The sequence below is a fragment of the Onychomys torridus genome, chromosome 20 (genome assembly GCF_903995425.1).
Source record: "Onychomys torridus chromosome 20, mOncTor1.1, whole genome shotgun sequence".
NCBI classification, from domain to species: domain Eukaryota; kingdom Metazoa; phylum Chordata; class Mammalia; order Rodentia; family Cricetidae; genus Onychomys; species Onychomys torridus.
This window is the reverse complement of record NC_050462.1, coordinates 31361662-31433750: the sequence shown is the minus strand read 5'-3', so window position 1 is coordinate 31433750 and position 72089 is coordinate 31361662. Positions and strand designations below refer to the sequence as shown.

General features: G+C 38.7%; 3 protein-coding genes and 1 long non-coding RNA gene across 4 annotated transcripts in view; 2 read left to right on the top strand and 2 right to left on the bottom strand.

Moving 5' to 3' along the window:
- Caps2 (calcyphosine 2) overlaps positions 1-33396 on the bottom strand; it is a 38683-nt gene extending 5287 nt beyond the window's left edge. The window contains 15 exon segments of the mRNA XM_036169952.1: positions 1463-1588; positions 5739-5893; positions 8383-8459; positions 10216-10325; positions 13783-13876; positions 13963-14058; positions 14754-14828; positions 17972-18091; positions 20168-20235; positions 25160-25282; positions 26610-26783; positions 28767-28892; positions 28981-29026; positions 31445-31494; positions 33298-33396. Coding sequence (XP_036025845.1) covers positions 1463-1588; positions 5739-5893; positions 8383-8459; positions 10216-10325; positions 13783-13876; positions 13963-14058; positions 14754-14828; positions 17972-18091; positions 20168-20235; positions 25160-25282; positions 26610-26783; positions 28767-28892; positions 28981-29026; positions 31445-31494; positions 33298-33396 — 1539 coding nt within the window.
- A 6010-nt stretch (positions 33397-39406) lies between these two features.
- Positions 39407-44814, top strand: LOC118570794 (GLIPR1-like protein 1). Its single transcript, XM_036169408.1, has 5 exons — positions 39407-39592; positions 40502-40744; positions 42514-42611; positions 44601-44686; positions 44786-44814. The coding sequence occupies exons 1-5, from the start codon at positions 39407-39409 to the stop codon at positions 44812-44814; spliced, it is 642 nt and encodes a 213-aa protein (XP_036025301.1).
- A 969-nt stretch (positions 44815-45783) lies between these two features.
- Positions 45784-50240, bottom strand: LOC118570888. The gene is made up of 3 exons (XR_004943265.1): positions 50187-50240; positions 49734-49859; positions 45784-45825 (listed from the first exon to the last, which is right to left on the bottom strand). It is a non-coding gene; the product is annotated as an uncharacterized LOC118570888 (long non-coding RNA).
- Positions 50241-53626: 3386 nt separating this feature from the next.
- LOC118570793 (GLIPR1-like protein 1) lies at positions 53627-70870 on the top strand. The gene is made up of 5 exons (XM_036169407.1): positions 53627-53821; positions 55234-55476; positions 67838-67938; positions 69601-69686; positions 70638-70870. The coding sequence occupies exons 1-5, from the start codon at positions 53627-53629 to the stop codon at positions 70868-70870; spliced, it is 858 nt and encodes a 285-aa protein (XP_036025300.1).
- The last annotated feature ends 1219 nt before the right edge of the window (positions 70871-72089 follow it).

Below are 72089 nucleotides of genomic sequence, written 5' to 3'. Positions count from 1 at the left end.
TAGTTAATTCACAGCAGCCTTGTACCAGCTCTAGATTCAACTGTGCCCCCAATTCCTTTCCTGAATCTTAATACTCAGGTGCCCCAGAATAGGACTGTGTGCAGAGAAAGGGTCCTTAAGGAAGTAATTAAGATGAAATGGAACCACTGGCGTAGGCCCCAGTCCGGGATGACTGGTATTCCTTTAACAAAGGACAACACAATGCACGGGGACAGCCACGGGACGGCAGTGAAACAGCGACCTGCAGACCACAGAGAGGCCTCAGAGGAAGCCAAGCATGCCCGCCCCGCTTGGATTTCTATTCTACACGCTATGAGAAAATAATTTGATAGGCCAGTCTGGTACTCCAACTTATTATCATGGTATGCAAAGAACAATTAAGTACAAAGTTCTGGATGGGTAATAATCTTGCATTACTTAATGTTTTTATCACATCTCTTGGTCAGTTTTTCCACTTCAGACTGATTCATGCTATAATTACTTATCCTACCCTACATATAATAGCTTTTTATAAATATAATATATATATACATATTGCATTGAATACATACACAAAAGAAAAACAATACAACTCAAAATTATACTCTAAACATGTCTACTACAACTGAGTTAATCTATATTTTTATTTTAAAAAATTAGGGATCTATGTGTATGTGATATGCAATGTGTGTGCACATATGTGTGTGAGCAATACAAACTTGCAGGGTGTCAGTTCTTACATCACACATTGTTGAGACAGGGTCTCTTTGTTGTTAGCTAATGCATATCAATGCTAGTCAACTATGAGCTCATGGAGTTTCCCACCTGTGCCTCTCATCCTGCTGTAAGAGCACTGGGATTTCAGACATGTGTTACTATGTCTAGATTTACACAAGACCTGAGAATTTGAACTTGGGTCCTTACACTTGCACTAGAAACACTTTACCCAATGGTCTATGTCTCCAGCTCCAAGACTCTAAGTCCAACTTAATATGACCTTTGTTATTTTCATTTTAACACTTAGCATACATATCATAAAAACCACAGAAACACTTTTAGTAATCACCTTGAAATAATGCATGTTGAGTACTGATACTAGAACAGTTGTAATTTCTATGAATGGAACCATTACTTTCAATCTTTCCACTAGCTCCCCGTGGGAGGAGAGCAAGTGAGGCTTAGGATTTTACACAGAAATGTAGCTGGATAACTAGTAATTTACAGATACCAATAATTATGAAAGGAATTCAACCTGAGATTTTATTTTTCTTTCATCAACTTTTTTCCAAGACATATATATATATATATGATTTTGTTTTATTCTGGATACTTGTACAAACATATATAAGCTTACTTACTTTAAGTCTTACTAAATCCAGTGTACATGACAGCTAAAATGATATAACATGTTTTAATTGATGATGCTAACCAATGGATCTAACAATCCAGTAAAAGTAATAGTTTGAGATAAGTTAACAGTTACCTTGCGAACAAATGATTTCCTATATTCATTCATTTCACCAAAAATGGCACGTTTGAATTCTCCATAATCAACCTTGTTCTTGCCAGGGCCATTGCCTTGCAGAATTAGCCAGGAAGACTCAAAGTCCTAAAAATTCCCGCAAAAATCACCATTATATCTTTCAATTATGTAAGTCGCAACAAAATCAGAGTCATATTTTGTTATATCATCTCTGGCCCTAGACAAGGTGACCTAGTCATTAAAAAAACTTCAGGAAGTTACAGATAAACCTAGTAAAACAATTATGAAAGGAATTCCGGGGTGAACACTTAAGGTTCAAGGCCTGTTCTGAATGAGCGACAACTCGCAATCTATCCTTTTTAAAAATATGTGGTTTGAGGGCAAGGAATTGCTGAAGGTTGAACCTAGGACCTCTTGCATACCATCAATCACTGACCTATGTCCTAAGGGTCTTATCATGATCTTTTTTGCTGATAAATAATAGTATACGTTGGAAGCATAACATGATATCTCAATGTACATACATGGTACAGAAAGAACAAGCCAGACTGTATGCCATCTCTGGCATTTCAAATATTTAACGTTTTTGTAGTAAGAATATTTAAGATCCGTTTTGACTATTTTTAAACACACAGTACATTATTCTTGACACTATTCACCCAGCTGTTCAATAGATAAAACTCCTCCTCTTATGCAAACTTCCATCATTTGGACAAGCTCTTCCTTTCTCTCAGTACTTTACACTACCCACCATTTACCTTTCAGTGTCTTTATATATAAAGTGTAGTGGTCATGGTGCACTCGGTCTTGGATGTATTTTATTCTCCGTTTTTACATTATATCTGTGACAATTTGAAAGCCTGTTCAGATTCTCAAATACTATTTAGACTCTGAGACTATTAATGGAGTTTCTTCTGGTCTTGGGAGCAGAGAAAGTTTGAATGACTTCCAAACTATTCTCGGATTTACACTAAACAGTATAATTCTAACTAAACCCCTTATGTTTGTTTGCTCACTGCCATTCCTGTGTGCTTCTTGGGGACAGGTGCTATTTAATACAGTGTTCTACTCAGTGAATCTTGATAACAAAGGAAATCATAGCATTCCTTGATTGAAGCTCAGATAGATATAGTTTCAATGCTTCTATCAAGTTGTTAGCTTTAAAGAAAATGTAAATAACACACCCACTTTGGCAAATAAGTACTCAAAAAGTATTCTCATCCACTTCCCAGCATTTCCAAATAAAACTGTAGTTAGAAAACTAAGATTCAAATGACTCTGCCTCCCCTCAGCAGCCAATGATCTATACAGTTTTTGTATTTCAAAATGCTTCATACATTACAAAGAAAGTATGTATATACGCAGTTGAGTTAAAACTGAGTTGAAATTTAACATTTATAAATCATGAGTAAAATTGGCACAAGACCAATGTGTTTACTTAAGTCGAAGAATACCAGACTTAAAAGGACTTCTGAAGGCTCTGAAGAAATGTTTTCAAGAATTAAGCAGTGCAACATAAGTGGAAAAAATGCATATGACTATGTCTACATATGATTCAGAATGGAAACTAATTCAGATGGAATTTCAACTTCATTGATAGTAGTTCCATATATAAACTTGGTTCTTTGAAGAGCATATCATTTTTTCATTTAAAATCAGAGATAATGACTATGTCTTTTCATAAATAGGTTCTACTTCTACAGTGAGACCAGGCTGATGATTCTTATATCTGATTCTCCCATCCCCCTGCATGCACTTATGATTGCATGAGCATATATATTGCATGGGTGATACAACAAGAAGCAAAACAGGAATATTAGTTAAAATACGTGAGATGGATGGACATGTAGATCAATGGTAGCAAACTTACTTCGCATGTATGAGACCCTGAGAAAATTTCAAACACCAGAAAAAAAATAATTAATAGTTTTAGTTTATAATAAAACAAAACATATGAAAAAGGATGAGACACATTCTTATGTTATCTTGCTTAGTAACTGTGGTGGTCTGAATGAGAATGGCCCCCGCAGACTCATATGCTTGAATGCTTGATTCCCAGTTTGTGGAACTATTTGGGAAGGACTAGGAGGTGTGGCTTGTTGGAGGAGGTGTGTCACTGGTGGTGGGCTTTGAGGTTTCAAAAAAACCATGCCATTCCCAGTTAGCTCGCTTGCTCTGCCTTGTGGTTATTGTGTTAACATGAAGGGTCTCTACTGTTCCAGTGACATGCCTGCCTGCCTGCCTGCTGCCATGCTCCATACTGTAAGGACCGTGGACTCTAACATTCTGAGGAACTAAGAGCCTTCAATTGAGATGCTTTCTTTCATAAATTTCCTTGATCATGGAGCTTTGTCACAGCACTAGATAAGAAGCTAAGACAGAAGTCTTAGGCAACTGTACTATTATTCACCAGTTATAAACATTTCATAAACAGATACAGAAGCATCGAGGTAATTTAGTACTTTCCAATATACACAGGGCCCGATTATCTGGACACCAGTGCTCTATCAATTATATGCTACTTGTTTGTTTAGCAAAAACATACCACAGATTTCTAATTTTCTATTATTGTTTTATTTTTTCACCTATGAAAGAAAGATGTGAAGGTGGCTGGCCCCTGGGTTATTATCACTAGACAGGCAACAAGATTAAATGTCATCATCACAACCAACCAAAAGACAATTATGTCACAACAGTGATATGCAATGTCACGCTGATGCAGAATTTTATACTTGATAAAGCAAATTCCCATGTAATTGTTTTATTTGAACTCCCATGCCTCCCTAAAAATAACAATTGTCTCAGAATTGCACAGGCAGAGCCTATCAACGAAAGTCAAAACACTTGAGTAAGATTACACTGAGAAGTAACTCTCTTTTCTGGAGAGTTACATAGGGCGAATATGGAAGACTATTTTTTTTTTGGAATTTAATTTTTGTGCTTTATATTAACAAAGACACATTATAGTTACCTCTGTTTCTCATAATTAATAAATACTGTATGTGTTGGAGCCTTGGCTTGGTTGGCAGAGTGCTTGGTAATTACAGAAACATACATCATGTGACAAGACAATTTTTTCAGCAAAAGAGAAAAATGCCAAAGACTCTTGTATATGAAATACTTGATCTGAATCACTTATGTACTTTTAACATACAAGCAAAATTTCTCAGTACAGAACACAAGGCTTCCACATACCAGGTTTAATCTCTCCCACTCTTCTATCTACTTGCTCAGGCTAGGAACTATTAATTCCATGTTTCCTACACCAGATTCAGTTCAAGGTGCTAAAGAAAGAGCGGGAGCCAGAGTCACCCTGGTCCCCATCCAGATGGGACATGCCATTTTATTTACAGGTGGACACAAAGCGCCATGAAGAAAATTAAATGGAAGCTGATATAGAATGGATTGGAGATCAAATGGCAGTGAGCTCCTCTGTAAAGAAAGCTGTGGCCTAAATGATGAGGGAAAAAACCTAGTACACACAGATGTGGCGCAAGATCGTTCACATCAGAGTGAAGAGTGTGGAGGAAATGAGCCCCTGAAGCTTGGGCTTGAGCTACAATTCATGCCTGGAACATGCTTCTCCTTTCCACGAAATGATCGATGTCTGAGCCATGCTCCCCTCTTCATGGAAGATCCACTGTCCACTACTGTTCTTCCCTATGCTCGTCTAGTTCATTCTTCCTCATTATCCAAAGCCCAACTGGTAAGCATCCACTTCCAGGAAAAATGTCATGGTCTTCCCTCTTCTTCCTGCCGACTTGGCTTGGAACTGAGGACCACCACACATGTTCCCAAAGCATCCTCTATTTGAAGAAGGTATGAAGTTAAGCATTTTCTTCATTTAAAGATTATAAGAGCCGGGCGGTAGTGGCACACGCCTTTAATCCCAGCACTCGGGAGGCAGAGGCAGGTGGATCTCTGTGAGTTCGAGGCCAGCCTGGGCTACAGAGTGAGTTCCAGCTACACAGAGAAACCCTGTCTCGCAAAACCAAAAAAAAAAAAAAAAAAAAAAAAAGAAGAAAGAAAGATTACGAGAACGGAGAGTATGTCATCTCAGAGGCTAGCACATGCCTGGCTACTAAACACTTCACAATTAAATGATGAAGGAATCAATGTCAAAATTCTAAACATCAATGGGACTTGCTGCCTGGTGGCTTAACACTGCCAGGAAGGCATTAAAAAGGAAACAAATGAGCTATTACAATCTCACTAGAAAAGTGAGCAAGGCCACGCAACTGCACACCCACGGCAGAAAATGGTGTGTGGTACATACCTGTTCAGACACTTCTAAGTGAAAGACTTTCAGAGCTCGCTGAAAATCTGCCTTTTCTAAGAGCCCACTTCCTTCCTTGTCCACGTGTTGAAAGTATTTTCCCAGTCCAGTCAAAATACGAGCACCTCTCTTGTGTAGCTGTTCTTTTAGTTTATCTGTTTAATAACAAGAGACACGGAAACTAATGGTTTCGTGCACGAAGCTATCAAAATGCAGTTGTTTCTCTTTTGAGAAAATGACTTGGCATGTGAATATTCACGGAAAACGTGCATTGGGCTGACACAGACTTTGGAAAGTGGGACGTTTTTAGTAACGACAGCAGCAATGTCAGACACGGCTGCATGTTCACAATATGCCGGAACTACAGCGCCACTGTGTGGTCAAGGTGTTACATTTTACGTACAGGAAAATAAGGTTTCTCTTTACTCAGAACAAAGGAAAGGTTACAAAGAAAATCTTAGTTTCTCTTGTTTAGACCCCTTTATCTATCTAACTGCCCTATATCTTCACTGCCTTTCTTATCTCTTTATTTACATGAACTGAATTACGAAATTGATGCCAGGCAAATCTCTCTCAATCTCTCTCTCTCTCTCTCTCTCTCTCTCTCTCTCTCTCTCTCTCCGCCCCTCTCTCTCTCTCACACACACACACAAATCAGTTCAGAAATTTTTTAAGTACTCTAAAAGTTTCAAACTGGATCATAATGTGCCAAATGGCACCTACGCTTTGGCGTACTAGCCAATACGTACATATTCACAGTAACCATTCTTATCCTGAAATTCCTAGAGGATATAAACTCTGGCTCCTAAATTCTCCGTGTGGCACGGCTATTCCATTTGATGCCATCTGCATCGTATTACAATGAATACATTAGAAAAAAGAAGACAAATGTCACTAGCCTGAGTAGTGACAAAAAACTGTATTGGCCATGACAGAGCAGGGGGAAAAAGAAATCTGCTAACAAAGGTATTGAGGATCTTCTAATACCAGTCTCAAGCCAGTCTGTCTGTCTGTCTGTCTGTCTGTCTCTCTCTCTCTCTCTCTCTCTCTCTCTCTCTCTCTCTCCTTTTGGCTTTTGTTTGTTTGTTTGTTTGTTTGTTTGAGACAGGGTTTCTTTGTGTAGCTTTGGCCATCGTGGAACTGCTACTCTCTTTCTTAATGTGGACGCCTTATCTTGAATAAAATCTCAGGACTCACAAAATTCTACAAGTATATATTGATTTCTGTGGTGAATTGTTTTATACCTTTCTCCCTTCTCAACTATGAAATCCAACAGAGGAACTGTTTATTACAGCTAGTATACTGCACTAGTTATAAGACAAGACCTCAGAAGTTTATAAAAATGTTTTAGAGCCCCACGCCTACCCACATCTTGTTCGTTCCCTATGGCTCCCGGGAGACGTTAAGGAGACATCACACTCACTGAGAAGTGCAGAAAGAGTTGCCAAGGAGTGACACGAAGGTTGCATGTCTACTCAACAGCAGGTTCTCTTCACAGACATCAGAACACATTCAATAGAACATGAGACATACAGTCAAACACTAAACCAGGAGACCTGTCAGGACATCATCTGAGGCATAAAACAAGTATATGATGGGTCATGCCTGTAATCCAAGAACTCTGGAGTGAGTGAAGGTAAAGGATTTACACGAGTTCCAGGCCAGCGTCGTCTGTAAAGTGAGCATCAACCCACCCACCTGAGCTAAGTGTGAGGAGCCTTTGTGTGTGTGTGTGTGTGTGTGTGTGTGTGTGTGTGTGTGTATTTGTGTGTATGTATGTATATATGTGTGTATGTATGTATATATGTGTATATATGTATATGTATATGTATAAGCATGGCTCAGGGACATGTGTCAGTGGATAAAGGTACCCGCCACCAATCTTAATGACCTGAGTTTGAGTTGCAGGAAAGAACTGACTCCCGCAAGTTGTCATCTTTCCCACTCATGTGCTCTACCACACATGTCCACACACACAAACACACACAGATACAAATAAATAAATATATAGAAAACTGCTTAAAATTCATTTTTACACTTTATTTAGCTTATAATCAAAACCTACCGTATCCAATATTTCTAAAATTATTGTTATAATTCACATGCTTTTACTTAGTCCCATTAATACAGAAAAATCATGATATTTTAATAATTATTTTATTAATTAGTTATGTATATATTTGTGTGTGTCAAGATATATTTTATTAACTATTTATGTATATATAATTTTTGTCTGTGTGTGGGTAGAGGCACACATGCTTATGGGTGATCACAGAGGCTAAAAGAAGGCATGAGATTCCCCAGAGGTGGAATTACAGAGGGTCGTGAACTACTCCATGTGGGTGCTGTGAGCCAAACTCAGGTCCTCTGCAGTAGCAGCAAGCTCTTCTACATGGTTAGTCATCTGTCCAGCCCCATAAAAGATATTATATATATTATATATATACATATATATAATATATTACATATAATAAAAGTATATGCTCTTTTTAGAAAAATATATGTGTACTTCCTAAAAAAATAAGAATTATAAATCAAAGTCCATAAAATATGGAAGTATCAAGAATACTGTTTTAACTGATAACAAGGAAACCAGTTGAAAACTGTAAATAGTACTTGAGAGTAGAGACAAACTACAGCATACCCTGAATGGCCCTCAGCACCAGCCGATCCTGAGCCTCCTGACTGACGGTGTCCTGCCCATCTTCCTCAGAGGCAGCTCTGTAAGTGAGAAGAGGCAATCTAAGCTGCGCTTCCCCACTCCAGACCCAAAGACGCTCTCAACAGACACAGAGGCATACCCCTAGAGCAATCCCAACCTCTGCCCACTGCCTTTGATTTTATGGAGAATTAAGTCCAGAGCTATAAAAAGATCACAATCTTTGAAGATATTAACTTTTATAACTGCTTTAATGTTTTCAAATATTTAAATGAAACAATTCATCTTATAAGCAGTAGTAGCTTGTAAAGTATGAATTGTATACATGCTTTTAAAGCCCCAAAAGTACACTAATAAATAACAAATATTGTTACAGCTAGATTGTAGATTGTATTCCCTCATATACACATCAATTTGTAACAGGAATCTTAAAAGTACTTATTAATAAAATCAAACCTGAGGCCAGTTATTGGGGTGAATGCTGGAAGATCAGAGAAGCAGAACCAGCCACAGTTTCCTCACCTCGCCAGTTCCTCAGCTGATCTTGTTTCCTCAGACTGCAAGCTTCTGAATCCTTATCCAAACCGATCTCAGCTGAACTGTGCTGCTCCAAAGCCTAAAAGCTTAACCAGCCAAATGCTTCTAGTTTCTGACCTTCACACCTTGAATACCTTTCTACTTTCTGCTGTCACTCCCTGGGATTAAAGGCGTGTGTCACCACGCTTGGTGGTATCCAATGTGGCCTTGAACTCAGAGATCCAGAGGTATTTCTGCCTCTGGGACTGCTAGGATTAAAGGCGTGTGCTACCACTGCCTATCCTCATGTTTAATATTGTGGCCGTCCTGTTCTCTGAACCCAGATAAGTTTATTAGCCTGCACAATTTTTCGGGGAACACAATACCACATCAATTGTTAGCATTTTAATCATATTTAGGGTCAAAAACATTCAATGAAAAGAGTGTGTATTTCTATTATTTAAAACAACCCTTGATGTAATTATTTATTCAGAGCATTTTTCACTGTGTAGCCAGTCAATGAATAGTGCCACACCATAGGGACCATGGCTTTTCATGTGATAAAAAGCATCACACCAGCAATGTAGGAAACAGTTATAAAGATGGACTGATGCTGTGGGATGTTCTGCATGCCAAATGTGTTGTTCTGATTGGTTAAAATAAATAAAGTGCTAATTGGCCAGTAGCCAGGCAGGAAGGATAGGTAGGCGGGACAAGGAGGAGGAGAATGCTGGGAGGTGGAAGGCTGGAGGGACAGATACGGCCAGCCACTGCCATGACAAGATGTAAGGTACTGGTAAGCCACAAGCCATGTGGCAAAGCATAGATTTATAGAAATGGGTTAATTTAAGGTAGAAGAAGTAGATAACAAGAAGCCTGCCACGGCCATACAGTTTGTAAACAATATAAGTCTCTATGAGCTTTCTTGGTTGGTTCTGAGAGACTGTGGGACTGGCAGGTAAGAGAGATTTGTCCTGACTGTGGGCCAGGCAGGAAAACTTTAACAACACCCTGTCTTTTAAAGCACCACTTTGATGGCATTTAGTAAAATAGCAAAGACAAATGAATAAATTATTTTATTATAAAACAAAACAATTTCAAACTTTTAATTGTCATAACTGTTCCCAAACATGGAGTTTGATTATAATACAGGATATAAAGTAGATATGCGTAGCTATTATTTGTAAATACAAACCTTAACTTTAGCATGAGTAATTTGCATGAAACTCCTTTTAAGATACAAACTATAGCGATTTCACTCATTTTCAAAACGACAAATGTATTTGACTTACTTCAGAGAACTCAAAGCTATTTTGATCAATATTTGTAATTCGAAGTCTAAATAATGTATTTTCCTTTATGCTCTTTGGAAGGCTAGGGTGATCACAGCTCAAAAATGTCAAAGTTGCACCCTGAGGAAAGGAACAGACAGATTTTTTAAAGCTAGAAGGTATCCAGAGTTAAAATACAACTCATTCTGATTGAAGAGATTTAATTTTTATTATAGTTGCCAGGATATTCTAATAGTGATCAAAATAAAGTAGATTTAATGAATACTTAGGGACTACATGGATTCAGCTAATACTATAGAAAAATGAACTAATTTCAACAACAATAAAAAAAAACCTAACATAGTACACTTCTATACAATAATCCATGTGACTAAAGGAGAAGACATCTATGAAATAAGAGCCACAGGAAATATGACATGAGTTCCACTGAATGTGTGGCAGTCCCTGTGGTGGTTACTTTTGTCAACATGACATAAAGCAGAATCACCTGGAAAGGGAGTCTCAATTCAGGACTGTCTGTTTTATATTTATCAGTGAGCATGGGGTTGTGGGGCGGGGGGGGGGGGGGACTAGCTTTATAACATTGAGTTGGGAAGACCCATCTACTGTGGGAGGCATCATTCTCTGGATCCCAGGGGATCCTGGAATATCTAGGACTGGAGATAGCAACTTGAGCACGTATGCATTAGTTTTTTGCTCGATGCTCTTGGCTATGGATGTGACCTGACAGACTGTTTCAATTTTTCCGCCACCTCTGACTTTCCTATGATGGTGATTGTAACCTGAAATTGTGAGCTAAATAAACCTTTTCTCCCTTCTGTTGCTTTCGTCATGATATTTTATCACAGTAACAGAGAGGGGAAAAAGACTAATATAAACCCTAACTTCAGAACTAGAGCTCTTGGTTCACAGAAAGATGCTGTGTGGAATGGGGAACTCTGGTAGATTGATCACACTCTTGCACCTGCTCTTTGGATGATACACACCACAAAACTACAAGACCAAATTTTAACCTGATTAGAGCATCAGTTTCAATGACAAAATTCCTACTAAAAATTCTCGACCCAAATTACAGAATTACTATTCTAATCTCAGAGTCGTCTCACACACATGTGACCAATGTGGGGACAAATGCAAACTCAATAAAAGAGTCTTCATTCTTCCCATAAGGAAAAAGAAGGGGCCAGACCAGTGTGGCACACACCTTTAATCCCAGCACTCGGGAGGCAGAGCCAGGCGGATCTCTGTGAGTTCATGGCCAGCCTGGTCTACAGAGTGAGTTCCAAGAAAGGCTCCAAAGCTACACAAAAGAAACCCTGTCTCAAAAAAATAAATAAATGAGGGAATAAGAATAAGGGAAGTGTTTCCCCTTCCTCCTTCTTGGATAGTTACTTTAAAAAACTTAATAACTGTGATGTAGGCACTTTCTTCTCCCTTTAGGGCACATATAACTTCTTTTGAAAATTAGATACCTATTGTTAGCTTTATGACCAAGGAAAGTCTTTCCTCAGGACCATAAACCATCCCAGGAAAGCGAAATGTCAAGAGAAAGACAACACTCCAAAACTGCTGTTGTATATAAAGCTGCTGAGATAACCTTTCAAAATGTGTCCTATAAACACAAAGTTCACACCTGGGGATGATGCCTCCTCCCTCCCTCCCTTCCTTCTTGCCTCTGTTTACCCTGCTTTCTCCAGTCATGACGCCTTGCCTTTCTACTTTCATAGGATAAAGAAGGAACTGAGTTCCCACATGTGGTGCATGTGAAGGGAGAGGGTAAGCTCAGATCAGCAGCTACACTGAATTGCAACAGCAGCAGCTCAGAAGGGGTAGTCACTGTCCCCTTCAGTAGACAGTAAGCACGCTATCTTCGGAACACACAGAAGGGGTGAGAGCCGCCTTTCCCTAGACATCAAGAGACAAGTATGCCATGGGCCTGGTGTATTTAACCCAAGATTAAAACGTCTAGCATTTCCTCCTCCTCCTCTCCTTCCCAACTTGGTCATCACATCTTAGTGGCTGTAGCCCTCAGGATGTGTTTTCAAACTACCTCAGTAGCCACTTCTCCTGCTTATCAAGCAATGTAGTAATATTTGGTTAGAATATAGCCATAGAGTGGGGGTGAATGAAAGTAGACTTGGGCTGGGGAGATAGTCCAGCTGGCACAGCATTTAATCTTGCAAGCAGGAGGGAAAGGGTGGAATTCCAGAACCCATGTGAAAAATTCAGGACTTGGTAGCACGGCACACACACACACACACACACACACACACACACACACATACACACACACACACCATGAGTTCTCTCCTAGCTTAATATCCATCCAACCCATGCCTGCCTCATGTGCCTGGTCTTCAAACCATCCCACACACTGAAATCAGAGACATTTCTAAATTACAAATCTGATCATGTAGCCTCTCCATTCTACCCACATCCTCTCTTCAATGACTCCCTGATATATTACATATTGCTCTTTAATATCAAGCTACTTTTTTATTTAGTTGGGGGGGGTGGAGTACAGGTACTTGTATGTGGAAGTCAGAGGACATGCTTAGATAGCATACCATATGTACTATCCACCTTTTTAAAATAAGATCGCCCTGTCTCTGTCACCCCGGCACTGAGATTACATGGGTGGGCTATCAAGCCCTGAATTTTTAACATGGGTTCTAGAATTTGATCCCAGATGCTCCTGTTTGCAGGTCTGAACACTCTGCCAACTGAGCTATCTCCCAGCACAAGTCTACTTTCTGCCATCCATACTCTACGCCTGGATCCAACCAGACTGACCTACTTTCTCCTCTCCAGATAAGCCACGTACTTTCTTGCTTTTGTTCTTTGCATATTCCTCTCCACCTTGAAGCCTTTTCTGTACCCTCACCTAATCCTTAATTCAGCCAGGGTGGCACTTTCTCTAGGGACTCTTACAGATTATACAGTCAGGGCCACTGTTTCTCCTCTCTGGCTCCTCTCTAACTGGTTCCCATTATACTCCAAGTGCCACAAAGCAAAACATGGCTCTAACTTACCCAATATTTTATCTCCAATGTTCAGAATGTAAACATATATAAGTGTTATAGGAATGAATGGTACAGAGAATGTTTCATTGTAATCGTATGTGAATTTAATGATCTAACAGTTCAGCACACTGGGGAATATGGGAGAGCCATAAAAGTAGAGGCTATCATAGTCACAGCTCCAGAGGACCATGCCATTTGACAGAGAAAATCAAGTCCCTCCCGAGGTGGAATATTGTTCCCCGTGCTCCTGAGGCACTTACCTAGAACAGGCCCTCTACAGAGAGCTTCAAGAATACCCAGAGACAAGCTCTCTTGGCAACAGTCTCCATTAAGAAACAATGTGAGGATGTTTATGGAAAATAAATACTATGCTTAAGATTATGACTGGGATCAATCTGGGAGGCAGAATCTTCGTGGGAAGCATCAACCATTCACCATTTATACAAATGTCTCTGCTCAGGGAAAATAAACTGGACCAGCACCCTCGCTCCACACCAGAGAGACGCACATAGTACAACACAAGGCGCTAAGTGCCAGCACACACACGAACTTACAGTGTAGAAGTCACCAAGCCGATATTGTTTTCCCTGTCTTCGTCCACACTGATGACTATAAATGCCTTTTTTAACAAAAGGAAGCACATTTGTTCTAGAAGTTAAGCAACAACAAAATGAAGTCATCCGATTCCTCTGGGGAGCAATTCTCTAGCACTCCTACAAGGGTTCAGAGCATACCTGTTTTTCCCGAACTTTCGATACTCATACACGGTTAGGGACTGGTCATGGATAAAGAAAAACCCAATCAGTTCTCTGCAGGCATCGCGTCCATTCCTAGAAAAAAACAATGTCAATGATTTTAAAATATGGTGATTTTTAAATTAGATAATAAACTAATATCATACATCACAAGTGGCAATAATGTAAGTCCCTTGAATGTGTGGCAGTGAGTAAGGGTCACACAGGTTTATGGGAAATATCCTACAGCTTGCAGAAAGCCCCATTTGAGTTAGATTTGGATAAAGAAAAAGACATAAGCTTAACAGTGGTGAGTGTCCAGCTCTGTCCCAATGCAGGATGCTAATGGCAGACACTTAAGATAAGGCAGAAGGCTTTAAGAATGCTGAGTTTGCAAAATTTGCAAGATTGAAGTAAAAAAATTAAAAGCCATCTTCCCCGTCATTGGCCCTATCAGTAATCTGCTAACTCAAACTATTAAAACTAAATTAACCATTCGATATAAAAATGAACTTCAAAATGGTTTAGAAATGTCTATTAGTAATACACTTGTTTACCCAATCTTTTCAAAAAAACTTAAGATCAATTTTTAAATACTCTTATTTAAAATACTTACCATATAGTGTCTTATTATATATAGCAATAATAGGTAGTGCTTAAAATTATATAACCAAAAAATTCACATTTTTTTCAATATTAGTATAAATTTATCTAACCTTGACATTTCTATGAAAGAAGAGAATATATTACTATAATCACAGAAGTAAAAATATTAATAAAGTGGCAGTTACCTTGATAAGACCCTTCCATCAAATTCTACTTTCTGAGAAAGGTCACTCTCTGTTAACGTGGAGGTGGTTCTTACCCTGTCAAGACACATTTTGTAAGTCATTGTTTTAGAGCAATTGCAATTGATACAAATGACAAGGGTACCAAAGGGCTATGGCAATATTTTGAAATGGCACAGATTAAAAATGAAAATTCAAAAATGTGATTCTCTAAAGACACAAAAGACATAGTGCCCCAAGCCACTGTCGTTCCCTTCTATCCCCTTTCTCTTCCTTTGCTGTTACACCCTTACTAGACAGTCTATGCTGGCTTGGCATGTGCTGTAGCTGCAGACCAAGCCTACACACCAGCTCGAGCCGTTTCTAACCCTGTTCTAGTGTCTTCCTCCCAGCATAGAGCTTGGTTTCTTATGGCCTGCAATTATGACCGACTAAAGCGGTTTTGCCAATAAACTCACAGGAAAGCTTCTTGTCCTTAGGAGATGGGAGGATGGGCAGAGGTTCCTGCAAATGAACACTAAGGGGAGTGAGTTCATGTATGTCATGTATGATGACAGAGGCCGCTACAGCCCAGAGCTGCAGCACCACTGAGACCATAAGACCAAAAACAACATGTGCCTCCTTCCAAGCAGCTCAGTGACTACACAGGGAGACAAATCCTGACACACTGAGCCCTTTCCATCAGATTTTCGGTAACAGGCAGAAACAATGGAGGGAAAGAGTACTGGATGAATGAACCATGTCAGGATCTGGATATATCAACTATATGTCATCATACTCTATACAGAGCATTGCTGACCTTCTAAAGGCTCCTAGCCCTAAAAGTCTTTAAAGTAGGAAGAGAAACTCAAATGTGCACCCTTTCATACCCTATACTTAATGGTGTCCTTTATCTTAAGAGATGAGAGTCAATGATGTGCCCTAATTTTCTGAAATTCTAATCTAATTTTCTGAAATTCACTGCAGGAATAGCGAAATAGCAATGTATGATAGTAGGAATATGGGCAGCAGTCATTGGAAACAGGCAAAGCTTTGCCTCTGTGGTGTCTAGGTCCCACAGAATGGAAGCTGGAGATAGGAACCAACAGCCTGCTAACCCAGCGAGAGTTTGGGAAGACAGGGAGGAGCCCTGCAGGCTGCATTATTATCTTAATGCAGTGTAAGCCATTGGAACTAATGAAGTCATCCATCGTTCACTATGTTCCTTGAACGACTTTAAATGCTGGGAAAACAGCCGCAGCAATACCGGCTACCATTTATTGAGGCCTTTGTAGACACTAGCCACTAGTGAGTCACTTTAATATGCAGCGGTTTATTTAATGCCTGCAATAAAATTTAAGAGTAAAATACTGAGGTAAGCACTACTATCCCTGTTTAATAAATGTGTTTATCATGGAAGACAGGCTAAGTAGTTGCTTACAGCCGTGGGAGCCTGTGACAGATCTGGAAAACAAATTACTTCCTAGCAGTGAGCAAAGGTGAGGTCATCGCATCAAGGAGCCTGGAGCCATCACAAAAGAACACAAGCAAATACATATTTATACTATGAAATGCAGAGTGCCACAGGAGGTCCCAGGTGCCCAGGAAGTGGCACAAATGCTTCTCTAGGTAAGTTCTGAATCAGTTCAAAAGGAAGACTTAAGCACACTGAATACGACCTGAAGATGGCTGTTGTCACTGACAAAGTTGGTGGAAAGCACGGCCGAGGCATGCAGTGACAACAGGCTAAGTGTGCGGCACTAGGATGACACAGACTAACAGCTCCTCTTTACTGATGAAAAGCCTGTGAAACCTGATACAAGGATGAAATGGATGCATCTGCAGGAAGCTGACTCCAGAGAAAAGAGAAGACAGGGCTTGCTATACATGCGAATCCTACTGCCTCCTCCTCCTACTGCCTCCTCCTCCTCTTCCTCCTCTTCCTTCTCCTCCTCCTCTTCCTCCTCCTCCTCTTCCTCCTCTTCCTCTTCCTTCTCTTCCTCTTCCTTCTCTTCCTCTTCCTCCTCCTCCTCCTCCTCCTCCTCCTCCTCCTCCTCCTCCTCCTCCTCCTCCTTTCTCCTTATCCTTCTTCTTCTCCCCCTCCAGGGAAAACAAAAGAGTGGGAAGCCATGGATCTGAAAATCCTAATGGATAAGCACCATGGGATTTTCTGAACTGGATTGACTTTAAACAAGCTGTATGTATTTGTTATGAAGCAATACTTAGACAGGTGCAAAAAAACAGATGAGACCTGAAAAACAGGCTACAAACCATCTGTGCACTTATGACAATTTGACACACAATATAGTAAAATTAAGACTCAGGGTGGTGTTTACTCTCAAGTAGGTTCAGATTTCTTAAGAGAAGGGGCAAAGGATACTGATGATCTCAGAACAGATTGGACAATTTGTCAAACTCCACATGAGGATATCTGGATGAACAATGCGCACGTGAAAATTAATCAGCATCATTAGTCTCCAGTGAAATGCAAAATAAAAGCACCAGTACACATGCAGTAGGAGAAAGACAATGAAAAAGACAGGTAACACCAGGTGCTGGCAAAGATGTACAGCAATTACAATCAGACCACGCATCCTGCCTCCGAGATTACTACTTGACAGTATCTTGTAGAGCTGAACATGAGCATGCTAAATAGTCCAGAAAGGCTAAGTATTCCCTCAGCATAAGGGAGTATGTGTGTTTACCAGGAGGTATACACAAGCAAGTTCACAGCACTATGATTCATAAGTCACCAAGCGTGTTAAGCATCTGGGAATGGTAAGCTGTGGTTTATTCATATGATGGGATGATGGGCAGCAATGATAAAATTAAAAAAAAAAAAAAAACAACTACAAAGGACAACATCCTAAAGATGATGTTGAGGAAAAGGCATCAGGCAAACTTCACTGAGAGTCTTTATAAAACATCACATTAGATTGATAACAATGATTATGAGGAAGAAGAGGAAAGTCAGATAAACAGATAGATAGTATTGGAGGAAAAACAGCTAGACACAGGGCTAGAGAGGTCAATCAGCTGTTAAGGGCATGTGACTTCCCTTCTAAATTATAAATGTAAAAACTTGGAATGCAAGGAAGGTAGAATAAAAAATTTAAGGAGACAGCACTGAGGTCTGAAATTCCAAAACTTTTATGTCTCTTCGTATGGTTTTAAAAGCATGCAAATGCATTCAGTAAAGCACAGAAATACATTCTAACAATGCATCATGAAGCTTTTCTTACTTCGTTTCATGGAGAGTTCGTCTCCTAACTCGAAGTGGCACCCTCTCTGAGTCTGGAGGGACATGAGAACTCTCTTGTTCCTCAGTGTTTAAACCTTGTTCTGGATCACTGATGACAGCCCTGAGTAGGAAGACACAAAACCTGGAGTCTGGCATGACAAAATGTGTGCTCACTTATTTCCAAGCAGTTGGAAAATGTCAGACAGACACCAGATGGCAGTTTGTCCCGTTATCACAATAAATATTTGTCATATATGAGTATACTTGGTTATTAAAACACTGTCCATGAAAGGTGAATACAGTTATTTGCATTTTCATCCAAAAAGAAAGTAAGAACACCTAGAAACTCTGAAGGGAAACAAGAGCTTCAAGACAAGAGTCTTTCTCTTAGTACTCTTTAGACAGACACTTTGCTGTTTCTGCTAACACTGGGAAGAATATTGGTAAAGAAGATTTGCTCTAGTTTTCTTCCCTGTTTCTGTAAAAGCGCTGATCAAAGGCAACTTGAGGAGGAAAAGGTTAATTTCGTCTTGCACTTTACAGTTCATGACTAAGGGGAGCCAAAGCAGGAGCTTGAAGCAGAATCCAAGAGGAAGGATGCTTACTAGTCTTCTCCCTGGCCCTGGTTGTCTACTTGACATATCTAGGAAGTAGGAACCTCCAATGAAGAATTGTTTCTATCAGACTGGCCTGTGGGCATGTCTATGAGGGTGTTTTCTTGATGGTTAATTGACGCAAGAGGACCCTAGCTCTCTGTGATTGGTGCCATCCTTAGGCGGGTGTCATGGGCTATGACTGAATCTAGGAGATGCAGAATTCGTGATGAACAAGGGCTGAGAATAATGGTTCCAAAGAGAACAGCCAAGTGCAGTGAGCAGAACGCCAAGCGGACCGGAGAACATGGCTTCAGAAGGATGCAAGGTCTCAGTGGAGACAGACACTGCTGATGGGCCAAGATGAGAACCACTTTTCTTATGAAAAGAAAGAGACATCTTACAGACAGTGACCTCACAGAACTTGCTGGCACTTAGGCAGTATATGGAAGGCCTTAAGTTCAATCTCCTGCACCAAATGCAAAAAAGGAAAAAAAAAAAAAAGAATATGCTAATCAGATGTGGATAGCCACCAAACTAAACATTTTTTTGTCACGCTATAATGTATCACTTTATGTACATTTCATACAGTTTTCTGAGGGATTTAAAAAATATTGACAACTACTTTCACAGTTCCCAACTCTACACAATTCACCCTGTTTACCACAGTGACTCTGTGGGATTTTCATTTCTAATGGAAAGATAAGATGCTCATCACCATTTGGAAACCGTAGCAACTGGCTCAGAGGTAAGTCCTGGTTTCAACAAGATATCTTACAAGTCTCCTTAAATGATAGCACATCTTTGAAAAGTAATTTTCTACAGGTGCTATGACAAAAAGCCAATATCATGTGAAAATCAATATAGGTCAGAAGGTAACTCTAAATAATTCTATGGTGCCCCAAAGCATACATCCCATTAGAAAGTAATTCTACAAATCTAATGATTAAATAAAAAATGTTGTCTTCTAATTCATATGCAATTCAAAAGTCCATTAAGTTGCCAGGAAGTAATTAAGTAGTTTAAATAAAAATATTTAATAAAGACAATAAGAATGTGTGTGTGTGTGTGTGTGTGTGTGTGTGTGTGTGTGTGTGTGTGTATGCACATGCATGCATCTGGGCCTGCATGCCTGGGAATACATGATCATGTGGATGCATATGTGGGCCCATGTGACTGGACTCCAGCGGTCAAACTCCGGTGTTACTCCTCAGGAGCCACCCTTCCTGTGTTTTGAGACAGGGTCTCACACCAGCCTGGAGCTCACCAAGTAAGCCAGGCTGGCTGACAAGCAAGGGCCAAGGACCCACCTGTCTCCTCCCCTGCATGGAAATTACAGACACTTGCTACCACGCCTGTCTTTTTCACATTGGTCCTGAGGATTTAAAGCAGGTCCTCCTGCTTCCATGGCAACTATTTCATAGACTGAACTATCTCCCCAGCATTTCTACTCATCTATTTTTTTTTTTAAAGTCACTAAAATGAAAAGAGTGTAGTGAACACTTTTTTACGAACCGGTTGACAAGCATATGGGCGCCTTGCAAGAAAAAGACATTTAGTGGTCAGTTTCAGAAGAGAGGACACTTATGAGCGACGAGCCTCACCTGGATAAGTGGTCTATCATCATTTGCTCAGCAACAGATTGCTTCTTCTTCTCTACAGCCACAGTTTCCTGAGAAGAGAAAACAAAAACAACTTTATTGTCTGCAAAGCAGAACTGTTAACACACATTATGAAATATGAATGTTTTTTTCTGATTGTTCCCATAAGTATAGGTTACTATTGTTAATGTTAAATTCTGATTAGTCAATCTTTTTCTTTTAATTTGGTTTTTCAAGAGAGGTTTTCTCTATGTAACAGACCTGGCTGTCCAACAACTTCACTTTGTAGACCAGGGTGGCCTCTAACTGATAGAGATCTGCCATCCTCTGTCTCCCAAGTGCTAGGAATAAAGGCATGTACCACTGCCCAGCTTTATTTTTTTTAAGACTTATTTATTTATGTACTTTATGTATGTGAATGCTCTATCTGTATGTACACTTGCATGCCAGAAGGCGGCACTAGATTCCATTACAGATGGTTATAAGGAATTGAACTCAGGAACCCTGGAGGGGCAGCCAGTGCTCTTAACCTCTGAGTCATCTCTCCAGCCCCATTAAATCTTAAATTACCACTCACTAAAAAAGAATGCACTAAAATTTCAGCAGACATCCTGCTCCATTTCCAACAAATTGCCTTGCATTTCACGGTCAGAACAAAGAAGGAGAACGTGGTGGCCCTTTTTCTCTATGAGCCCCCTGGTGAGACATCTTGCAAAACCCATCTCAACTTGCTGTAGGGAGATCCTCAACATGAACACACACACACACACACACACACACACACACACACACACACACACACACACACAGAGGGGCACTTTTGTCTAAACAAGTCACAGTAGAGAAGACAAACAGAACTGAAGTCATTCAGTTTTCATCACAAACCTGAATAAAGCTGCTGAGATGGTTCAGCGGGCAAAGGCACCTGCTGTCAAGCCTGATGATCTGAGTTCAATCCCTGGGACCCCCATGATCAAAGGCGGAGCTGACTCCTGTAAGTTGTCCCTGACGATCAAGGGCTCGCTGTGGCATAGGCATGCCCACATTCATACATGCTCAAATATATTAATCAATTAACATTAAAAACTCACATCTTAGAAAGAACAATCTCTGCCTTGCACATAATGAATTAATAATAATAATAATTTGTCTTGATTACTGATTGTGTTAAACTGTCTTCATAAATGCTTCCTTCTGGATACAGCATGACTGCTGTACTCATAGACCCAGGGCAGCAAGAGATACTTGCACAAGACAAGATAACCAAAATTCTGGCCCAGGTGAGGGAAGTGCTCCCCAGCCCCACTGCTTTCTGGGAAGCTACTGGTAACTGATAGCAGCTAAAAGAAGAAGAGTCATCCCTCTTTGAAGGTGTGGTCATTAGCAGGCTTATCCTGCTCCCGCTGACTGTCCCACACCCATACATATACAACACTAATCAGACTTAGTGTGTGCTCCCCCCTCTCTCTCTTCCCTCTCTCTCCCCTCTCTCTCTTCTCCCTCCTTTCTCCTCTCTCTCTCTCTCTCTCTCTCTCTCTCTCTCTCTCTCTCTCTCTCTCTCTCCCCTGTTTCCCCCCTGTCTCCCCCCTGTCTCCCCCTTTCTCCTCTCTCCTCTCTCCTCTCTCCTCTCTCCTCTCTCCTCTCTCCTCTCTCCTCTCTCTCTCTCTCTCTCTCTCTCTCTCTCTCTCTCTCTCTCTCTCACTCACACACACACACACACAAGACATTAAGTTGAGAGGTGGATATGTTGTGGGAGATAAGGGAAGAAGTTGGGAGGAACAAATAGGGGCAAATATGGTCATATTTTGTTTATGTGTATATGGAATTCTCAATGAAAAATATTAAGAATTATAAAAACTGTCTTCACATTATTTTTTTTTTACTTTCCAGCTCACCTGGAAGTATGTTTTGCTACTTATTGAGGCATGTTCTGGTGTCAGCATGTAATTCCTGTCATCTCTACTCATCACACCAATAAATAAAAATAAGTATGTTGGTTTTGTTTTAAAGAGAGGCTTTGCAACCATAGTTTTGTTTGAAGCAGACATAAAATAGTAAATAACAATATCAAAATCATAGCAGCAAAATAAAAAGTAAAGAGTCCTTAGAAACCTAAGACATGGACACAGTCACCTGCATGGCCTAAAGTTAAATTTCGCTTTTATTTGGCAGAAATTTAGGATGTAACATTCATACATCCAAATCAGCCCCAAATAGAGTTTATATCACTTCATAGCCACATTCTGTTCTGTTTTCTAAAATCACATTACAATTTTCATCTAATAATAAATTTAGAGTGGCAATTAAATAGAAATTAAATAAAGCAATGTACACTTTATGATATTGAAGGGTGGTACAAGGAGTAGACAATAACTAAAACATACTTAACGTATATACAGAAAAAAAATCCACGTTGGCCAAAACGTAGTTGTAAAACCCAAGAACAAGCAGAAGAGGGTGATTGGTAGCTATCATGGAAAGTCTGGATTGAGCGCTAAGGTTCATGGTGGCTTAGACTTCCTGTCAAATATTGGACCCTCAACAACACTAATTTAGAGGTCTGCATGCATGACGCAGCTTAATAGCACAGGTGACCTGTCCACGCTGCAAAAAGTCTCAGAGGGGCTTGAGAAGAGGGTCATCAAAAATCACAGCTCTGTTCTCTGTATAAGTCGCCAAAAACTAGATCAAGGCACTTCCCCGGGCTTTTTTGCAATCAACAGGTATTGGTTGCAGATGCCTTGAAAGTTCACTCAGACAAATATGTCCATGGGAGGGGGTGGGCACAAAACAGATACACGGGAGTATATCATTTCTTTACAATGGCATCATCAAGTGCGCCTCGGGCTTGCGTGATGATGCCATTGTAAAGAAATGAAATCTCCTCATAGCCAGATGGTTCAGGGTTATGCCAAGTACAATATCTGTGGGACTTAGGTACTGGCAACACCCACTTCAAACACAACTTTGGGGGATAACAGTCAGCCTTATCTGGGACAGAATTTTGCCTTGTGAGTAGCTTTTGTTGTTTTTATATGATAACCTTGGTAATGCTCTTTATCCCTCTAAACATAAATACCTGAACAATAAAAGGCACAGAAAACTGCTTGTGTGGCTCATCTAAAAAAAAAAAAATCAGTCTCCCCATCCTTCTATGAAATCCACTGTGGACTGATTCTGGATGACAGCAACCAAATGTCTATATCTTGATTGTTTTTTCCCCTTAAACCACAGGTTCTCAACCTGTGGGTCATGACCACAATAGGAAGGGGGTCACACATCAGATATCCTGAATATCAGATATTTACATTACAATTCATTACAATGGGAAAATTACCATTATGAAGTAGCAACGAAAATAATTTTATGGTTGGGGTCACTACAACATGGGGAGCCGTATTAAAGGGTCGCAGCATTAGGCAGGTTGAGAACCAGTGGCTTACATCCTAACACTTACATAGCTGGGAAAGCATATTGCTTTGTTATTATTTAGGCCATCCAAACCTTTCCAAGCTTTCCAAGTTTGTGAGTTATCTTGTTGGTGTTTTATCAACCTTTGAGGAAGTCTAAGGGGTTAATCTCTTGGCAGTTAGGGAGGATCAGAGGACTTCACCTTTGAGCAACCTTCCCGCCCCCCCACACACACTTACTACAGGACACCAGAGAAGTGTGATAATTATCTATGCATTACAGGCCTGGCCTAAGTAATAGTCATCAGCTTGACTGATTTTGAAAAAAAAAAAAAGACACATAAATTTAATATTAAAAGTGTGTGTGTGTGTGTGTGTGTGTGTGTGTGTGTGTGTCCATATAAACCATCTCTGTGCAGGTCAGATGACAAACTGGGGTATTAGTCTCCAGAGTCCATCTACCTTTTTATGTTTTTTTTTTTTTTTTTTGACAGAGTCTCTCATTGGCCTGGAGCTCACCAATCAGGCTAGACCAGTGGTTTTCAACCTTCCTAATGCTGAGATCTTTAATGCAGCCCCTCATGTTGTCATGACTCCCCCCACACTCTAAAATTATTTTCATTGCTACTTCATAACTGTAATTTTGCTACTGTTATGATTCATAATGCAAATTTTGAAGATCAAGGTCTGCCAAGGGGGTCATGAGCACAGGTTGAGAAGCGCTGGGCTAGACAGCTGGGCCACTGTGCCCCAGGATCAGCATAGCTCTACTCCTAACATTAGGACTTCAAGTGCGTACACTCAGCTTTGGTCATGTGGGTTCTAAGCATCAAACTCAAGGCCTTGTGATCTCAAGGCAAATACTTCCTAACTGAACCATCCCTCTGGCCCAAAAGTCTACAGTCTTCATTTTTCTTTTTCTTTTTTTTTTTTTTTTTTTTTGAAACAGGGTTTCTCTGTGTAGCTTTGGAGCCTGTCTGGGGACTGGCTCTGTAGAGCAGGCTGGCCTCAAACTCACAGAGATCCACCTGTCTCTGCCTCCCAAGTGCTGGGATTAAAGGCGTGCGCCACCACCCAGCTACAGTCTTCATTTTATCTAAAGAAAACTTACTTGACTCCTGGATTATTCCATAACTGGCCTAAATGTCTATAATATTTATAGCTCATGAGTTGTATACATGTGTGCATAAATATATACATATACATGGGTTTTGAGGGAGAAAAGTAAAAGGAGAAATGTTGTAATTAAAACATAATCTTAAAAATAAACCAAAATATTAGGCTTATTTTTGTGACAAGAAACTGGTATCAAATTCAAAGCATACTAACATAATGGCCAATAAATATTTTGAGCAGAGTAAACTAAATTTTCACAAACTCAATCATTCAAAACAAATTTTGCTCAGAAAATATACCTAACACAAGTAAGTTGTTTATAAAAAGCAAGGACTCAATTTACATATCAATGAGTAGTTAACCTAGTCCAAATTCACTGTTATAATTCTTTACTCAATTATAACTGTAAAATCTTGGAGTGTAAGTACCTTAATGACTTATCAAATAAACAAAACTGCTGATGGCTTACCGCATCGGATTTCCTTGCACTGTTCCTTATACGGTAAGGGCTATCTGCAAAACCTTGCTGTAGGAGGGCTTTCCTATCCAAAGTCATAAGGTCGTCCACACTGGCTTCTTCAGCCTGATCACACTACACAATGAAAGCCATAAACAAACCATCAGGCACATATTCACAACACCTGCTTTTAACAAAACCAGAGAAGAGATAACCAGGAACTAGACCAAAGGCTGTGTGAGAATTAAGAGTACAAGCCTGTCTTGGGATGCAGTTCAGCTAGATGACCTTTCTGAGACTCATTTTAGTCATAATTGGGAATAACTGTGGATATTATATCAAAAATGGTATGTGAGATGATAAATGCTTCATGCTTACAAAGTACCTGATATACAGTAAACATTAAGGAAAAGACAGAAATGGCCATAATTACCATTGTACACATTGAGTCCTTAACATTTTCATAAGCCTGTGGCAAAAAGAGGAAGTCCTGTGTGGTATGAAGTCCTGAGGGGATGTGTGTTGTTGACATGGGCACAGTCATGTTAAGGACCAATGCCTCAGCCCCGTGGGAGGTCTCAAAGCCTTCCCCAGGCTAGGCTCAGGGAAATGGCAACGCCTTCCCTCCTGGTCCAAGTGCCAATATCCATTAGGTGATCAGAAAATGTCCATCATAGCTTTCCCCTTCCAGACATTTTCAGCCTGAGGACTGTCCCCTGCAGAGATGGCTCTGATGGTTAGCCAAACCTGCCTCCTCATTCAGCAGCTTAGGATAACCCTAGCTCCTTGTTTATCGGGATGAATAACTCCACCTCCCTGTTCAACTCTACATGATAAACAGGCTGAGCTTCTGGGGTGATGTGGGTTTTCCACTGAGAGCCCAGTCTACCCAATCCCAGTTTTTCTGTGTCCATGAGATTTTCCTTCCTTCATTCCCTCACTGCCAAAGTCAGGTCAATCCTTGGAGCCACAAGGAGCAAGGCTATTCTCCATAAAGGTATATTCAAAAGTACTAAGGTAGTCTTTGGGATTTCAAAAAGATAAACACCAAAACTTTCTAAAAATGGGAGATATGTAACTGCATATATATATATATATATATATATATATATATATATATATATATATATATATATATATATATATGCAACTAGTCAAGAACCTGATGGACTTCAGGACTCTCTCCTCCAAGATTTCTCTTCACTATCCATCTTCCTTGGAAGGTCACACATATAAGAGTATAAGAATGAAGTTTTCTGTGTGAAAGATACTAACAATAGAGCTTTGGGTTTGTTGTGAAGATTAGCCTAGTTGATATATGTAAATTACTTCAAATACCCCTGGCTTATGGAAATAAAGGTTCAATATTAAGCTTTCTAAATTAACAGCAGAAATGGCATTTCTAAGACACAGGCATTGTTCACTTTAAATTTCATTCATACTTTACAAAGGCTCATGTTACCTTTTCATTCACCTTGAGTCTTGATGTGTCTGGTATGCGAGTGGTTTTTGACTTTTCTGCAGTCCTCTGAAGGTACTGTTTATAACCTTCTTTCATGTCAGTTGCATATTGCTGATATTTTAGCTTGTACTTGCCTGTTGGTGCTGGCAAATCCTCAGGTATTGTGTCCTGTTCCTAGAGGCAAAACAAAGTCTGCTGTCCATGAGAAAAGTATTCTGTTCCTAATATTTTTATTGATTATTGGGGAATTTCACTTCATAAACAAACCTGGAACACACTCACTTCCCAGTCCTCCCAGGCCCTCCCCACAACCCTTGTGACACACATCCCCCAAGGGGAGAATAATAATAATAAGCCCAATTTGTGTTGCTCATATATTCACTGGTACAGGGTCAAACTCCCAGTGAACAGCCTCTTAAAGAAAACTGAGTACCTCCCCATCTGCACCCCTACCAGAAGTTATTAATTATGGAGAGCTACATTTCAGCATCCTTACCACAGTTTTTCAGAGTTCTCTTTGATGGCCAGAAAAGGGCTTTTGTTTTTTTTTTAACTTTTTGGTTTTTGGGGGGTTGTTTGTTTGTATGGTTGGTTGGTTGGTTTTTTTTGTTGTTGTTTTTCCCCAGACAGGGTTTCTCTGTATAGACCTGGCTGTTCTGGAATTCAAGCTGTAGACCAGGCTGGCCTTGAATTCACAAAGATCTGTCTGCTTCTTCCTCCCAAGGGCTGAGATTAAAGGCATGAGCCAGTATCACCCAGGCAGAAAAGTGTGGTGGGTATTGTGTTCCCTGAAATACTGTGTGTTCCCTGAAATAAACATATCTGGGGTCAGAGAACAGACAGCCACTAGAACAAAGCCAAAAATGGTGGCTAGAAAATGGGAAGAGTAAGCCATAACAGAAGTTGGGCAGTGGTGGTACACGCCTTTAATCCCAGCACTTGGAAGGCAGAGCTAGCTGGATCTCTGAGTTCAAGGCCACTTTAGAAACATCTAAGCATGGTGGTCCATGCCTTTAATCCTAGAAACCCAACCTTTAATCCCAGGGAGTGGGGGCAGAAAGAGAAAGGTATATAAGGCGTGAGGACCAGGAACTAGTAAAGTAAAGCATGTAGTTAGTTAAGCATTTGGCTGGTTAAGCGTTCAGGCTTTGGAGCAACACAGTTCAGCTGAGATTCATGTGGAGGAGGACTCAGAAGCTTCCAGCCTGAGGAAAAAGGATCACCTGAGGAACTGGCAAGGTGAGGTAGCTGTGGCTTGTTCTGTGTCTCTGATCTTCCAGCATTCACCCCAATAACTGGCCTCAGGTTTGATTTTATTAATAAGAACTTTTAAGTTTCCTACTACAGAAACTTTTCTTATTATTTTTTAATAGTAATTTTCTTGTTGACATTGCCAGGCTCACCATTTACTTAAGTTTTTTCTTAGGTATTTTATGTAGGTTTTTTTAAATTTTCTGATCAAAGCTGTCCTAGGAATTAGAAACTAACAACACTAAGAAGCACTGGTCGCCATTTCTAGAGTAGTACCATATTTTACCCCCCTAGTATTTTGTGGTTGGTTGCTTGTCAAATTTCCATTGTAACAAGAGATAATAGATAGAGTCAGTGAACATTCACTCAGTCTTAGACAAGCGCAGGTACTGATATATATATATATATATATATCTCAACCCAACTCTTACAGAGTTTTGAGGAGGTCAAAGTATAACAAAAAAAAAAAAAAAAAAAGACTGAGGTCACATTTAGAGTAACAGCCATTGAAACATACAGACTAAGGTGGTATTATTTATTACTATTATTATTGATGAAGTAAAATTATTTTCCAACTCCATCATATTCTAGGAGCTTAAAATCTGAACTAATTTCTAAGAAATCAATGTTCTGTCATTCAAATAATAAGATATGATCTCATTTCTTACATTTTTTTAATTCCTGTCACCCATATTTAGATACACCTGCAATTTCCCAACTTTACAGTAACTACTTAAGATGTCATTCCCATATTTAAAAACTATCAGTATTAAAAACTATAAGTAACATTCTTGGAAATTTTTATATGCAAACTATGTAAACCAAGCAGAGCATAGACCAACGGGCAAAGAGTTTAAGCCGAGGACAGCCCTAGTAATGGGTAGGAACAGTGAAACACATACTGACCACTTCGTTTAGATGATGTTGAGTATATGGTCTTTGACATGGCATAACCCAACCCAGAGCAGAAGGTAACTGTGGCGGCTTGAGATGAACATGCACTGTACTACATGGTGCTTGTGAAAAATTATCCTGAAACAATAAAATGGCATGATAGTGCACCCTCATGGGTGCTACTGTGGTCAAATGTTTATTACAGTAAACAGAAAGTTAGACTTACCTCCTCATCAGAGTCAACAAGGCTTCCCAAATCAAGTGGCGGGACCCTAAAAGAAATAATCTATACAGCTCATAAAATTTAAAGTGAGTCTGTAATAACAGAAAACGCATTATCAAATACATTGTCTACACAGAGTCACAATTAAGCTAGTGGTGAGTTGGCAACTACGGCATGGCAGGAAGTGTTGTCGTTTTTTGGATAAATGTTTATTCAGTACCTTTTCAAACTGATGATTAAATACAATCATTACTAATAAAATATAATAATAAAATGTACAAATTTATAACTAAATAAATTATATTCAGAACAAGGGTGGGGATAAGGAGGTGCCTCAATGACCAAAGCATTTTCCAGGCAGAACAGTAGTTCAGATCCCCTGAACCCACATGAAAGCTAGGCAGGTGTGGCAGCTGCTTGTCAGCAGCCCTCAGGAGAATGAGAAGGGTTCCCCAAAGCACAGATGCACAACACACACATCTACAGACACACGGGAAAAGAATGAAGGCAGTAAGTGCTCCAAATCCACTGTTCTAATGGTTTTCCTGCTCTACTGTACATGCCCAAGGGTAACTTGTGTTCTGCTGAGGTGAGGATATAACAGGTTAATAAGATCTGTATCTGTGTCATAATATAACTGCACATGTCCCATCCCAATTCTGTTCCCCTGAAGCCAGCATTGGATTGTTTCCAAGGAAATCAGCACATACAATGAATCAAGAATTGATTTACTATTTTGTTGACTTCTGAGACTTAAAAAGTGGAGGGAGAAATATTCATAATGCAAATCAAATGAAATACACCGTATATGTAGCTGTCAAGTAGTGGAGAGCTGTCTTAGTTAGGGTTCCTATTGCTGCAGTGAAACACCAGGACCAAAGAGCAAGTTGGGGAGGAAAAAGTTTATTTGGCTTACACTTCAGCATCGCTGTTCATCACTGAAGGAAGTCAGGACAGGAACTCAAACAGGGCAGGATCCTGGAGGCAGGAGCTGATGCAGGGGGTGTTGCTTACTGGCTTGTTTCCTATGGTTTTCTCAGGCCACCTTCTTATAGAATCCAGGACCAGCAGCCCAGGGATGGCTCCACCCACCATGGGCTTGGCCCTTCCCCATTGATTAATAATAATAATAATAATAATAATAATAATAATAATAATAATGCCTTACAGCTGGATCTCATGAAGGCATTTCCTCAACTGAGGCTCCTTCCTCTGATGAGTCTAGCTTGTGTCAAGTTGACACACAAAACCAGCCAGGGCAGTGGCACAAAAGAATATTCAGTAATATCATTTTAAGCATTCAAAATTGGTTTCACCAAGAAACCACTCATAATATTTTGTAGCAAATAGAAATATCAACCAACATTCAGCTTGCAACTGGTTCATCACTATAGCTATAGGCTGATTACAGCTATTCAGGGAAAAGCAAGGCATTCTATGGGTACAAATTGGCTAAAGGGACTTTATAATAGTTTGACTATTTTATTAGCTGTATAAATTTATTGCTATATATAATTCACTTAACAAAAGCTTTGATTAACTTAACATATGCTTACTTTTTATAATGAGCAAATAAAAATGTATAGTAAATACTTAATAAATTTTCACAACTGTAAAACATATATTAGCACACAACTGGAACACCATTTGCTACACTCTCTTTGACACACCCCCTGCTATATTATCTATATTGTGTGTTCAGTGTGTAAGCATAACTTTTTACTTAAACATAACTTAAATTTCACATTTAGCTTAAGATAAAGATATCTATCATGTAGAAACAGATGAAATGATTGACTTTGCTTATTTTTAGTCTATAAAAAGTATTAATGTGGTGTGAGTCGACCTAACAAATTACATATCTTGTAATCTAAACTATATGAAAAGTACACTTCAACATATTTAATACTTTACAAATAATGTATGACATTCTAAATAAAAAAATAAAGCTTTAATAATATCAGTAACATTCTCATATGCTTCAGCATAACAGTTTTAAACACAGGTAAAGTTACTATTCTATGACATTTAACTATGTCAATCACAAAATGAAGAATGTCATAAATATGCATTTAATATGTGCATTTAGAGTAGGTATACTTACTCTGATTTTATACATGTATCAAAATACCCTACAGAATTCCTAAACTCATACAGTTTTGTGATGTTATGTATCATTTTAAATTAAACTTGAATTTTAAAAGGACAAAATGAATTTTCTAAGAAAGAATTTATTTTTTCAGGAAATGTGAGAACAGTATTAAATAAGAAAAACAGAATATTATCCATATCCCTATTATCCTATTAAAAGAAGTTTTTCAATTCTGGAATGATAATATTCAGGCTTTCTCTATGTAGGTGTTTCTGCAGTTCACAATAAAATTTATACGTATATAGTTTTTAACTACTCAAACTATCATAAACATGTGCCAGTTCAGCAATAAAAATGTGAAGAAATGTAGCTCACACAGGTAGGCATGGATGCTGGATTGCCCATGATCTGGAAGTCCATCCTTGCTTTAATTGAGAGAGAGAGAAAGAGAGAGAGAGAGAGAGAGAGAGAGGAATCAGTGTGCATTATACATTAAAAGTATACATGCATTAAGTCATGACTGGATGCGATTCAAGACAATTTTTTTTTTTAAAAACACCATAGAAAATGTGCCTCCCAAGACTCTCCTCATTGTATTTAAGATACGGAGAAAATGATAACGCAGATAATGGCCACCTTCCCAAGACTATGTCAGCTCTGAAAGATATGCCCTCAAGCAAGACTAGAGCAGGCAGGAAGACTGTAACAGCCAGAGGACTGGGATGTTCCCTGTTAGGTATATACATGACAGGAAAGTTGTACCCATGGACCCTCAATGGCATGGTTGTTTAACCAAGACCTGAAAAATAAAAACACCAGTTGACATGCCATTGTGGATGGAGGAAATCTTTCAAGGCCCCACTCCTACACAAAGAGCTACAGGCAATAAATAGCTGCTGAGACAGAGAGAGAGAGATCCCTCTTCTCCAGGGAAAAGCCTTGATGAGTTAACTGATCCCAAGTAGTTAGCCCTAAATACGTATACATATGAACACCACTAAAGGGACTCAGCAGGTTCTATTTATAAATTATATATATATATATATATATGTATTATAATAAAGAGTAAGCGGCCATGTAGAAAGGAGTTTGGGGAGCGTGAAAGAAGGAAGGAAGTGAGGGAGTAGAAAATCATAAATCATATAAATATAGTACTAATATATGAAATTATCAATAAACAAATCAAATCACTACTAAATATGAAAGAGAGAAAGAGAGAGAAATTGCATTTAGTTGCTCCATGAAGAGAGTTGAGAAGAAGTTTCCTCACAATACAAATCCAGATGCTCTTCCTACACTAATGTAAAAGCATAAGGTGTGCTGTGCAAACATTTTAATTTGGGTTTAAATACAAAAATAGCAAGGGAGCGACTGCTATATGACCCATAGCTCTGTGGCTTGACGCTGTAGCCATGACTAGTGCCATTAACTTCTTCACCATTTTGCCTTTCAGAATTCTGAACACTCAGAGTGAGTGAAGGTGTCATTCTCAATGAATCGTTTTGTGGCAGCCTACACCTTCCTGCTTTAAATGTCTACGGCTTTCCTTTAAATATTTTTCTTAGTTGAATTTAATACTGTGAGAATATGACTCTCTTCTGTAAGACTAGAGGAGCTAATTCTTCATTTCATTTATGGTTGGGTCTTTAGTACCTAACATTATGCTAAGCAAGTTATGAGCACAAAATAAATAAAATTCAAGCGATTCAAGTCACTGAAATTCCATTTAAAATAAACAGTATACAATTTAGAAAAAGTTCAGTTTATGAGCTCTTAAATCTTCTTTTGTACATAAGTTACACTATATCTTATATGAACACTAATACTTTCAGAGTATTTAATATATAAAATGGTTATAAGATGTGTGATTAAATATGCAGTTTAAAATGATGTACCATCCACTAGCATGTAATGGGGCAACATTGTAAAGAAAATAGTTATTTTCTTCTTTCTTTATATTTTCTTCTTTCTCTTATATTTTCTGTAAACACATGGGGATTTTGAAATAACAATGATAAAGCAATAATCTTAAAAATTTTGAAACTAAATCAATCAATGGCAAATTTTAAAATAATGATTATCTTCAATTTTGATAGCCCCAGACTTTCAAATCTAGGAAATGCTGATCCTAAATATTTGTGGGTGTGAACAATCATAACAAGAGGAAAGTTCAGTGGAAGCAACTGAAAGAATCGTGCTATAAGAGGAAAATTCCAGTGCTCACATACTTGTAGTGAATTCTTTCGTCGAGAAAACAGGCGAGGCTGGCTCCTAGATGCGGCCACTCCTTTAACCTCTAAATCCATTCAAATGTATGTATTTCTCATGCAATATGCTATACTTTAAAAAAAAATAAAATAAATGCAAAATGGTCATTTTTATTCTAATTTTAAATGACCCATACACAGTCTTTTTCCATAGAAAGAAATTGTGTTGAAAGGTTATGGCTAATAATAAATCTTTAATAATTTTATAAACTGAAATCAAGTTTGGGTGATGCAAATACATCACGCTTCATGAAAGTCTGCAGGATGGATGCCCAAGGAGGTCCATACCTTAATCTCTACACTCTGTGAACATGTCTCTTTCACCACAAAAGAGATACTTCAGGTGGAGTTAAACTTAAATTTTGATATGGGGAAATTGACTCTCTTGGGTTCACTGGCTCCACACGGGTTTTTAGAAGAGAAGATGCAGGAGGAACTGGGTGAGACAGAGAAGGTCGGAAGATGGAATCACAAGTCCGAGAGGAATACAGATGCTATGCATCTGCCACCAAAGATGGAGACGATGCTGAATGCCTTCTAGAATGGACAAGAGACAAGGAATGACTCCTCTCCAGGGACCTCCAAAAGGAACCAGTCCTGCTGGTAGCTTGTTTTTAGCAGTTCCAGAAAAAAAAAAAAAAAATGTGCACTGACCTCTAAGATTATAATACAATACATTTGTATTATTTACAGCCACCCCAGTCTATTCTAAGATTTTTAGAGCAAAACTGGGAAACTAATAATCTGCCTATCTTTCCTACCACATGATCTCATTCTTCTTTATACTCATTTCTCAAGCCATTATGGATTTTGATATTGTCAGAGTGGACTAACGAAAATATTTCTTCCAAAATGGTTCATAATGTATGAGATAAGCTGAACATTAGCGCCTTTCTCATCCTGATGGAATGATGTAGCATTTAGTAGATGGCAACAATATCTATTATTTCATGCCCAGTATACTCTAGCCCCAATTCTTTTGTACCTTATCTTTTATGTCCTCCCCATCCCACCCCAGATCGTTCTCCTCTAAAAAAAATCACTCACCTTAGGCCAGGAATCCTATGCTAATAGTAAATTCAAGATTATTTTGCAACCTAGAGAAAACATATTCTAAAAACGGGACAAATCATCAGATTTGAAAATAATCCTAACCATGCTTCAAGTGTCTTTTCAGTGACCTTTCAAAAGAAGCAACTTCTATGTTCTAAGCCCAAGGTCCATTATTTGATCATGTCACACAAGTTACTGCATTTATAGGGTAGGCTTGTGGTACAGTGGTTCTGGCACTTGCCTAACACATCCAAGGCCATGGGTTCAATCCTAGAACAAGTTACTGTTATCAACTGACAAGCTGTGGTGATTTTAATTAGAACGGCTCCCATAGGCGCACATGTTTGAATATATGGTCCACACTTGGTGGATTGTTTAGGAAGGACTAGGAGGTGTGTGGCCTTGGTGGAGAAGAGGCGCCTCTGGTGGTGGGCTTTGAGATTTCAAAAGACCGCTTTAGGTGCAGCCTGATGTAATCTCCCTGCTACTGCTCCAGTGCCATGCTTCCTTGCCTGCTTGCCTGCTGCCATGCTCCCTGCAGTGATGGTCATGAACTCACCCTCTCAGACTGCAAGCATGCTTCAGTTCAATGCTTTCTTTTATAAGGTGTCTCAGTCACAGTGCCTCTTCACAGCAACAGAATAGGCACTAATACACAAGCCAAAGTTGAGATGGAGATGTTGAGCAGCCAATGTACAGCTTTCTCTGACACACTACCAGCCTCCCAGTTTCAAACCTTAGTAATTATTGTAGCCATTCCAAATAATTGTATGACGTTTTAAATCACTTGACTTTGTTTGCAATTAATAAGAAGAGCGAATACAAAGTCCAGAATGTCCTGCTTCTACTGTCTCCCGGAATTCTCCAATGTCATTAACTTTCTGAATTTCTGATGTCCAATCACAACCATAAAAACTGGTATTTACTGCCCTTTGTATACCATAGATTCTTAAAAATGATTGTTACTTGATAGAAATTAATTCACTCCAAATGCCCATATACACTTGGAATATACCCATGTTGGATTCATTTCCCTACATCTGACTATGACGATAACAAGGCTGACATACAAGTCTTTCTGAAAACAATCTGGGAACAACTGGGTATTTGCAGCATGGAATAGCACCAAGTACTCTTCAGTCAAACTGTAAGCTTATAAAAGCCATGACTGCTGAGGCTGCTCACTTTTTATTTCAGAATTTAGCAGAGAACCTAGAAAATGAGAGAAGTCAGTCAATTAGGTGGGAGTTAACTCAGAATGAAATAGCAGAAAAGTGATTCATTCAGACACAAATAAGAGTGTCCAAAGAGAAATGCAGCTATAAGGGGCACACTGGAGTCTAGAGGATTAGCATCTGCCTACCAGCACCCTAATTAGAGAATCTAAAGATTTGGACAGAGCTTCTAAAGCTAAAATCACCCAAGCTCCTGATTTTTGTTTGTTTGTTTGTTTGTTGTTATTTGGTTTGGTTTGGTTTGATTTTTCAAGTCAGGTAGCTTTGCACCTTTCCTGGATCTCACTCTATAGCCCAGGCTGGCCTCGAACTCACAGAGATCCCCTTGGCTCTGCCTCCCAAGTGCTGGGATTAAAGGCGTGCACCACCACCACCCACACTCCCACCACCACCACCACCACCACCACCCGTCAAGCTCCCGATTTTTATACTGAGCAAGCTAAGACCCAGAAAAGTGAATGTCTCTTGGTTTAAACATGTGCCACTAATTACAGAGTCTGAATTCATACCCAGCCTCTGAATATTCTTCCAATATTCCACCTTTGCTTGGCACAGAAATCAGAGACCTCAGGAAGCAATTTGTTGTGAGGACTAAAGAATAGATGTTTTATGCAAATGGCTGAAAGCTGGGCTTTGGATTGTGTGGAGGGACAGCAAAGCTCCTGGCCCACTCAAACCACTTGAGGTATGAGATGCTATTGCTAGTGTGTAGTTACTATCGATGACTAATGTCATGGGTGATCTTAACCACAGGGTCACCACTTCATCCCTTCCTTGTTTCTTAACAGTGACCATTTCCACCTCCAGTTACTATTATTTCTCTCCTGATAAAAGTATCAGTGGCTTTGAATTCATTTATACAAATTTTAAGGAGTCAGAATATAAGTAAATAGAAGAGATAAAGGGAATCTAATCCAGTTCATAAACAAGGAAGAGGGAAGAGATTAATAAATACAGGTCAGTACTAAAATTCCATGAGGGACACAGACTAAGTCCACCTTGAATCTGTGGTGACAACCAACCCAAGATCTGAAAATGAAAAAAATAAAAAAAAAAAGGTTCTTAATTCAATTAAAATCTTACTTCACAGTACCTGGAGTGCTCCAAAAAGAATCCACTGTCCCCTTCACCCAGGACTCAAGGGCAGGCTAGGGACACAGAGCAAGCCATGTTGCCTTGACCTAACAATATCAGCTCTGTAAGGCCCAAACCTGGAACAGAAGGTCTGGATGGGTATAAACCAGGGTGATTCCACCAAGAACCACCTTCTGGGAGCTTCCCACAGGCAGGCCCAAGGGGCAGTTCCCAGCAAACACAACAGTTTAGACCAGAGTCTCAGGTTGCTAGGCAACAGGGCTCTGGTTCATTAGGCTTCCTCTTTGAGCTCTCCAACTTCCCCAGTGATATTAAAGGAGGAAGTTTTTATTGAACTGCACATCCTCAGTTCCTTCTTGGAAACCGCTGGGTCCAGTGCTGTGTATCCCATCCCACCACCCTGCAGACCAGCTTCCACACTCTGTACTCACAGGCCAACTCACCCAGAAGTCTAACAGGTTTCTGCTCTCAGGCAGAGCTTCCCAAGTCTGAGCAGCTTGCTCTGCTCTAAACCCTGGACTGGAGGCACAGCACAGGAGGGAATTCACTCACAGCAAACTGCTCCTGCACCAGGAGAGCGCCAAAACCTGGGAAGGATCGAGGCCACTGACAGATCATTCATTTAATGGAATTCCTTTGAACATTACTTCACAGAGCAACTACCATATATCCAGAGTCCAGGTTGATAATTGAGAAGAAAACAACATAAAAGCATCCTGAATCCCAGTCTGCCACCAGTTTTCCCACCTAAATCTTAGCTATTTCTGAAACATCTTTGACACACCTACCTAGCCATTACAGGACAAGGCTAGCCTGAGATATTTGTGAAATTCTACTCCAATAATAGTAGGTGGTATCTTGACCAATGCAATGTCAGATCCACAAATCTTATGAGGGTTAATTTTTTTGTCAATTACAGTATCTTTAGAAAAATAACTTTCTTCAAAATATGGACGTCTACATATGCCCATTAAAAAGTTTCAGTTTAAAATTTTCAAATCTCTTTTGAAGGTGGAAAAACATGTCCTCTCTCCCTCTATAGAAATTCTTTAGGGTCCTTGGATTTGTTGGTGTTATTTGTGCTTCATTTATTTCTATTTTCATCTCATAACTTAATTTCTGCTTTCTGCTATAGACAAAATGGTAACTCGTTTATTAAAATAAGTTTTGGGTTATTTGTTTTGTTGGCGAGGCTGACTGATTGGGACAGAACATTAAGTGAATGTAAACGTGTATTTGCTTGAACTAAATGGCATGATAAATAACCTAAGAATTAAATTAAACAAACTGATAATTACAGATATTCACCTAGAAATAATGAAAAGCATGGATAGATGTTACAGAAACGTTCTGGTTTATGAATAACAGTGACTGACAAATAGATTTAAAACAGTAAGCCAAATGAAGGTGTGGTTATATAATATGTACCCCAATAAAAATTGTCCAGGGATCAGAGGACAGAGCCAGCCATAGAGGTCAGGTAGCCATAGCACACACATTTAATCCTATCACTAGGAGGGCAGAGTCTGTGATCTCTATGATCTCAGAGTTCAAGGCCACACTGTGCTACATGAGAGAAACAGAACCATGCAGTGGTGACACACACCTTTAATCCCAGGAAGTAATATGTCAGAACACAGAAAGGTATATAAGGCGTGAAGAAACAGGAATTCTCTCTCTCGCTTGAGGCTGAAGATTTTGTAGAGGCAAGCTAGTGGCTGGCTGTTCTGCTTCTCTGGTCATTCAACTTGCACCTCAATATCTGGATTTGCATTTTTTATTATAAGACCTTTTAAGATTCATGTTACAAAGGTGACTTATACTTGGTTTTAAGGAAAGTGAACAAGCAACATTCTCTGCTCAGAGTCCAAGTCAGCCAAACACAGATGACCTAGAATCTGTTAGTATTCATACAATAGGGAGGTTCTAAATTATCAAAACAGGAGATTTTTGACAAGAGGAATTCACTTGGCTCTAATTTTCCACATACCTATAGTATTTTTATTTTTCCAGATAATCACTCAGAGGAAAAAGAAGCAAAGTCCTAGATATTTGACAAGGTAATAATAACAGAATGGTACAGATTGCCACGGGATTACCAGTTGCCTAGTCTATGTTCCCAGGTTCTGAAGAAAGGAAGAACATAATATGCAGCTCATTTTAAAAGAATAAAAATGCTAAGCATGGAAACAGAGTCTCTGAAACTCGTAAATTATTTGCTTTTTTGCCCCCATCCTGACAGGGTCTCAACTCTTAACTAGCCTGGAAGTTGATGTGTAGATCAGGCTGGCCTCATACTCACACTTCCTGACTCCATCTCCTGAGTACAGTGATAAAACTGACTGCTCAATATGTACAGCAAAGTCGCGGTCTTTTGTTTGCATGGGTCAACCTGAACCCTCCTCAGCACCCTGTAACATCTCTCCCTGCTGAGATTAACTCTTCAGAAAGCAAGTTGGTTGGTTAGAACTGTGCACTAGAGGGCGCCTCAGGCTTTCCCTGAGAATTTAAGGAGTGGCTCAGAACTCTGTGTGCATCAGTCTCCATGGCAACACAGAAGCCAGGGAAGCAGTCTGCTGCTCACTACACACAAGGCCAGCCTAACCAGAAGGCAGAGCTTGTGGAGAGGGTGATCCCTGTTCTGGCATATTCAGTAGGGGTATCCTCTACATCTTTCCACGGTCCTGATGAAGAAACTTAATTGTTTCTGGACATTAGGTCTATGTTTGGTAGCCAGCAAACTTTCCAAGGCATTGGTCATAAACCCCAGGGTGCCATCTATCTATGACTCAAAATTTATACAGGAGATTGTTGACAGCCATAATGAACTTCGAAGCAAGGTCAACCCCTCGGCAGCCAATATGAACTACTTGGTGAGAAAGGGACTGGCATGCTATCCTGAAGAACTAATTTAAGCAGGAGAAGGCTCTTAAATCAATTGTCTGGGTAGTTTTTTTTGTTGTTGTTGACGTTTTTGTTTTGTTTTGTCTTTTAGATACACCTCATATGATTCAATAATTAATTAAATAGGCACAGAATTTCTGTCCCAGAGCCAGGCAGGTATTCTGTGTTTAAGACATGGCAGTCTAGGAGTACGATCGAAATATTGGTAATTTAGGTTTGAAGGGCATCAAGGACCACTGAAGTGTTACCTACTTCCATTGCTGATGTTGAATAAGAGGGACACCATTTGAAGAGCTCTCTTAGTTCAAGAAGCCATGATAAAGGGTTATTGAGAGGGCTGGTAGTGTTAATGCAGAGATAGCTGGTGTCAGTTCAGCTAGCCAGAAGATAGTGATGGGCACTAGTTCCACATAGGAAGAATGCCCTGAGTACTTAACAGACATGGTGATGTTTGGTGTCTTCTTTTGCTTTTTATTTCTCAAAAAAACACTGTCACCAAAAGCAACTTAGGGAGGAAAGGGTTTTTTTTTTTTTTTTTTTTTTTTTTTTTATCACACTTTTAGAGCCCTTCCGTTGCTTCCTGTTCACCATGAAGAAGTTCCTGGTGTTTGCCTCATGATAGGCCCAGAAACATGGCACCGAGTGGCTACCATGTCCTGAACGCTCTGAAATGGTGATTTCAAAGTAACTTCTTCTTTAAGCTGTTTGTTTCAAGTATTTGACTATAGTATTAAGAAAATAACTAAAACAACAAATATTTTTTAAAAGATGATGTCTTTAAAAGAGCTACAATTAACTGAAATTTATTACATTTATAAGAGTGATTTGATTGTAAGCAAATATGTACTAATCAATTTAATTGTTTTCTATTTTTCCAGTATTGGGATAAGAAATTAGCAAAAGTGGCCGAATCATGGAGTAACAAGTGCCAATTTGCCCATAACCCCTGTATTAATAAACAATATCAATGTGATAAAGATTATGACGTTCTTGGAGAAAACATATTTTTAGGTGGAATACAAACTACACCAAAACGTATGATTTCATATTGGTATAATGAAAGTCAACATTATACTTTTGATACTATGGCATGTTCTAAAGTCTGTGGCCATTATACACAGGTACGTACTTGACAGCTTGTTAAGTAGTTCTTGTGTTCATTTTAGTCACAAAGAAATTTTTTCAGTATTTTCTTTTACATTCATTAAAAAACTCCATTTTATTGGGTATTCCATGTACTGAGTGTAGTTTTTCTAATCTTTAAAAAATGCTCCTCTGCCGCCATTTTCTTCCCATTACTAACAACAAGAAGTCTACTGTGATGCTCTTGCTCAGCCCTGCGGCTTTTCCACACTAGGACTCTGTTGACTTTCCTCCAGGCTTCATCAATTTTACATGGGGTGCCTGGGACATCTTCACATTCCTTGTGCTGTAGAAGCTTGAGCTTAGCATCCCCAGTCTATAGGTTAAAGCACATTTGCAAACTATGGGTTGCTGATCCTGACAACACTTCCCTCTCCTTCCCCTCTGCCTAGTGGCCTGCTACCAATATTGGAAGTGCACATGAGCCATGCCAGTTTGGTGCCTCTATGATGTTTATGGAATTTTTCTCTCAGTGATCAATCTGATAATTTTACTACTGTGTCTTTTACTCAGAGTCATTTCTTCCACATGCCAATGTCCCATTAATTGGATTTAGTTTACTTCCTTTTTCTCTTTGAAATTACATTATAATTACATCAGATTCCTCCATCCCTTTCTCCCCTCCAGCACTTCTCCTGTATCCCTGCTAGCTATCTCTCAAATTCATGTTCTCTGTTTCTTTAGCTGTGGTTACATATGGACTGTGTGCCTAAATACATAAATACAACCTATTCAGTCTGTAGAATGGGACTCATATGTGTATGATTTCAGGTCTGACCACTTGGTATTGCATAACATATTTGGGGGTTCTTCTCTGGGGAAGACTACTTCTCCCACTCTTAATGTTCCTTAGTTGACTGTAGAGCTTGTCCAGCGTTGCCACCCAGTGAGAAGCCTCACTTCCTCCTTAGCATGTCTACTGGTGTGCCCTTTCTTCAGGTCCTATTTAGGGATCCATGCTGATGAAACTCAATGGGTGTAGCTTATACGCCCTCTCCCACTACGATCCCTGAGCCTATGTGCAGGAGTCGTATTGTAGATGTATCGCTTGGGTTAGGGCACCACAGAGTCACACGCTCTCTGCATTGTGGTTTTCTGTAATGACATCCATGTGTTGCCATGAGATGTTTCTTTGACAAAAGGTAAGACGTATCCTTTACTGTGGACACTAGGATTAATATTTAGAATGCAGTTAAGATCTATGCTGCTTGAGTAAGTTGGCAGTTGTAGGTCCTAGTCCAGAATCCATGACTTCACTCTCTAGGTAGTTGGCTAGGTTTGTAGTAACATACGTGATTTCCTTTTCGTTCACAGGACCGTAGGTGTAATTAGGGAACTGTGGGTTGCTGCCAAGGTGTATATGTATGGAAAGTGTTGTTTTCATTCCTAGTCTGATTTTGATGTTTCTTGAAATATGTCCACACAGAAATTAAAACATGTGTCCTTAGTTTCTAGAAGGGATTATGATTTTAACAATGTATTATATTATGACTTAGTTATTAAGTTATTCTTTTGGTTTATGATGATTATTTCTGAAGGAAAACCATTTAAACTGCCCCTACGAAAGCCACTTTAACAAAATATAACTTAATGTGTTAGATATTAGGAAAAATACAATAAACATAAGTATGCAATTAATATTGTACATATTCTCATAATGAATTGTTTACAAGGATTGTTTATTCTAATAATGAATTGTTTACAAGGATTGTTTCAATATGATACTTCTTAATTCTTTTCCTTATAGGTAGTTTGGGCCAATTCACTTAGAATTGGATGTGCACTGTCCAGCTGTCCTAACCTGGGAAGTTCTATGGGACTATTTGTATGTAATTATTCACCACCGTAAGTTAATTTGCTAAAATTAAAATAAAAAGTTCTAAGGTGATCACAAATGTTACAAAGCTGGGTGTGGTAGAGCACACCTTTCATTCCAGCACTCAGGAGGCAGAAGCATCCTGTGAGGTCCAGGCCATCCTGGTCTACATAATGAGTTCCAGGTCAGTCAGTGATACATAGAGAGACTCTGTCTCAAAATAAAACAAAACAACAAAACCAAATCCCAATGTTACAAAATAAAATCTTATCCTAGACCTTAAACATTTTTGATGCAGTCTCCCTCTGCAAAACTCATTTTAAAAGTGAAAATAGAATGGTGACAAATATGGCCTAAATGAAAAATCTCTCCACTCATGGATTATTTCAACCGAAGAATAGAAATGCTAGACGTTTGTGGTGATATATTGTATACCCTAATAAAATTTACCTGAAGAGCAGAGGACAGAACAGGCCACTAGATTAAACATAGAGGGCAGGCAGTGTTGGCACACACCTTTAATCCCATTCCTTGAGAAGTCCCATGCCTTGGATCCGAGCACTAGGAAGGAAGTGATGGCTGGGCAGAGAAAGATCTATAGGGCCTGAGGAGACAGGAACTTAAGGCTTTTCAGGCTGTAGAGTCCTAGAGGTGAGACGTGGCAGTGGCTTGTTCCTTTGTCTCTCTGGCATTTCAGCAATTATGCCAATATCTGGCTCCAGGATTTTTATTATAAAACCACTTAGCAATTTGTGTTACAGAAATTGTTTCTAAAGTTTAAAAAGTCGAGGCTGGGAAGATGACTCAGTCAGTAAGATGGTTGTCTTGAGTCATAAGGACCTGAGTTGGGTCCCCAGCACCCATGTAAAAGGCCAAGCACAGTGGGCTTACCTATAAATACCAGCACTGCCAGTTCCAGATAGGCAGAGTCAGGAAGATCCCTGGTGCTTGCCAGCTCAGCCAGTTAAACCAGTCAGTGAGCCACAGGGTCCCTGAGAGACTGTCTCAGAAAACATGCTCCAGAGGGACTGAGACAGATACCCAACAGTCATCTTTACACACATGGACACAGAGGCAAAGGTAATTTAAAATAAACTGCCATAAGATGACCCAAACGTAAAACACAAAAAGGTTAGCAAAAGCAGCTCTAATGAACAGTAACAATGGAATAAGAAAAGAATGCAATGACATTCCTAAGAGCAAGTTTTTGAGGACAGAATGTAACTGTTAAATGCCCTATCCAGAGTACTTACTCAAGTGAAAATATAAACACAATGAGGTCAAAAAATGAAATTTTAGAACTCTAAATCAAATATCGACAAATATAAAAGGAATATTTAAACAGGTGATAATGTGATTCTTCAACAAACAACACCTTTAAAGCTTAAGATTTGTAAAGGAAAACACAAATGTAGATGTTGCTCACATACAAGAAAGCTCTGGGGAGCTGTGGGGTTGGTGGGTAAATGCCCCCCACACAAAGAATAAATACATAGGACTGATGAAAAGAAGGTAAGAGGTGGAAATGTGTGTATCTATTGCTGCTCTTCCTTCTGCCTTTCACTGAGCAGCTAAAGCAGGAATGACAAACATTGCCCCAAAAGAAAGAGCGGATACCATTTCTCCACATAGCAAAAGAAGTGTGTAACTGCTGCCATGCAGCATCACATTTCTAAGGAGGAAACTAAGAAAGGCTAACCATTGATGAAAATCACGAGAGGATAGTATCACTTTCTTACAATCCAGGCTTTTGGAAAGGAAGAGGGGGTTGGGAAGAGAGGAAAGAGGGACAGAAAGATAAAGGAAGGGAAGAAAAAGAAAAGGAAAGGAAGGAAGGAAAGGGGGAAGTTTTGATGGTTTCTTAGTATGTGGGAAATGAGTCTTCTGTTGAACAATGGCTGTTGCTCTTGTTCTTTCTAACGTGTGACTTACGGAAAGGCAGAAACAGCTTGCATAAATGTAGATCTAAAAAAGTTAAAGAGCATCATTGGCTCATGAATGTTCTCTCATTTTTGCAGAGGAAATTATAGAGACACCAAACCTTACATAAAAGGAGAATCCTGCTCCAACTGTACAACAAGTGACTGCAAAGATAATCTCTGCCGTAAGCAAAAAGAAAAAATAATAACATCAAACTTAGACAGTAGTGTTTCCATAATTTCATTAACTCTTTTTATTTCTGTCTCCTCTTTTTAATTCCTAGATGACTGGGTTGTTTCTATAAGAATATAAAGCATTCACAAAAATTATATACAAATATATTTAGTTTCAATGATTGTCCCCTGTAGTTTCTTTTTTTCCCCCTTTTTTAATTCCCACCATTTTGGTGGCCAGCCAACCAGATCCTAAATAAATCACCCAGGGAGGCTTATTCTTTTTTATGAATTCCTGGCCTTAGCTTGGCTTGTTTCTAGCCAGCTTTTCTTAACTTAAATTATCCCATGTATCTTTTGCACCTGGTCTTTTACCTTTCTCTATTTCTGTATACCTTTCTTTACTTCTTACTCTGTGGCTTGCTGTATAGCTGGGTGGCTGGACCCTGATATCCTCCTCCTTGTTGTTCCTCGATCTTCTCTTCCCAAATTTCTCCTCCTATTTATTCTCTCTGCCTGCCAGCCCCACCTATCTCTTCTCCTGTCTCGATATGGGCCACTGAGCTCTTTATTAGACCAATCAAGTGTTTTCAACAGGCAAAGTAACACAGCTTCACAGAGTTAAACAAATGCAACATAAAAGAATGCAACACATCTCTGCAATATTAACACAGATGTTCCACAACACAAACAAATGTAACTCATCTTAAAATAATATTCCACAACAACCTCTTCCACTGATATTTCCCCATTTGTGTAAAAAGACAAAAACAAATTAAATACAGCTGAGATCTAGCTCGATACCTGATTGGGGGATGTTTCTCCACTTTTGTCTTTCTCCAAATTATTCAGAAATTATTTGACTGTTCTTGTCCCTGTGGTTTTGCAAATTCATTTTAGAAAAAAACTGTCTATCCCAAATAATCGACTCTGGTAAGTACATTGGATTTAGGGGAAACTAGACTTTCATGCTCCTTTAAAATTTAGTAGGAAGTTATAAATTGAAGACTGTAGAGGTAGCTCATAGGTTAAAAGTACATACAGATCTTTCAGAGGATCCAGGTTCAGTTGCCAGTACCCAGGCAGCTCACCATTGTCTGGATCTCCAGCTCCAGAGTATCCAAAGCACTCCTCAGACCTCTGAGCTTACCTGCACAAACCAACATTCAGACATAGACAGAGACACAAAATTAAAAATAAAATCTCTAAGAAATGATAAATTTGGAAAGAAATATTATCACATGGACAACTTTCACTGAAAATAGTGATTTGGGTGTTTTTAAAGTCTTTCAGTTAAGTTTTGAAATGTTCACAGTAGTGGTTTTGCATTTCAAAGTAGATGCTGCACTGGCATCTTGATCATCTTGATCATCTTGATCAGAATGCAACAGGAAGTAGACTGACTCACTAGGCATGGCTTGAGCGTATATGAGCCCTCAAAGCCCACCTCCACAAGGATACACTTCCTCCAATAAAGCCACACCCCCTACTAGAGCCCTTCCCTTTGAGCTTATGGGACCCAAGTACATTCTTACTACCACAAAGACCATTAGATACTCTGGGTTTTTAGCTGCTTTTTCTGTAGTTATATTCCATCTAAGTCCTGTGACTTCTGATGTGTTTTCTTTTCTATTTTTATTGGTCAGTCTTTATTAATAAATGTTTAGATTAGTTGGCATCGTTTTTAAAAGACAGGGATATTGGTAAGGTTTAAATATGTAGGTGTTGGAGCCCGACACCTTAACTTGAGGAGTGATTGATGGGATTAGATATGAAACAACATACAAAGCAATATGAACACAAAGCAAAAGAAGGCATCAACAAACATTGGATGTTTTAAGAAGTCCTCCATCACATTTATTAACACAATATATATTTTCCATGGTGTTAAGCATTCTGAAATGACCACTTTGGTCCTTATATTCATTCCACTGAAAAATTAATGAGAGCTTTCCTTTACTCTTTTCTTTTTTCTAGTAACCATTATGTCCAAAGCTAAAATCATATTACATGGTAGGAAGTGAATGAAAATACATCAGTGAATGGGGGTAGTGAGCAAACAAAAAGATGAATTTTGAACATGCACATGATCCTATTAAAATTCAAAACTGAGGAGAAAATTTAGATGTTGGAAGGATGAATTTGGAGCAAGTATCACTACCGCAATGAAGATCATATTTAAAACTTCACATAAAAGAATTGACTTTTCCTCAGACACTTAAACTGAGCATGGTAGATTGCCAAAATGAGGTTAATATTTTGTGGGTTTGCCTATTTTAGATACTCATGCATGTAACACCAGAGGCATTCTAGAAATAGGTATTGGCAAGATACTATTATTAGGCAACATTGCAAAGATTTTAAGTCCAGTAAGTCTTGAAAGTTTCCAATTTTTGAGCTCAAAAATCTTCTTTGACTTGATTAGCTTATCTTAAAATCTAGAAAAAACAATCAATATTTTTCATTTTATATAGCTTTTCTTTCTTTCATTACACCTCCATAAATTATACATAAGAGTGCATACAAAAATATTTCAGTTATTGTTTTTTTGGAAATTAAATGGAGCTTTTAATTTTTTGTATTTTATTGACAGGTCACAATATTGGGAGAGCAACTCTGAAGAGAGCATGCCATCTACTCTTGCTAGGTTTTATTCTTCATAGAATACTTTAATTGTCATTTTTATTCAGGAGAAATTTTTAAATGCAACAATAAAGACTATTTTCTGACTAATTAGGACTCAAGTCCTGTTTTGTTCTCCATTACATCTTCTATATTCTTGTCTGAGATTTAAATTCAATGTCTACTTTTCCACTCAAAAAGTATATATATATATGTGTGTGTGTGTGTGTGTGTGTGTGTGTGTGTGTGTGTACATACATATACATACATATATATAGCATAGATAATATATGTACATATAGATAGATATTAATATAGAAATTGGGAAGCAGTGGAGTAAAGTTAAGGTTGTGTTTGTATTTCTTATTATTGTTTGCTGATAATGCACATGTATGTACGTCTGTGTGTGGGTATGTGAACATGTGAAGACCAAACAGTGTGGTAAGGTGTTTGCAGCATTCAACAGCGCCAAGTGATCTTCAGTAAAACTGTAAGCTTCTAAAAGCCATGATGACTGAGGCTGTTCACTTTACATCTCAAGACTTAGCAGAAAGCCTAGACAATGAGACCGTTCAGTCAATGAGCTAGGAGTTAACTCAGAATGACACAGCATAAAAGTAATTCATTAAAAAAAAAAAAAAAAAGTGAATCATTCGAATACTGTAGGGTCCGAGGAAACACTGAAGAAAGACCCCAGACTCAAATAGTACACAAGACCAAAGAGCATTTCCTATACCTGCACGCATGTGGGGTCGGTCACCTGTACAGAATGGCGACCACCGGGAGAGGGACAAGCAGGCTTCTTTTAATTACAGCTAAGTGGAGTTTCAGAGTCAACTACATAATCACTTCTTGGTTAAGCAAGCAACAGTTACATTAGTATATTTCTAATTGGCCTTCTCATTTTTGGACACATCTGCACAAGCTTGGACGTGACTCAGAAGGGGACTGCTGGGTTGGTCCTTGAGATACTGTGAGGCTGACTTAGAGCCTCTGAGTTTGTTCTCTCCCCAACCCTGAATGTAAGGGCCTCGTAGATAAATGGCCCTTTGTTGGAAAAGACACCGGTTTGTCCTTCTCAGAGAACTGGACCCTAAACTCAGTTGTGAAAGTGGGGAGAGTTTAACCCTTTCCATACAAGTAAGTGTGTTCAAAGGGAAATGTTGCTATAAGGGGCACACTGGAGCCTAGAATGTAGCAGGAATCTTAAATGGTCTTATTAACAAAATCAAACCCAGGCCAGGCATTGGGGTGAAACTGGAAGATCAGAGACACAAAACAAGCCATGGCTTCCTCACCTCGTCAGTTCCTCAGCTGGTCTTGTTTCCTCAGACTGCAAGCTTCTGAGTCCTCATCCAAATGAATCTCAGCTGAACTGTGCTGTTCAAAGCCTAAAAGCTTGTCCAGCCAAAATGCTTAAATGCTTCTAGTTTCTGGTCCTCACTCCTTATATATCTTTCCTTTCTACCATCACTACCTGGGATTAAAGGTGTGTGTCATCAGGCCTGGCTGTTTCCAATGTGGCCTTGAACTCAGAGATCCAGAGGGATTTCTGTCTCTGAACTGCTAGCATTAAAGGCGTGAGTGCCACCATTTTCTAACCTCTGTATCTAGTGGCTGTCTGTTCTCTGACCCCAGATAAATTTATTAGGGTGCACAATATTTTGGGATAACACAATACCACAATACCTAGAGGATTAGCATCCACCTACCAGCACCCCAATTAGAGAATCTAACAATTTGGACAGGGCTTCTAAAGCTAAAACACCCGAGCCTCTGATGTTTACACTGAGCAAGCCGAGACCCAGAAAAGTCAATGGCACTTGTCTTAACTGCATGCCACTTACTACAGAGCCTTAATTCATACCCAGCCTCTGAATGTCGATCCAACATTCCACCCTTGCAGGTACAGAAAACAGAGGCCTCGGGAAGCAACCTGTTGTGAGAACTAAAGAGTAGATATCTTATGCAAATCGCTGAAGCCTGAGCTTTGGATTGCATGCCAATGCCTGCACTGCAAGTGTGAGATGCTATTGCTAGTGTGTAGTTACTATTGCTGACTAATGTCATGGGTGATCTTATCCACTGAGTCACCGCTTCATCCCTTCCTTGTTTCTTAACAGTGACCATTTCCACCTCCAGTTACTATTATTTCTCTCCTGATAAAAGTATCAGTGGCTTTGAATTCATTATTCATTTATACAAGTTTTAAAGAGTCTGAACACAAGTGAATGGAAGAGATAAAGGGAATCGAATCTAGTTCATAAACAAGGAAGAGGGAAAAGATTAATAAATACAGTTCAGTACTAAAATTCCATGAGGGACACAGACTAAGTCCACCTTGAATCTGTGGTGACAACCAACCCAAGATCTGAAAATGAAAAAAAAACAAAAACAAAAACAAAAAAATGGTTCTTAATTGAATTAAAATCTTACCTCACAGTACCTGGAGTGCTCCAAAGAATCCACTGTCCCCTTCACCCAGGACTCAAGGGCAGGCTAGGGACACAGAGCAAGCCATGTTGCCTTGACCTAACAATATCAGCTCTGTAAGGCCCAAACCTGGAACAGAAGGTCTGGATGGGTATAAACCAGGGTGATTCCACCAAGAACCACCTTCTGGGAGCTTCCCACAGGCAGGCCCAAGGGGCAGTTCCCAGCAAACACAACAGTTTAGACCAGAGTCTCAGGTTGCTAGGCAACAGGGCTCTGGTTCACTAGGCTTCCTCTTTGAGCTCTCCAACTTCCCCAGTAATATTAAAGGAGGAAGTTTTTATTGAACTGCACATCCTCAGTTCCTTCTTGGAAACCGCTGGGTCCAGTGCTGTGTATCCCATCCCACCACCCTGCAGACCAGCTTCCACACTCTGTACTCACAGGCCAACTCACCCAGAAGTCTAACAGGTTTCTGCTCTCAGGCAGAGCTTCCCAAGCCTGAGCAGCTTGCTCTGCTCTAAACCCTGGACTGGAGGCACAGCACAGGAGGGAATTCACTCACAGCAAACTGCTCCTGCACCAGGAGAGCGCCAAAACCTGGGAAGGATCGAGGCCACTGACAGATCATTCATTAAATGGAATTCCTTTGAACATTACTTCACAGAGCAACTACCATATATCCAGAGTCCAGGTTGATAATTGAGAAGAAAACAACATAAAAGCATCCTGAATCCCAGTCTACCACCAGTTTTCCCACCTAAATCTTAGCTCTTTCTGCAATGCCTTTGGGCTACAATGACAACCACCTGGACATAAATGGACAAGGCTAGCTTGAGATATTTGTAAAATTCTACTCCAATAATAATAGGCTGTCTCTTGACTAATGCAATGTCAGATCCATAAATGTTATGAGGGTTAATCTGGGTTTTCTTTTGTTTGTTTTGTGGGGTTTGTTTTTGTTTTTGTTTTTGTTTTTGTTTTGTTAATTGCAGAATCTTTTGAAAACAGCTTTCTTCAGAACATGGATGTCTACATATGCACATTAAAACAGCTGCAGATTAAAATTTCAAATCTCTTTTGAGGGTATAAAAACAGTGAACTAACAGGTGGGGATGCAGCTCATGTGTATGGCATACTTGAGGAGGGGATTTGATCCCCAACATTTCAAAAACCTAATGCAATGGTTTATCCTAGCACACAGGAAGTGGAGGCAGGAGGATCCAAAGTCTAAAATTAAAGGACCCAGGAATTTAGAATCATGAAATTTTAAACCTAAAAAATAAAAGCTGACAGTCATCAACTCGAAAAGTTAACTTCTAACAGTGCCTCTCTGCTTTTAACCCCCTTACCCCTTATTGTCAACAACTGTCTAAACCAAAGTTTACTTTGAATAGCTGTTTCTACATGACTTCCAGCATGCATCCCATGCCTGACACTTTTCCCCTAACTATAAAAAGGGGACCAGAACCTGCCTCCATTGCCACAACCTCAGAATCCCAAACACTGGCTGTGGTCTCAGCTGCCTGATAAGCTTTTGTGCCCCACGGTGATTTTTTTTTTTCTTTGTTTTTTTTTTTTTTTTTTTTTTCTTTCTGGAATAAAATCTGCTTCTGGATTAATAGACTTTGGTAGTCTGTATCCCATTATTGTGTGACCCCACACCCCAAAAAATCATCCCCAGCTACATAGTGAGTTGAAAAACTACAGCTTGAGCTACATTAGATCTTGTCACAAAAGCAAAAACAAACAGAAAACTTACCAGTATCCATCTGTCTCACTACTCTCCCCCAATGGTGGGGTTATAGGCACACATATCTAAGCCTGCATTTTTGCATGGATGCTGGGAATTCAAACTCAGGTCCTCATGCTTATAGAACACGTATGTAGTCTTACCTCCTGGGCCATCTCCACCCAACACAAAATTTTCATTTGAGGTTCATGTTTTACTTTCAATATTTATTTGCATATTCACTCAGTCTTTCACGTCGTCAACATACACACACAAAAATACACAATCTGCTAATGTGCCAAACATTAGAAAAAGTAAGATATATCAGCCTGTGGGTCATTGCCTCTTAAACCAATGACAGAATAAGGAATGTTTATTAGGCCCTCTGTGAATACAAAAGACAATTCATTAAGATACAATTTCTGTGGTCAAGAAGATTAAAACACATAAACATAACAGCAGCACGCTCATGTCTTTATTCAGTCAACAAACATTTACTAAAGGTTTAAAGCACCTGTTTTAGGTACTGGAGTAAAATGGTATGAAGAAAGTAAAGCCATTCTTCATGGGAAGGGCCCAGTCTGCTGGGCAGGTGCTACAGAAATGGAAATAATTTCAATTAGCAATTGATTCAGTGAAGAAATATGGGCCCCTTGGGGTGGGAACTGCAGAAAGTTCAGGGGAGACTTGAGAGAGCAAGCATCCTTGTCTAGAGGAAAGAGGTCGCTGAGGCAAGAAGGTATACACACATAGGGCCAGTTCATCAGCCATAGCCGGATTACATCATGGCAGAGGCATGTAGGTATATACACAAGTATGCGCTTGGACATACAGTCTGTCTGAATGTGTGTGAGAAGACACATACCTGTCTTTGTATTAGACTGTGGGGTTTCAGAAACTCCACTTGCCTGTGTGAGTGACAACATCTCAGGCCAGGCAGCAAGCCTTCATCATCAGAAAATAATCAGAAACGTGTCCTCTCTCTCTCCATAGAAACTCTTTAGGGTCCTCCAATTTGTTGTTCTTGTTTCTGTTTGTTAGGCTTCGATTTCTATCTCATAACTTAGTTTCTGCTTTCTGTTGTAGGAAAAAAAAAAAAAACAGGTAACTTGTTTCATTAGATAAGATTTTAGCTATTTGTTTTTCTGGCGAGGCTGACTGACTGGAACCAAACATCCGGTGAGTGTAAACGTGTATTTGCTTGAACTAAATGGCACGATAATTAACCTAAGTATTAAATGAAACAACCTGAGAATTGCACATATTCACCAGAAACATTGAAAAGTATGGTTAGATATTACAGAAAAGTTCTGGTTTATGAGTGAATAGCAGTGACTGACAAACAGACTTTAAACAGTAAGCCAAATGAAGGTGACTTATGCTTGCTTAGTCTTCAGAAGAAACATGAACTAGAATCTGCTAATATTTATACAATAGGGAGGTACTAAATTATCAGAAGGGGAGGGTTTTCTGTTTTGTTTTGTTTTTACCAGAAGATACCATTTGGCTATAATTTCCCACATGCCTATAGTAATTTCATTTTTCCAGATAATCACTCAGAAGGAAAATCCTAAATGTTTGACAAAGTAATAAGTGAATGTTATAGTTTGCCACGGCATTACTGGTTGCCTAGTCTATGTTCCCAGGTTCTGAAGAAAGGAATAATATAATATGCAGCTTATAAATTTAAAAGAATAAAAAAGCTAAGCATGGAAAGCGAATCTATGAAACTCATAAATTATTTGCTTTTTTGCCCCCATCCTGACAGGGTCTCAACCCTTGACTAGCCTGGAAGTCGATGTGTAGATCAGGCTGGTCTCATGCTCCATGCTCCAATATGTGCAAAAAAGTCGTGGTATTTTGTTTGCATGGGTCAACCTGAACCCTCCTCAGCACTCTGTAACATCTCTCCCTGCTGAGATTAGCTCTTCAGAAAGCAAGTTGGTTGGTTAGAACTATGCACCAGAGGGCGCCTCAGGCTTTCCCTGAGAATTTAAGGAGTGGCTCAGAACTCTGTGTGCATCAGTCTCCATGGCAACACAGAAGCCAGGGAAGCAGTCTGCTGCTCACTACACACAAGGCCAGCCTAACCAGAAGGCAGAGCTTGTGGAGAGGGTGATCCCTGTTCTGGCGGATTCAGTAGGGGTATCCTCTACATCTTTCCATGGTCCTGATGAAGAAACTTAATTGTTTCTGGACAGTAGGTCTATGTTTGGTAGCCAGCAAACTTTCCAAGGCATTGGTCAAAACCCCCAGGGTGCCATCTATCTATGACTCAAAATTTATACAGGAGGTTGTCAACAGCCATAATGAACTTCGAAGCAAGGTCAACCCCTCGGCAGCCAATATGAACTACTTGGTGAGAAAGGGACTGGCATGCTATCCTGAAGAACTAATTTCAGCGGGAGAAGCCTGGCTCATAATTCTATTTTCTCTTCTATTTGTCTTTTAGCTACACTTCATATGATTCCCCAATTAATTAAATTTGGCAAAAAATTTCTACCCCAGAGCCAGGCAGGAATTCGGTGTCTTATAGAAACAAGAGTAATTAACATTTGAAGGGCATCAGGGACCACTGAAATGTCACCTACTTCCATTGCCCATGTTGACTAAGGGACATCAGTTGAAGAGCTCTCTTAGATCAAGAGGCCATGATAAAGGGTTATTGAAAGAGCTGGTAGTGGTAATGAAGATCTAGGGAACAATGAAGGCAGAGATATAGTTCAACTAGCCAGAAGACAATGATGGGCACTAGTTCCATGTAGGAAGAATGCCCTGCGTAGTTAACAGACATGGTGATGTTTGGTGTCTTCATTTGGTTTTTATTGCTCACAAAAACACTATCACCAAAAGCAACTTGGGTAAAGAAAGGGATTTTTTTTGGGGGGGGGGGAGTTGTTTGTTTGTTTTACCACACACTTTAGAGCCCTTCATGAAGGGACCTCAGGGCAGGGACACAAGGCAAGAATCTTTAGGCAGGAACTGAAGCAGAAGCCATAAAGAAATGCTGCTTACTATTTCTTCCCACACTTTGCACAGCTTGCTTTCTTAGTCCACCCAGGACCTCTTGCCCAGTGGTGGCACTGTCCCCAGAAGCCTGGGAGCACGTACATCAGTCCTTAATCCAGAAAATTCAAGCCTACACACTTGCTCCAGGCAGCCTGATGGATGCATTTGATCTTTTGAGGTTCCTCACCTTAGATTTCTCTAGCTTGTACCAAGTTGACAAAGGAATCTGACCAGGACATCGAGGTAGAAAAGTAAGTGGTTAGTCGTGATGTAAAAGAGGAAGTTGAAGCAGGAGAAAAATATCAAAACAAAACAAAGCTATTGCAAGGAGAAGTTGAGGGGAGACCTTCGTGTTATAGTGAGAAAGCTTCTTCGGTTTTCCCAGGACACGTTAGTCTCTGCAGAGACTGGGCTGAGGAGGGCCCCTGGGCCTTGACCTGGCCACTTCCTGTGTCCATTGCTTCCTGTTCACCATGAAGAAGTTCCTGGTGTTTGCTTCATGACAGGCCCAGAAACATGGCACCAAGTGACTACCATGTCCTGAACTCTCTGAAATGGTGATTTCAAAGTAATGTCTTTAAACTGTTTGTTTCGGGTATTTGATTGTAGTATAAGAAATCACTAAAACAACAAATACTGTTTTAAAAATGATGTCTTTAAAAGAGCTAAAATAACTGAAATTTAATTTACCACAATTAATAGACTGATTGATTATAAACAAATATGTACTAATCAATTTAAATATTTTTCTATTTTTTTCAGATTTGGGAAAAGGACTTTGCAAAACTGGCCAAAGCATGGAGTAAAAACTGCAAATATTCCCATAATCCCTGTTTAAGCAGACGATATGGATGTGTTGAGGGTTATGACTTTCTTGGAGAAAATATGTATTTAGGTAAAATAGAAGTTACACCAAAGGAAATTATTTCTTTTTGGTATAATGAAAGTCAATATTATAATTTTGAGACTATGACCTGTTCTAGAGCTTGTGGCCATTATACACAGGTATGTATTTGACAGATTGTTAAGTAGTTCTTGTGTTCATTTTAGTCACAAGAAAATTTTTTCAGTATTTTCTTTTACATTCATTTAAAAACTCCATTTTATTGGGTATTCCATGTACTGAGTGTAGTTTTTCTAATCTTTAAAAAATGCTACTCTGGGGCAGTTGTGGCACATGCCTTTAATCCCAGCACTGGGGAGGCAGAGCCAGGATCTCTGTGAGTTTGAGGCCAACCTGATCTATAGAGCGAGATCCAGGACAGGCACCAAAACTATACAGAGAAACCCTGTCTTGAAAAAACAAAAGACTAAATAATACTCCTCTGCTGCCATTTTCTTCACATTACTAACAACAAGAAGTCTACTGTGATGCTCTTGCTCAGCCCTGCGGCTTTTCCACACTAGGACTCTGTTGACTTTCCTCCAGGCTTCATCAATTTTACATGGGGTGCCTGGGACATCTTCACATTCCTTGTGCTGTAGAAGCTTGAGCTTAGCATCCCCAGTCTATAGGTTAAAGCACATTTGCAAACTATGGGTTGCTGATCCTGACAACACTTCCCTCTCCTTCCCCTCTGCCTAGTGGCCTGCTACCAATATTGGAAGTGCACATGAGCCATGCCAGTTTGGTGCCTCTATGATGTTGATGGAATTTTTCTCTCAGTGATCAATCTGATAATTTTACTACTGTGTCATTTACTCACAGTCATTTCTTCCACATGCCAATGTCCCATTAATTGGATTTAGTTTGCTTCCTTTTTCTCTTTGAAATTACATTATAATTACATCAGATTCCTCCATCCCTTTCTCCCCTCCAGCACTTCTCCTGTATCCCTGCTAGCTATCTCTCAAATTCACGCTCTCTGTTTCTTTAACTGTGGTTACATATGGATGTGTGTGCCTAAATACATAAATACAACCTATTCAGTCTGTAGAATGGGACTCATATGTGTATGATTTCAGGTCTGACAACTTGGTGTTGCATAACATATTTGGGGGTTCTTCTCTGGGGAAGACTACTTCTCCCACTCTTAATGTTCCTTAGTTGACTGTAGAGCTTGTCCAGCGTTGCCACCCAGTGAGAAGCCTCACTTCCTCCTTAGCATGTCTTTCTTCAGGTCTCATTTAGGGATCCATGCTGATGAAACTCAATGGGTGTAGCTTATACGCGCTCTCCCACAACAATCCCTGAGCCTATGTACAGGAGTCGTATTATAGATGTATCACTTGGTTAGGGCACCACAGAGTCACACGCTCTCTGCATTGTGGTTTTCTGTAATGACATCCATGTGTTGCCAGGAGATGTTTCTTTGACAAAGGTAAGACGTATACTTTACTGTGGACACTAGGATTAATATTTAGAATGCAGTTAAGAATTATGCTGCTTCAGGAAATTTGCAGCTGTAGGTTCTCTTCCACGATCCATAACTTCACTCTCTAGGTAGTTGGCTAGGTTTTCATACATGATTTCCTTCTTTGACAAAAGCTTTTTTGGGTTCCTGCCCCAAAGAGCTTTCTCCCAGAGTCCAAGTAAGAATATATAACCAGCTAGGAAGTCTACTTATCTGAGGGTAAAAATAAATCTATGCACACTGTGCCCTTTCAGTCCGTCACTTTATTGTTCTAAGTAAGCCTCCTGATCTCTCTGCTGTTCTCTCTGTTCTACTGCTTCACTAAATCTACAGCTCCTTTTCAGCTCTCATTCTGAGCTCCTCTCTTGCCTGACTATCCATACATCTCTAACAGGAGACTCCTTGCAATCCTGAAAAAAGTTTCAAAACCCTCAAGTCATACATAGCACATTCCCTAAATAGGCAATAAGGAGCAGAGCCATTACCATGGTAACACAAGGTTCCAAGGTATCAGGACCAGAGGGAGAGGATACAGTGCCCATTGTGACAAACTCTGAAACATAACTTTTTGTCAGCAGACTCAGCAAGTGAAGAATTGGCAGGCTTTTCTTAGGGTGGTTTGTGCTAGTAGCCTTGGTGGAACACCTGCAACTCTACCCTTATGCATAACTGTAAAGTTTTAAACATATAGTCTATTTGCAAAGCACTTTACTCTAGTTTGCACTTCCCCTGAGGTAAAACTGAGCTAACTAAATGCATGCAGTTTGTGTTAGACTAAGGACATATTATTATTTTCTGTGTTAGTCTGAGCAAAAGGAACAAAACAGGCTTTAAGTGTCTACAGTCTCATGGGATGATGGATTTGGCTATGAAATGTATCCTACCATATTTTCTATATATCTAAATATCACACCTAAATGACAAATCATCTTCCTGACCACCCACAGATATTTGTACCTGTATGGTTGAGATGTAATCATGATATTACATATACACCTTTTATGAAAATGCATGGTAATGGGGAGATATCATAGCTGTTATTGCACAAGAAGTGTACAAGAAACAACCAATTTGTTCAAAAGGCAATAACTCCAACAAGTCTTGTGTGGGAGCTGGTAGTTTGACCTTTTGAACATGAGTTGTCACCTACTGTATACTTCCATGGCCTTTTGCTACCAGCAGCTCTCAATATTTCTTGTTGATATCATCTTAAGTACAATTAGAGAACTGTTGGTTGCTGCCAAGGTACATATATATGTCCCATATAGTTTTTTTACTATTATGGCTGAGGAATATCTTGAGATATTGAATGATACTCCCTCCAGCAGTATTTTTGCTCAGGATTAATTTGGCTATCCATGGTCCTCTATGGGTCCTTATGAATTGTAGAAAAGTTATTTTTATATTTTATTTGAAGAGTAAGATGGGGATTTTGAATGAGTGTACACCAAATCTGTACCTTTGGTAGAATTACCGTCATTTTTACAACATTAATTCCACCAATCATGAGCATGGAATCTCTTTCCATATTCTTGCATTCTTGTGTCTCTCTCTATCTTTCTTCAGATGTGTAAAGTTTAACTGCAGAGGTCTTTCTCTTCCTTGGTTAAGTTTATTCCTAAATATTTTATTTTCTTTGAGAATATTATGACTAAAGGAGGCTCATGATCTCCTTCTCCGCAAGTTTGTTGTTGTTGGTATATAGAAAAGCTATTGATTTGCCCATGCTCATTTTGTGTCCTGACACTTTCCTGAAGTTTTCTAGCAGAATTTTTGAGATCTCTCATGTTTAATATCATGCCATCTGCAAATAGGATTGTTTGTCATCTTCTTTCCCTGTTGGCTTCCCTTTAATTTTTTTCTCTTCTCTTACTGCTCCAGCTAGTGCTTTGAACACACTGTTGTAAAGCAGAGGAGATGGTGGACATCCATGTCTCATTCCTGATTTCAGTTTTTTGCTAAATATTTCTCCATTTAAGATGATGTTGGCTGTAGGTTTCTTATGTATACCTCTTAGTATGTTGAGGTAGGTACCCTCTAATCTTATTCTAGTATTTTTATATTATGAAGGTATATTGTATTTTTGTCAAAAGCTTTTACTTCATCTTTAAGATGATCCTATCATTTTTATCTTTAAGTCCATTTATGTGCTATATTACACTTGTAGGCTTGTGTGTGTTGAACCATCCCAGCATTTCCAGGATGGAGCCAACCTGCTCATGTTAGAATTTTTTTTTTTTTTTTTTGGTTTTTTGGTTTTGTTTTGTTTTCAGAGCTGAGGACCAAACCCAGGGCCCTGTGCTTGCTAGGCAAGCACTCTAACACTGAGCTAAATCCCCAACCCCGCCACCCTTAAGGACCATAAGGAATATGAATATATATATATATATATTGGTTTTTTGAGACAGGGTTTATCTGTAGCTTTGTGCCTTTCCTAGAACTCACTTTGTAGACCAGGCTGGCCTTGAATTCACAGAGATCCACCTGCCTCTGCCTCCTGAGTGCTGGGATTAAAGGCGTGTACCACCACCGCACAGTGGAAATTTTTTTGTTATTGTGTGTCTGCCTTTGGTTTTCAGGTATTTTGTTGAGTATTTTTGTATCTATGTTCATCAGGCATATTTTCTTTTTTGTTGTTGTTATGTTTTGCTTCGTTTTGATATCACATTGGTGCTGGCTTCGTAGAAGTAGTTTGGAAATATTCCTTCTGTTTTGTTATTGTTTGTTTGTTTATTTTTTTTAGTTTAAGAATGATTAGCCTAGATCTTCTTTGAAAATCTAATAGAATTCTGCTTGGAACCAACATGGACTTTTTTAGTTGCAAGGCTTTTCTGTCTGGTTGAAATTTCTTTATTTGTGATGGGTCTCTATAGATTGTTGGTCTTTTCTTAGTTTAACATTGATGATTTGGCTAAATCTAGAAATTCATCCATTTCTTTTATATTTTTCCAATTTGATGAAGCACAAGTTTTTAAAGTATTCCCTTATAATATTCTAAGTTGTAATGTTTCCCTGTTCATTTGTGATTCTGTTCATTTGGGCCCCTCTTTCTTTCATTTGGTTAGTTGGGCCAAGTGACTGTCAATGTTGTTTATGTCCTCAAAGAACTATAGCTCCAAGATTTGTTGATTCTTTGTATTATCTTCTTTGTTTCTATCTCATTAACTTCAGCTTTGATTTTTATTATAGCTTGCTATCTGGTTGTTTGGGTTTGGTTTGCTCTTAGTTTTTCTAAATGTTGAAGTTGCATCTTTAAGTCATTTATTTATGCTCTCTCTTTCTTTTCTCTCTCTCTCTTTCTTTCTTTCTTTCTTTTTGAAGCAATAGTTTAAGGAGGGGGCTATGTTTTCTGAAAGTTAGAGTCCATGACCATCATGGCAGGGAACATGGCAGCAGGCAAGTAAGCATGACACTGGAACAGTAGCTGAGAGCTCACAACTCATTCACAAAAACACAGCAGAGAGCTAGCTAACTGGGAATGGCCTGGGCTTTTGAAACCTCAAAATTCATCCACAGTAACATGCCTCCTCAAAAAGGTCATACCTCCTAATCCTTCCCAAATAGTTCCACCAAGTGGGGACTAAGTATTCAAATACATAAGCCTATAAGGGCCATTCTTATTCAGATCACCACATTCAACTTCCTGGACCCCATGGGTTTGTGGTTATCTCACAATACAAAATGGACTTAATACAACTTCAAAATCCCCTATCTCAACACTAATTAAAAGTTCAAAGCTAAAGGCCTCTTCTAAGATTCAAGGTAATCTCTTAATATTGAGGAATCAACCAGCCCTTGGACTTCTCCTATATTTGTTATTAAAAAGAAATTTCATAAGTGGAGAATGGTAACAAATGTAAGAGCAGTTAATAAGGTGATACAGTCTGGAATTCCCTTGCCTTCTCTATTACCTAAAGTATAGTCTATTATAGTTATTGATTTAAAAGACTATTTCTTCACTATAAAAGAAAAGAATAGAGAAAAATGTGCCTTCATGGTGCTAATTTTCAGCCTGTTAAGAGATATCACAAGGGATGTTAAACAGCCCCACCTAGTGCCAATATTTTTAGAACAGCCATTGGAAATGAATCATTTACAGTTTGCTCAATCTATAATTTACCTTTATATGGATGATATATTACCAGCTGATTCAAATATAGATACTTTAGAGAGATGTATTAAGAAGTAAAGAAATTTTTGCCTTGTTAGGGATTAACGATAAAAATACAAAAGGGAGTTTCTATTCATTTCTTAGGATATAAAATAGGTTTACAAAAGGTACAAATCAGGAGAGATCAATTGTAGACTCTTAATGACCTTCAAAAATTGCTGGGAGACATTACCTATATATGGTCCACTACTGGATAACAACTAAAAAACTGAGTAATTTGCTTCAAACCTTTGAAAGTGACAAGGACTTAAATAGTCCAAGAGAACAATCAGCTGAAGCTGAGAGAGAATTGGCTTTGGTGGAAAAGAAAGTACAGGATGCACATGTGGATCATTTGGATCCAGAGTTTGATTGCATCCTGGTTATTTTACCCTCTACACTTTCATTCCCCTAGAGGGATTTTAATACAGAGGGATGATAATATTTTAGAATGGATATTTTACCACACAAACAAAGTAAAAAAAAAATTAAAGACATATGTGGAAAATTTTTCTGAGTTGATTCTAAAAGGAAATTAAGACTCCATCAATTGACAGGAATGGATACAACAAGTCATAGTGCCTTTTACTAATGCTGAAATTTCCTCTTTATGAGCAGAAAATGAACATTGGAAAAGAGTTTGCAGTAATTTTTTAGGGAGAGGTTAACAATAGATATCCCAAAAGCAACAGACTTCAATTCAAAAGGATAACTAACTGGATCCTTCCTCACTTTGGATGGGGAACACCAATTTCTGGAGCCCCTACATTCTATACTGATGCAAACAAACCAGGAAAGGCAGGTTATAAATCAGAAAATTTGAATAAAGTGTCTCAAAGCCTTTATTATTCTGATCAAAGTCAGAATTCTATGCTATTTTCATGGTATTATTAGATTTTCCAGAACCTCTTAATGTAATGCTGACTCTCAATATGCAGAAAGAGTTGTTTTACATATTAAAACTGCTGGATTTATTCCAGATATTACAGAATTTATTTATTCCAATACAAGAAATAATCAGAAATAGGAATAATCATATACATATATAATACATATCTGATTCCATATAGGTCTGCCAGGCCCCCTAGCATAAGGTAATGATGAAATTAATCAGTTGTTAATAGGAAATGTACTGGAGGCCTCAGAATTTCACAAAACACCATGTCAATAACAAGGATTTGAAAAAGGATTTGTCCATCACTTGGCAACAAGCCAAGGAAATTATAAGGACATGTCCTACTTGTTCCTTGTATAATCAAACTCCACTACTGCAGGAAGTAACCCAAAGGGTACTCAAAGAAAAATTTGGCAAATAGATGTGTTTTGTTGTGCAGTTTTTGGAAAATTAAAACATGTACCCCATACCATGGATACATATTGAGGATTTCAATGGGCAACTGCTTTGAGTTCTGAAAAGCCTAATTCTGTAATTACATATTTATTAGGAGTTATGGTCATCATGGGAATACCTGTACAAATTAAGACTGACAATGCTCCAGCATATGTCTCTAGAAAAAAAAAAAGAATTTCTGGATACTACAGCATAAAATATATTACAGGTACACCACACAATCCTACAGGACAAGCAGTTATAGAAAGATCTAATCAAACTCCAAAAGATAAGCTTAATAAACAGAAAGTAGTAATAAAGACCCCCAGAGATAGATTGCATAATGTTTTATTAACTTTAAATATTCTAAATGCAAATGAGAAAGGAGTGACAGGTATGGAGAGACATTGGATTAAAAAAAAAAAACTACTGAATTAAATCAGTTGTATACTTTAAAGATGTGCTGACCTCAGAATTGAAACCAGGATATGTGTTACATTGAGGAAGAGGTTTTTGTTTTTGTTTCCAAAGAAGAAAAGCTATAGATACCATCAAAATTGATAAAGAATAGATTTGAAAAAGAGAGACTTCTTAATTAGAAGAGGTGATAGTTCATCAACCAGCATGACCTTTCAAACTAAACTAACTTATAAGACTAACAAATGTTTTTCTTTTTTTTTCTTTTTGGTTTTTTGAGATAGGGTTTCTCTTTGTAGCTTTGCACCTTCCCTGGAACTCACTCTGTGTTCCAGGCTGGCCTCGAACTCACAGAGATCTGCCTGGCTCTGCCTCCCAGTGCTGGGATTAAAGGCATGCGCCACCACTGCCTGGCATGTTTTTCATTTGATCATATATAACTTACCAAATGGAAACTCCCCAAAGTTAGGGTTGGGGCAGGGTTATTCTTTTGTCTTTCCAGGAGAAGGAAGGCAACCAGCTAAGGAATCTGAAGATCACTGGACAAATGAGACAGCTGAAGAAAAAGGATGAATCATCCAGAGAAAAATGTCCCAAGAAAAGAAGTAAATTGGCTCATTGGGATATCACATTTCCAACAGGATAAAATTTCATATATCTCTCCAAATGTGGGTTTCTGCTGTTCTCGACAGACACATAATGCAAGTGGTCTTTTTGTAGTCTCAGTTCAATTAAAAATTAAATCTGGGGTTTGGGGATTTAGCTCAGTGGTAGAGTGCTTGCCTAGCAAGTGCAAGGCCTAGGGTTCAATCCTCAGCTCTGAAAAAAAAATAATAAAACTGCTTTGAAGTTTTGGCTCTCTCCTTCTCTAAACCCAAGCACACTTGTTGAAAGGAAAATCCAAATCTCTTTTTTATGTCATAAAAGCCACCTGATATGGGACAGAAGACAAACCAAAATTAAGGAACTCTTCTATTGCCACTAATCTCGTGATCCTTTGGTTTCATTTTAACTTTTATTAAGGTATGAATATTATATCAAAATTTGTAATATATATGTATATATGTGTATGTATGTATATGTATATATATACATATATATATAATAAACTTTTTGTCTTGATATTAATGGTCATATAGAGTACTAATTCTAGAAAAGGGCTTCATCTAGCTTCCCGTACATGATTTTGGGTTTGTCTCTATCAGGGAACCAGAATTAAGTTTTATTACTCTGGCTGTATATAACAAACTATGGTCCTTTAACCTCTTTGAGATCTGCTGCATATGACATTTAAAATGTTTAAGTTTTTTGCAGTGAACCATGACCATGCCTAACAGCCAGTCTCTCCAAAAGGAGGATGGGGTCCCACAATGATGATTCTACCTGGACTATAACAATGCCACTAAGCTGACGAAAGCCACTTAAATATTGGCTCTGGACTACAAACCACTCAGGACAATTTCAAGGTGGCTAGCTGAGATAGTTCAGCCTCACAGACTGTTTTATCCAAGACTTGTCACAAGCCCTGCACTCTCCCAGTACACAGAGACTGAACAACACATGATATAACTAGCTCTCCCAGGACTTGACCATTACCCAAATTTTTTTCAGGGTCCCCTAAAGATGCCATCACCCCCAGACAGCAGGAAGTAATTTTGAGAACGTGGTGCTCACATTCCCAAGAAGTGGGGTGGATGGTTTTTGGTTGTTCAGTTTGGGTTGTGAATATTTGTCATTATTTAAGGTGCTTGGTTATATGTTGTTATTGTAGAGCCAGGGGAAAAAGCTGAACAAAGGAGATTAGATTCATGTATCTTGTCCTAAAAAGAAAAAGAGGGGGATATAGAAATAGGATAAAAAGGTAGATTACTGAATCTACTTATAAACTAAAAAAAAAAAAGCTTCTAGTTTTAAATATTTTACCTTGGCTTGGAGTCTTATATATTGATACAAAATTGTGGTTATTTTTGTTATACTGTATATATGTTATAGAAATTATAGGATAAGAAGGTAGATTATTAAATCTACTTATAAACCAAAACAGCAACTGCTAGTTTTAAATATATTAAATTGATATGGATTCTTGTACATTGATATAAATTTAAGCTTATTTTGGTTAGAATATACTGTTCATATGTTTCTACTCTTGTTCCAGGTATTGTACCTATACAGCTCATCTAACAATGTAATGTAAATTTCTAGTCCTTGAAAGTTATTATTACAAACTCTTTAAGATAATAAAGAAATGCAGGTTAGTAGTTAGTCACTTATTACAATCAAATTTGTAGCTGTGTTAGGTATGTTTTCAAGGTCAAACAGAGATATATTTTAGATAAACAGGCGACCTTCAATCACTTCAGAGAGCTACAGAATGTGGCATTTAAGATGTTTTAATAGCACAAGGTTCTTTTTTATGACAATGATATATATATATATATATATATATATATATATATATATATATATATATCCAGGCAACACCAGATTACTTCAGAGATGATGGGGGGGGGGGTTTACTTTCTTTGTGACAAAAGTTAGTCACTAGGCAAAAAATTTGCCCTTGCCCCAACTGCTGACAGTATGCTGTCCAAATTGGACAAGCAGGATACAACAGAAAGTGACTGAAGAACTTTGCCAAGACAAGGGAGGACAATCCTTCAAAAATCCTGCTTCACAAAAAAGTCTGTCAGATATTTTAGACAAGCAGGCTGAAGATGGGTGCTCCAATGTTGCAGAGGAACCTTGGGAGACTGTCCAGGCAGCCAGCTGTTTCTGTCATTTCTTATTTTTGGAAGTTGTTTGCTCTACATTTCCTGTTTACTCAGGTCTCTGATGAAGTTGAGGACTAAACAGTTATAGTTATAGTTATAGTTATAGTTATAGTTATAGTTATAGTTATAGTTATAGTTATAGTTTTCCTTGTTACCAGACTTGGGAAAGAAACTCACAAGTAGAGGTGTAAAGTATATAAAATTAATTGTATAATTTGTATAAGTATAAAAAGATAGTTTCGGATCGGTAATGAAAATTAGGATAGAAAGTGAGCACTTTGGACTCACCAAGATAGAATAAATAATGGAGTATTTTCTCTGAATTTGTCAAATGCTAATGGACTAGGCACCGATATGTAATTATTACCTGTATATATTTGTATACAGTTATTGTGCTTATTGTATATAGTTTTTCTATGTTAGTTAAAACTTTCACTTTTTATTTAGATAAAAATGGGGGAATATGTGATATTTTTATTGTGTTTTATTGCCTGGAGATCAGAGGGTGGAGCTAGCCACTAGTTAACCACAGAGGTCTAGATGTCTGTGCAGACAGGAGCCCAGAAGGGACAAGGATGGATAGAGACAGGAGTGATAAATTGGGGTGGAAACAGGGGTTGGCCCTTTTTGGTCAGAGGATTGATGGAAGTAGTAAGTCTCTAGTGGCTGCTGCTCTGCTTCTCAGATTTTTCAGCTTTCATTCTGATATCTGATTCCTTATTTTTAATGATAAGACTAATTAGGATCATGAAAGAACCACATTTTAAAGCTATACACTGTCAATATATGTTCACTATTCTCAAAACTAAAAATATCACAATTTAAATACTAAGCAGTGCTGGGGAGATGGATCAATATTTAAGAGTACTTTGATGTGCAAGCATGAGAATTTTTTTCAAATCCCCAGAACCTATGTAAAAAAATCTGGGCATTGTCATATATGATTATAACTCCAGCACTGGCAGGAGTTTGGGGGGCAGCATAGTGGAGACAAGAAGATCAATCCCTTAGGCTCTCTGGCCAGACAGCCTTCAGCAGGCTTAATGAGAGACATTGTTTCCAGAGAATATGATAGAGAACAATAAAGCAGAAACTTAATATATTCTTGTTTTCATGCATGCAGAAACCCATTCACAAAAAATACATGTGAGCAAATGCCACATACATAACACACACAAATACACTGAGCAAGCAGAATTTGTAGTACAGATATTAATAAACCAGACTCTAACTAGCTCTTGAAAATATATACACTTGCAGTTGTTCTGTCTCAAAAACTTTTTAAATATTCAAAATAATTATTAATTACCCTAGTCTTATTTTTATAGCACAGAAGTGATCTGCAACTCTGAGTCAGGAATGTGGTGAGAAGTAAAGTTCATTTCTTAGTCCTCAGCTTAACCATGCCTACCCCTGAGCTGGGCTGTCTCTCAAGCAACCAAAGAACCATTCAAATGTCTTTAGTAAAATTATGAATTACATGTATTTCAGCCATGAAAAAAAATGAATAGCATCTCAAACTGTGAAATAGTTTCATTCATTTTGGTAATGAAACTATAAAGTGTAAAAAGTTAGAAAGTCTGTTTGCTCAAATTTTTTCTTAGATTATTTCTTTCCCAAGGGATATCCATAAAATATCTCCTTCTCTTTTAGTTCGGAGAATAGGAGATATTCAATTCTATCATTGACACAAGGGACTGGAAATGTTCATCATCTCTTTAGCTCTTTCTTTTGGTCCGTTTTCCATACAGTGCTTCTTCTTTTGAAATTAGTTTTTCTTATATCTTAAAACATTAAAAAAAATCATTTGCCACTCATCATTGACCATTTAAATAAACTTTGTACACTCTTAATCCATACCTATCTTGTGACTTAACAAAGGTAAGAATATATTTAAAGCTGTGAACTTTAAAATTCACAGTCAAATTAGCAACACTTTTTCCAAAAAAAAAAAAAGAGAAAGAAAGAAAGGAAAAAAAGAAAAGAAAAGAAAATTGTTATTTTCATTCCCAGCCTGATTTTGATGTTTCTTGTAATATGCCCATGGAGAGAATTAAAATATGTTTTCTAAGTAATCTAGAAGAAATTATGCTTTTACTAATGTATTCTATTATGGTTTCATTATTATGTTATCCTTTTGGTTTATAATAATTATAACTGAAAGAAAATGATTTAGATTGACCTTATGGAAGGCCCATTAATAAAAATGTAACTTAATGTATTAGATATTAGGAAAAATGTAATAAACACACACATATATATATTTAATATTGTACATACCCTCATAATAAATTGTGTACATGGATTGCTTTAATATGTTATTTCTTAATTCCTTTTCTTATAGGTAGTTTGGGCCAATTCACTTAAAGTTGGATGTGCACTTTCAAATTGTCCAAATCTGATGGGAACTTCAACTGCGCTATTTTTTTGTAATTATTCACCACGGTAAGTTAATTTGCTAAAATAAAATAATGTTCTAAGTTGATACCAAATATTTGCAAAGTTGGGTGTGATGGAGCACATCTTTCATTCCACGCCCAGGAGGCAGAGGGAGTTGTATCTCTGAGAGGTCCAGGCCAGCCTAGTCTACATAATGAGTTTCAAGCCAGCCAGTACTACAGAAAGACACCCTGTCTCAAAACAAAACAACAACAACAACAACCACCAAACCCAAATGTCTACAAGACACAATCTTATACTAGACCCTAGAGTATTTTTGATGACGTCTGCCTCTGCAAAACTAATTTTAAAAGTGAAAATAGGATGGTGACAAGTATTTTCCCTAAATGAAAAGCCTTTTTCTCTCATTAACTACTTCAATATAAAAATAAAAACGATAGAAATTGTTTCTAAAGTTTAAAAAGTCGAGGCTGGGAAGATGACTCAGTCAGTAAGATGGTTGTCTTGAGTCATAAGGACCTGAGTTGGGTCCACAGCACCCATGTAAAAGGCCAAGCACAGTGGGCTTACCTATAAATACCAGCACTGCCAGTTCCAGATAGGCAGGGTCAGGAAGATCCCTGGTGCTTGCCAGCTCAGCCAGTTAAACCAGTCAGTGAGCCACAGGGTCCCTGAGAGACTGTCTCAGAAAACATGCTCCAGAGGGACTGAGACAGACACCCAACAGTCATCTTTACACACATGGACACAGAGGCAAAGGTAATTTAAAATAAATTGCCATAAGATGACCCAAATGTAAAACACAAAAAGGTTAGCAAAAGCAGCTCTAATGAACAGTAACAATGGAATAAGAAAAGAATGCAATGACATTCCTAAGAGCAAGTTTTTGAGGACAGAATGTAACTGTTAAATGCCCTATCCAGAGTACTTACTCAAGTGAAAATATAAACAAAATAAAGTCTAAAAATGAAATTTTAGAACTCTAAATCAAATATCGACAAATATAAAAGGAATATTTAAACAGGTGATAATGTGATTCTTCAACAAACAACACCTTTAAAGCTTAAGATTTGTAAAGGAAAACACAAATGTAGATGTTGCTCACATACAAGAAAGCTCTGGGGAGCTGTGGGGTTGGTGGGTAAATGCCCCCCACACAAAGAATAAATACATAGGACTGAAGGTAAGAGGTGGAAATGTGTGTATCTATTGCTGCTCTTCCTTCTGCCTTTCACTGAGCAGCTAAAGCAGGAATGACAAACATTGCCCCAAAAGAAAGAGCGGATACCATTTCTCCACATAGCAAAAGAAGTGTGTAACTGCTGCCATGCAGCATCACATTTCTAAGGAGGAAACTAAGAAAGGCTAACCATTGATGAAAATCACGAGAGGATAGTATCACTTTCTTACAATCCAGGCTTTTGGAAAGGAAGAGGGGGCAAGAGGGGGTTGGGAAGAGAGGAAAGAGGGACAGAAAGATAAAGGAAGGGAAGAAAAAGAAAAGGAAAGGAAGGAAGGAAAGTAAATAAAGGGGGAAGTTTTGATGGTTTCTTAGTTTGTAGGAAATGAGTCTTCTGTTGAACAATGGCTGTTGCTCTTGTTCTTTCTAACGTGTGACTTACGGAAAGGCAGGAACAGCTTGCATAAATGTAGATCTAAAAAAGTTAAAGAGCATCATTGGCTCAAAAATGTTCTCTGTTTTTGCAGAGGAAATGAAAACAATTCCAGTCCTTACATAAAAGGAGAATCCTGCTCCAAGTGTACAACAAATGACTGCTTCAATAATCTCTGCCGTAAGCAAAAAAGTATAAATAACATCATATTTAGATCATAGTTTTCTCATAATTTCATTATTTTTTTTTATTTCTGGCCCCATCTGTTTTTAATTTTTAGGTGACTTGGTTGTTTCTATAAAAAATAATACGTTCACCATAAATCATATATAAATATAATTAGTTTGGATGATTGTCCCCTATACTTGGAGGTTTTTTTTATTCCCACTATTTTGGTGGCCAGCCAACCAGATCCTAAATAAATCACCCAGGGAGGCTTATTCTTTTTTATGAATGCCTGGCCTTAGCTTGGCTTGTTTCTAGCCAGCTTTTCTTAACGTAAATTATCCCATCTATCTTTTGCCCCTGGACTTTTACCTTTCTCTATTTCTGTATACCTTTCTTTACTTCTTACTTATTTACTGTGGCTTGCTGTGTAGCTGGGTACCTGGACCCTGATGTCCTCCTCCTTGTTGCTCCTCCTATTTATTCTCTCTGCCTGCCAGCCCCACCTATCTCTTCTCCTGTCTCGATATGGGCCACTGAGCTCTTTATTAGACCAAGCAGGTGTTTTCAACAGGCAAAGTAACACAGCTTCACAGAGTTAAACAAATGCAACATAAAAGAATGCAACACATCTCTGCAATCTTAACACAGATGTTCCATGACACAAACAAATGTAACTCATCTTAAAATAATATTCCACAACAACCCCCTCCACTGATATTTTCTCTTTCAAGTAAAAGGCAAAAACAAATTAAATACAACTGAGATCTAGTTTGTGGCTGTGCTCAAAGTAGCTACTGGTTGAAATGATTATTTGCACATGCTTATAACCATGGTCATTTGCTTGTTATTATTATAATAGTGGCTCATTTAGAGCTAAACACCAGTCTCCACCGGAATTGTGATTAAAGGCGTGTTTCTTTTCCATCATCACCATTTTTATTGATTAGTTTTGCTGTTTCACAGCTTCATACCTCTATACCATCCAATCTGATTATTCTATATCCCTGCATTCTCCCCCTCATCCCTGCCAAACTATTCTCATTCCCACCACTTCCTCTCACTGTGCAGCCAACAACCCTCTTCAGTTCCCGACCCTTCGCCTCCTGAGCACTGGGATTGCAGATATGAACAGCCATGCCTGTTTTATACTGGCACAAGGGTCAAAATGCATTGTAGGCAAGCCCTGGACCCAGTGAGCTACATCCCCGTCCCAGTGCTTTTCAAATTATTCTATGTATATTTGGGATTCAATCCATAAAAATTAATTTGTGTTTGTAGTTGTTGTGACGGGTACCTTTGAAGGAAAAATGAAGAGTCAGTTGGATGAGGATTGACTAAAGACTTTCTTTCTAGCCCAATGCACAGAAAGCAAGAAGTACAGGCTTGATGGTACTTCACCAGACTCCCCAGCTGAGTTCTGAATTAGTCTACATTGAAATGATATTTTATTTTAAAATGTATTTGAAATTATCTCTTAGTTCAGATTTAATTAAAAGGCAGGTTTTTTAAAGTAATGTGGTCTTTGCCTCATATTTTCTAGTCAAAAGAATTTAAAGATAACAATCCATCCATCTTGCCTCCACTTCTCCTTCCTGCCCAGTACCCAATTGCTAACGTTTTTTTTTTTTTTTTGCCAGCATCACTGTTGATTTCTATTTCTCTTTTGATGTGTGTATATATGTGTATGTGTAATATATATATATATATATAATCTCTTGTTTTATACAAAGAAAATAAGATCAGATTATTCTTTTCCTTCAACTGCTCAGTTGCTTTTTATTAGAGAAGGAAAAACCTTCTTCCAAACCATACAACTAAAAAGGTAGCATCACCTAGCTGCTGCCCTCTCTCACCATCCTTTTCACTATTCTTTCTTTGAAATCAACCCTAAGCTCCATTATTACACTCCCAAATATTAAACTCCCTTCCCCAATCACCAGTGTCCATATCACCATAGATCTGTGTGTAAGTCTAAGGCTGTTTCTGCTGTTCGTAATATGCTCTGTCTGTTGGTATAAGGTGAATTATCTTTGCAGACAGGATGAGTTTCCAGCATCCAGAATCGGAGAGTAATAAAGATTTTCTAGTTCTTTGGCTAACCCACAAGAAACCAAAAGCTTTAGCCTTTTGCTCTATTGGAAGCCCCTTAGTATAGAAGGGAATTCACACTCTTACTGGGAAAGTTACTGGAAGTAGAGACACCTTTTCCTGTTCCAATCCCAAAAGAGCTTTATGTAAACGCAGTCATGATATTGAGCCCTAATGATTCCCGACTTAGATAATTGTGGGAAATAATTATTTGAGGTTTAAGCCATTAAGATTTTATTTATTTGTTTAGTTAGTTACTGTTGGTTATTTTGAAGCAGGATCTCATAGAGCTCAGGCTAGCCTGGAACGTGCTGTGTAGCTAAAGAT

What these genes read in the sequence shown, in the direction of transcription:
- LOC118570794 (XM_036169408.1), top strand. Translation starts at nt 39,407, where the DNA reads ATGAAGAAACTTAATTGTTTCTGGACATTAGGTCTATGTTTGGTAGCC. An exon ending in CAGCCAATATGAACTACTTG is followed by an intron (nt 39,593 to 40,501) that starts GTGAGAAAGGGA and finishes CTATTTTTCCAG; the next exon opens with TATTGGGATAAGAAATTAGC. An exon ending in TCTGTGGCCATTATACACAG is followed by an intron (nt 40,745 to 42,513) that starts GTACGTACTTGA and finishes TTTTCCTTATAG; the next exon opens with GTAGTTTGGGCCAATTCACT.
- LOC118570793 (XM_036169407.1), top strand. Translation starts at nt 53,627, where the DNA reads ATGGTCCTGATGAAGAAACTTAATTGTTTCTGGACAGTAGGTCTATGT. An exon ending in CAGCCAATATGAACTACTTG is followed by an intron (nt 53,822 to 55,233) that starts GTGAGAAAGGGA and finishes TATTTTTTTCAG; the next exon opens with ATTTGGGAAAAGGACTTTGC. An exon ending in CTTGTGGCCATTATACACAG is followed by an intron (nt 55,477 to 67,837) that starts GTATGTATTTGA and finishes CTTTTCTTATAG; the next exon opens with GTAGTTTGGGCCAATTCACT.